The sequence below is a fragment of the Anser brachyrhynchus genome, assembly GCF_964034855.1.
Source record: "Anser brachyrhynchus genome assembly, chromosome: 3".
NCBI lineage: Eukaryota > Metazoa > Chordata > Aves > Anseriformes > Anatidae > Anser > Anser brachyrhynchus.
In genome coordinates this window covers 114,737,515-114,809,603 of record NC_137696.1, presented here as the reverse complement: position 1 = coordinate 114,809,603, position 72,089 = coordinate 114,737,515, and the positions used below count along the sequence as shown (strand labels likewise).

At 36.3% G+C, this 72,089-nt stretch overlaps 1 long non-coding RNA gene across 1 annotated transcript; it reads right to left on the bottom strand.

Annotated features, from left to right (window-relative positions):
- Window positions 1-31,787: 31,787 nt before the first annotated feature.
- On the bottom strand, window positions 31,788-62,048 carry LOC308192293. The gene is made up of 5 exons (XR_013948706.1): window positions 61,005-62,048; window positions 56,553-56,618; window positions 55,279-55,363; window positions 52,283-52,339; window positions 31,788-36,336 (listed from the first exon to the last, which is right to left on the bottom strand). It is a non-coding gene; the product is annotated as an uncharacterized lncRNA (long non-coding RNA).
- Between the last annotated feature and the right edge of the window lie 10,041 nt (window positions 62,049-72,089).

The following is a 72,089-nucleotide window of genomic DNA, read 5'->3' as shown; positions in this document are numbered from 1 at the left end:
ATAGAATATGTGAATTTTAGTGACATTACAGTATAAATTAGCAATTCCTGTCAGATCCTACTGACCATCCCATCCTTCTGGAATTAGTAATATAAATCTTGATGTGTGCTCTTTTCCACTACTTCATTAATACACACATTGCAAAAAGAAAGTGTATCAGAACTTCCTTTTCCTACTTTTTTTCTCTTTCTGTCACCTGTCTTATCTATGACTACTTTATATCTTTAGATGGTGAAATCTTCAGGGCATGGTCTGTGGCCCCAGCTAATGGGGCTGAGTTGCTCTTTGAAAAATGTTCACCAGGGATGTAAGGTGATATTCGTTATTTCATTGTAATAGCACCTTCAAAGCCCATCTGGGGTCATAGTCTTACTGAGTTAGATACCACACAGTAAAAGTCTGCAGCAGAAATTTTCTCATTAGGATAAATTACCCGGAGGCAGATAAGTTTTCTTATTATAGCGGAGATGGCAGTGCTGGCTGGCAGCTATTGCAGAACAAAGATAACAGCTAGTCTTCACCTTTCATTTCTACTTGAGAAGAAAATGAATCAGGATACAAGTGGAGCAAACAAAATTGTAGTTCAATTGTTTTTATTGCAAGACAACGATCACACAACTAAAGAAGTATAATCTGAGAAGTTTCTACTAAGAAGATAGTGGTAGAATTATATAATAACATATCACAAGAGATGACACAGATTGCTGTTGCTTCCCATGACTGGAAGAGTTCTCAGCTGCTTCATATCACAAGTCAGAGGCCAATGGTGTGTGTTTCACATAAGTGGGAAGAGAAATTTGCAATTCTAATACATGAAATATGGCTACCATAATAGGAGAGCATAAAATGCAGGAAAGAAAATACAGAGTCTCATATCAAGGTCTGGATCTGTGTATTGCTAACAGTCCTACATGTCTGACTGAATGACCTTGTCTGTCTGAGGAAGATAGATGTTTGTGTTTTCATCTATGTTTTCTGTCAGGGCAATGACATGAAGTTTATGTTATAAGTTGTTTACAGGGAAATACTTCGTATTCTAGATAGTTTTAATTCTCTTGCATTTACAAAAGTTAAAAAAAAAAAAAGGCTTTGATACTTAACCAAACAACATTAGGCACTTTATAACTAGCACTGAAATGCACTATTACTGTTTTATAAATACAAAATAATTTCTTCTAATCTTCTGCCATACTGTGTAGTGCTTCATTGTCCTGTTGCAAACAGTGCTTAACTCTTTGCTTACTGACTGGCAGCTCGCTGCACAGGAGCATGCAAAGTAAATGCCACATGCAACAGACCTGTGAGAAGTCAGGTGCTGTTGGTTTACTCATGACAACAAACTCATTCTGGTTCCCATCAGCTGCGTATTGAGTGTCTGAAAGTAAGTCATTTCTGAATGAAAATCCATTGTCTGAGATATAAATTATATAATATCAAGGTGACCACAGAAAGCAGCTTAAAGAGTTTCAGAAATGAATGTAAAGATAGCTGAATCTCCAAGCTACTTCCATACTTAACAACACCAGCCTGTCCTGCAAAGCAGCTGGTTTCATGACTCTAAAACCAGATTTGTGATGGTCTGATTAAAACATATCGCTTGGGCTGTGGACAGGAGTTATTTTCACAACCTGGGCTCCATGGTGGGAAGGGATTTCTCTCTGCAGGAATCCAGCCATGGCCATTCACTCTATCACAGAGAGCAGAAACAGCACTATGTCTTCAAAATTGTTGTATCTAATATCTGCCTTTCCACCTGTGAGTTTTTAAAGTATGCAATCCTGTCTTTTAAAGACCTCTTAGACACCCTTTGTTAGCTAGAAACTATACGGAGTTTTAAAAACCTTTGGCTTAGACATGGCTGGTTTTGGAACTATCTTTCCTGTGACAGAGATGTTGAAATGACATCAAAGAAAATGATGTTTCCTGTAAAAATACAATTATGATACATTGCATTTTCAAGGTTATATTTTTTTGTGTCTGTTCTGCCATGGAATCTAATGAATTTTTTCTCTGAGCCTAATAGAATGGATCACTCTTTAAATGATAACTTTCTCAAAGGAAAGTACTTTGAAATAATCTTTTAGAATATGTTGACCTTCAAAGAACTTGAAGGATCAGGACCTACAGGGACAAAAATAGTTATCTAGAACTAGTTAGCAACGAACAATTTCTTACTAAATCACCTTTAATGGAATCTGAGAATTAAATGGAGACTAAAATTCTCCGTAAGTCTCAGCAGTACTATTGTAATTAGTGGAAATTTTTTTATCATGATGGCCTTTGTAACAGGTCTTAAACTCACAATTCACAAGAGCTGAAGATTATTGTTGGTTGGAAGAGTCTTAGGAGGAAATATCATATGTGCTTACTCTGTTCTTACTCTTCCTTGGATATCTCTATATGGATGATATGCAAGATACACACTTTATGTCTGGACATCTGGACAGCTGTTCAATGACTGTCAGTGTAGTTCAAGAAGAAGCCATTAGCACAGTGAATAGCACTATGACTACAATTAGCTTTATTAAACAGGCAAATTAGGAGTTTATGATCTCTATGCTTAGGTCTGATGACTTTATATTTAGCCCACTGAGCTATTATATTATACCTTGTCATAAGCATCATCAGCTTTAGCAATGATCCTGAATTATACTTTGCTATCTGTTCTTATTCTTTCTGTCTAATTTTCTGTTCTAACTGCTTGATGTCTTTGTTCCCTATACTTTCTCACCTTTTTATGATGATCATCATAAAATAAAACTCCATTCATGAGCTTAAATGTTTCTCAAAGCAGAATAAAGTCAAGCAATCCACATAATGAATACAGATTGAAACTGTAGCACTGTGTTGATGAAGACGGAAAATACTGAAATATGTGTGCAAACAATCTTTCTGTGAATAATTTAACTGGGGAAAAAAGTCTAATTTAATATGACTGGTATCCATTTTGACACATAATATCATATCAAGAAGACACATATCAAGTGTCTTCATGGAGATATTACTAGGTGATTTTACCCAGCAGAACTCCCCCATTTAACAATTCTCTGTGTGCACAGACTTTTGGAGGACAAAACAATACAGTCAGTGTTTAGAGGCACTCTTTGTCTCAAAACAAGGAAATAAATATAATAAAAAGTGAGTTGATGTGGCTGAGGGTTATGCATTTTACTGTTACACAAAGGAAACTTCCACCCTGCTGTTGTTTGCTCTGCTCTGCCAGATGAGTAACCACCCGCAGCTCCTGTCATGGTTGTACAAACGAGCAATTTGACCGCTTACACTGGAGCAAGCCCTGTTTATACTATATCAGAACAAGTTCCACAAGGAACATAAACTGTTTGACTAACCAGTACTTTATTTCTAATACTTTCTGTCTTTTCAGAATTTTCTATGCAAACATAAATGCTAATTTAATTGGTCATTACTTAAACGCACAGGAACTTGGCATTTCTGGTTTCACAGTTGGAAAACTTGACATTTGTTATAAAAGTTTTACTATTCTTATCTAAAACATACATGCAGTCTACCACAAATCAGCCATTTGAATTTGTTTCATGGTTCATGAAGATGTACTATGTTGTGAAATTGCTTATGCAACATCTGAACATTTAAAGGTCTCAGTGAGGAAAATTAACTTTTTTTTTTTATTTTTTTTTTTACTTATTTAGTTTATAAACATAACCAAACAGAATGATCAAATCTTCCAATCTGCAGTGACTTAATCTTGTTGGGTTTGCTTTTCCTTTTCCTTTTCCTTTTTTTTTTTTTTTTTAAGGGAAAAGTTTAAAAGTATTTGAAAGTTTATGATTTTGATACATTATATATTGATGTTAGTAAACACCACAGGAACTTCAAGATAACCTTTAACCTCTAACTAGTATCTTCATTGCAGATAGTCGTCTTTTACTAATTTCCCACTCCAATATGACTAAACTATAACTTCAGTTGATTTCCTTCCCTAAACTATTAAAATCTTTTGTTTTCCTGTTCACCATAAATTAAATGTTTTAAGGCCACAACTAAAAAGTATTAGTAACAGTGCTTTTGGCATGTAAAAGGTAAAAACTTCTAATATTTAACATGTCTATTCTGTGATTAAATGAGAAACTTCATATTGGAAATAACCTGTAAAGTTAGTTATGAACTTCTTAACAATTTTTCTGTCCTTTTTATGATGCTGGCTGGCAATCTGTAGATATAGATTCTCAAACACATTGTTAGGCAGTGAGTCAGTAGCTTGTTTATTCAAAAGACATAAAATGTCTGTTCAGGATTCATTTTTGTTAATCACAGTACTGAAAACTGATAAATTTACATTCTTATCCAATTTACAATGAGTTTGAAAGATCTGTGCACTGATGATTTAACCCAGAAGAGTGTGCTTGTATGGAAATATACACGTACATATATCTGAATGTAGGTTAACTGAAGGAATGCCATGATTCAATTTTATAAAAGCATTATATCTACATTTATATTTTTATAAAAATTCACAACTTGATCCAAAGATTATTAAAAAAAAAAAAAATCAAGCCTTTATTAAAGCAGATCTGTAAGAAAACATTTTCCCCATTCTTTGAAGCATCATTATTTTTCTTTTTTGCAATGGAATGGAGACTGTTTTTCACGGTTGATCCTAGTCAAGACATATGATCAAGACACTTGCTCGGATTGAGAATGATCCAGGTTTAAGTAACTTATATCATTTATCATTGTAAAGCTCAGGTTAGACCTAGGCCTCATGGTCTTGTGTGTAGGACATTTCCCTGGGGTGGCTGCTAGCACAAGTTAGCTCTCCTTACTGCTGAAAAGAAATTTTACCTTTCCAGTTCTGATGTGAGGTTCCTTCCCAAAAATATGGGCAACTTAGTATGATAATGCAAATTTTTAGTTTCTTCTAAATCACAGTTGAAAACAAGAAAGCAAAATATTGACAAACAAACAGATAAACAAACACCATTGTCCTGAACATTTTGAAATTGTTCTATTGGGAAAAATCCCAGACTGCGGGATTTAGGGTACAGACTGAAAAGTAAAGAGGCTTCACCTAACCAGTAGGATAAAACATACCACAATTAATCATACAAAGTGTCATCCACAAGAAGTGTAGGACTTGTTTTAGATATATGATTTTAATCTAAACTGTATCTCTTTAGACTTGGAAATGACTTCAGATTTCTGTGAATTTCACATTTCTTTTTGAGTTATAGTTATGGGAAGTGGGTTTTGGAAGTGACTGATACCTGTATTCTCAGGAAATCTCTGAACTAATGGTGGTCTGTAAATGGAACCATGCATGTGTTAAACCCTCTCTCCGTTTATATTAATTTTCTTCTTTCAGAGTATGTCAAGAAATATGGATTTTATATATAAGCAAATATTTTTCTACTGACATTTTACAGAAAGCCTAAACAAAGATGCAGACTTGAGGCAGTTCATCCTAGGAGAGTACCCAAACAAAAATGAAAGGCCTGCCACTATTCCTAAGAGTATGCCTAGAAAGGTCATCTGTGGTCTCTGTAGTGCATTAATAGAACTCCTGATTCTGTGAATTTAAAGGAAGGAACAGATGTCTGAGGCTCAACAAGATTTGGGTAGTATTGGAGTGAAATTAAACAATTCAAGCTGGGCAGGGAAATTAGTCAAGGACAGCTACCTAGCAATAAAGTAAGGAAAGCATACATGATTGTTTGCTTCTTTTGAGATTGTTTATCACATTACATTAGTGACTTTTGCATTTTTGCTTTTGGCTTTTTTTACTGTTCTCTTAAGGCATAGTGATGGACAGGGTGCTTTATGATCTACAGAAGAAATGTTTTATGGAACTTTTTGGTGTATTCGTATTGCATGGCCACCAGACATTTTCAGGGCCTAGATTTAAGCCATCTAATAATGGCTAATACACATTTTGTGCAGCATAGTCCTACAAGGAAGTTCTGGACTGAATAATTCCACATTTAACTTCTATCTATAGATGTTGTCCATAAGATCTGAGGACTGTAGGATTTCACCTTCTGTAATGGAATTTGTGTCATTTCTACTATACACACCCAACCTGAATATTGCCTAAAAACACTTTATATTTGTGCTTTATCTTGCATAATTTAAAACTGATAGCAGAGCACACAATTGCAAGGAGCCACAGAGACTGATGTTTGTACCTGTGCTAATAATGATATTTGAAAGCCTGTATAAAGCTGCTCAAAAATAAATTTATCCTATGTCAGGCTCTGTGTCTTCTGTCTCCAATTCTGACACCAAGCTGTGCTTTTGTGATCTGTTATAGCAACATATATAGCATAACATATACAGCACCCTGAATAGGAACAACATTCCTTTCGTGGAATAGGAATCACTTCACTTTGGTGAAGTGGGGAAAATTCTAGATTTTTTTTCTGTGCTGTAAGATTATTTTTGGAGGTGTTAACCTACAGTGTTATATCAATATCACAGGAAAAGTGATTTTTAAAGTCATAACTTTTTTCAATGTCTTATTAAGTCATAAATTCAAATAGAGAAATGAATTCTTTAGTACAGAAGTAGCATGCAGAACAGTGACAGTTGGTTGGAAACTGGTTCTTTCCTGCCAGTATTGTTGAGATTTCAAATATCTTTGCATTCACTATATGAAAAAAACAATAGCTGTGAATATAAGAAAGAGACCAATGAAGGATACCTTACTAAATAATAAAATACATGATGGACCAAGGAATGACTGCAGGAGACAAAGACTGTACAGATCAGTAAGTATAGCAGTAATTATGAAATTGATTAAATGGATAATCAAGCCCTGTTTCTATGAAAATTTAACTATTAAGAAACAAAGTATTATGAAATATGTCCTACGCCAAATTACCCGATAGTTTAATGGACTGAACAGTGATCTTAGGTACTGCTTATGGAGGAGTATTTCTGAATCAATGAAAAATATTTAAGATGAAAGCTTACAGCCTGTTACAAAGCCTGACACTGAAGAAGCTTATGAAAAATCTGTCTTTCTTTTGGTTACTGTTGCAGTGCTTGACCAACAATGTGGTCAATCCAGACACCTCCTGATGTTGTTTTTTCACCTAGACCTGGCAGGATCAGAAGCATTTGCATGCTATTATACACTCCCAAAATATGAAAGATGAAGAGTCAAAAATTTTATTTGAATGAAGCAAACAAAGGACTTAATTATATTTGAAGGGAATAGCCAGTCTCTTGTGGCAATGGTTAATATGGGGCAGTATTTCCCTTGATAAATTTTGGGGCATGATTCTGGTATTGTCAGACTAGTATATAGATTTACATAAGAAGTTTCAGCTTCTATAAAGTAATGCTTCTTTATAGAGAAATATTTCCTTGTGGTTATCATATCTACTAGACAAATTCATGCTGGTGTAAAGAAAATATATATTCCTCATATTTGAAGCATGGTTAGCACTCTTAATCTCATACCAGAAGTCATTTATAAGTACAGCTGTTCAGAAATTGTGTTTCTTATGTGGTAAATCTAACATTTCAACACTTGTTTTTGTCTTAAAATAAGTTGAAATATCAATCTTTGACTGAACAGTTCTAAGTACATTTCTGGAAAAGTTGTATTTTTTCTCCAAAGTGAATTCAAGTATTTCACTCAAATTCATGACAGTTTTGTATTTTAAGTAGATTTTATTTTTATGCTAAAAAAAAAAAGCATTAAATTTCCAGTCAGTTTTGATTTTTGTTGCTTTTTCCCATATTTTAGTGTTCATCATAGAGATGAGAATTGTAGCTGAATCATCTTGATAAGGAAGTGCATTTAAGAATTTTGATAAGACTTTAACATATATGTAAAAATATGTATATAGTACGTAGGGAGACCTTTCTTCCCAGTTATCTATTAGGATATTGTGAAAATGATTTGTGCAGTTATCTTAGATTGTTTTAGTTTTCATACTCAAAATTTCATGGTGTTCCTCGTGTGCAACTTTTCAAATTAACTCAGTAAGAGGTACTGGAATATGTTGTGTTCCACTAGTAGACAGCACACAAGTGTAGTTGCCCTACATATTGATATCTAATATACTAATATATCTAGATAGTTTAGCAATTACTCTTAAATTACACTGACCTAAAGGATGGTGTAGCTTCAAAGAGAAAATGTCATTTGGGGTTAGAAGAACTGAAAAGAAACATTTCATACCACAGTGATCTCTTCTGTGTCTACAGATATATATTTCAGATATTGGAGAAATAATAATGACAGAAGTTTCTTCCTCGGTGAATCTAAGCAGCTATTAGAAGGCTAATTCACTCTTCAAATACTCCAAATCTGTTTTGCAAAAGACTTTCCTCTCCAAGGACAAAAACAAAGGTAATAAATAAATAAATAACAAATTTAAAATAATAATAATAAAAAGACTGTGAAATTACAAATACATAAATTTTAATAATATCCTTGACAAAACGATTGAATTCTGTTCCAAGTTTAAAAGATTTTTTTTAGACCTGAAGTTCAAGTGATCCAAATGGAAAGTTAAGAATTAATAGAATTTTAAAAGGAAAAATGCTTATGTAGATTATTTTGGATTCATAGCAAAGCACTGTTAAATTGAATTTTGGAGATTATTTACCACAAGTTTGGAATGAGTTATATTCCATTGTCACGTTAAGGGGTATAGGCTATTAACCGTTATGGGTCCGGTCGGGTTCAGGGTGCTGAACTATCACAGTCACGGGTTCACCAACAATGTAGCACACCCTCACGCTCATCGTGTTCAATGAGAACTATCATGGCTAGCAACAAAGCAATTAAGTGCAATTTATTACAGCAACAGGTACACAGGTTCTTTGGATTGCCGTCAATAAATTCACTGTCTGCAAAATCAAGCTAGCATGCATAAAGTACACAGGTACACAGCCTGGCTATTAATGTATTAAAAGGCACAAAGACTCTATAGAGATTTCTAAGTTTCCCAGGGAGTCACTCGGTATAACCAAGTGCTGAAATCTTACCCCACGGAGTCCCATTGAGGGGGGAAAGAGACTGAGCCTGTCGACTGATTCCAAAAGTCACTATGATATCTTCCCTCACATCCCCTCTTTCTTAATCCAAGTTATATCATTTTCTATCTTTTAGGTGGAGCTTGAGTGACTCTAGTCAAGCATATCTTGGTTATGACTGGTAAAAATTTTCTCACTTTCATTAAAAGGTATAGGCTCCGAGAAATTCAGAGCACGTGCTCAGTGAGGGGTGGTCACACCTTGGAGGCAGGTAGCTTTTGGGATGTAGGTGTGTTTTGGTATTATAACGATATTATAATGAGGAAAAGTTCACTAGAGTACAGCATTTTGGCAAAAACATGACAGCTTGTTGGCTCAAAGTAGCAAATGTGCAGCTTATCTGTCTTGGTGTGCACAAGAACAATTGAGTCCCCACCTGGTCACAGAGCCTAGCCATGGTGTCCCCACTCCACTCTACGCTCCATACTGTTCCTTAAAGTCAGCACACCAAGTTCTCCCACTGCAATAGCATCTAAAGTTGGAGGCCTAGGGAATGCTTAGGTAGTGCAGCTACACTCCACCCTGAAAGCTTCTTCAATACTGTACATTTTCTCTAAAATGTGAATATCAGTTTAATTTTCTAAGTCACCTTATGCAATTATTCCACACTCATCTTACCAAATACCTACAAATATATTCTCTTATTTTTTAAATTATTCTCTGCAGTCCCCATATATCGGCTATGGAACAATATATGAAAAATTGTAGCTCAGTCAGGATTTTCATTATATGAAAATTATTTTATAAGTAAATTTAAATAAAAGGGTTTCTTTGGTTTGATAGTTTCAGTCTAGACCATCATTTTGATGAAACATCTAGGGAGGTTTCTTTGTGATTGTGTATGTTGTTGAGTGTTAGACAATACAAAGTTAAAAAAACACATCTCTAGTTTGAAGATGTTAACATCTGTTCTCAACTATTACTCCTGCTTTCTGGAGCTGCATCCAAGAAAGATCTCTTTTTTTTTTTTTTTTTTTTTTTTTTTTTTACAGATGATCTACTTCTTTCAAAAATGTTATTCTTGGCAGTTCAACAGAGCTATGAGATGAATCTTCACCTCAGTCTTTCGAACTATCTCTTAGATAACTGAATTTTAATCTATAAGGCAATTCAAAGGTAAAAACTGAGAATCCAAACATTCGGAAAAACTCTATGGGAAGCTGAAACAAGCATTCTTATAGCTTGTCTAGGGGGACATACATATTCTAACTTCACAGGAATATCCTGACAATAAAAGACATCAAGGATATGTATTGCTATGTAAATTTAGATACCTACAGTCAATGGTTAAATACATATTAGGCTTCTGATGGAGTCAATGGAAAGAAGCAGCTTCCTGAAGGTGCTTCAGACTCTTTCTGATGATCTACTGCTCTTTTTAGAGGTATATATTTCTACTCATTACACACAAAAAACATTGAGTATGAGCTGATTAATATTGTATGCCAGAACCCAGAGTGAATCCATCTCTTTGTTTTAAGCCCAGGTACATCACACTGCTGGGAGGTGATGAAAACATGAGTTACTGAAGACAAACAATTTGCAGTGGGAGTGAAATGATGTTCATTGTCTCACTGCTGGCACAAGACTGCAGTGTGTCTAGGTTGTAGCTCAGTGTCAACAAGAAATGCAGGCACCTTCCTGTATGTTCTACATGGCACATCTGTCTATTCTGAGAAGGGGAGATGCAGTATCTGGGATGATTTGACTTTCTCATCACTGGTGTGACTTCTACTCTTGCTGTGTTCAGCTTCTGTAAATATGTCAGCCCACAAAGTACTGGGCTATGTTAATTGGATCCATGTCATCATTTTCAGGGAATATTTACTAGGGATTTGTGTGTCATTTACCTCTAATTGCCATTCTGCTCTGATGAATTTTTACAGTTATTGCCTTAAAGGCTGAAAAGGACAAGAAAGCTCATTTGTCACTGTGGGGTTCTAAAATTAACAGTTATGGAGATGCATTTTCTCATGTAAGCCCATTAAGCGTGAAGATGTCACCAAAGAACATGATGTGGTCACTATTCTTGAAGATATGATGTATTGGACTTATATGGCAAAGATTTGGTAGCAGGGGGGCTGCAGGGGTGGCCTCTGTGAGCAGAGCCCAGCAGCTGCCCCAGGTCAGATCAGAGCCAGCTCCAGACAGCTCCAAAGGGGACCTGTGGCTGGCCAAAGCTGAGCCAGCAAGCAATGCTGGATGAGACTCTGGGAAAGCAGATTGAAGAAGAGGAAAAAAAGAAGAAAGAATTGCCGCACAACAGCAAATGGGAGAGAGGAGTCAGAAATTGTGAGAGACCCAGCCCTGCAGCCCCCAGTGTCAGTGCAGAAGGAGGGCAGGAGGTGCTCCAGGCACACATCAGAAGTTCCCATGCAACCTGTGGAGAGGCCCCTGGTGGAGCAGGCTGTCCCCCTGCAGCCCATGGGTCCCACATGGAGCAGATCTCCACGCTGCAGCCCGTGGAGGAGCCCCCGGTGGAGCAGGTGGATGTGGCCTGGAGGAGGCTGCGGCCCATGGAGAGCCCCTGCAGGAGCAGGCCCCGGGCCGGAGCTGCAGCCCGTGGGGGACCTGTGCTGGAGCAGTTTGCTCCTGACTAATGGACCCTGTGGTACGGACCCATATGGGAGCAGTTCTTGAAGAGCTGCTGCCTGTGGGCAGCCCCCACAGGCTCAGTTCGGGAAGGACGGCATCCCGTGGGAGGGACCTCATGTGGAGCAGGGGCAGAGAGTGACCATGAAGGCGCAGCAGGGACGAAGCATCATGGACTCACTGCAACCCCTCTTCCCCGTTTCCCTGTGTTGCTCAGGGAAAGGAGGTAGAACAGGGTGAATGATAGGGGAGGGAGTGGAGGGGGTAGTTTGTTTTTAGATGTCACCGCTTTATTCTGTTAGCAGTAGGCAATAAACTCCATTAATCTCTCTTATGTCTGTTTTGCCCATGATGGTAATTGGTGAGTGACCTACCTGTCCTTGTCTTCATGCATGAGCTTTTTATTCACCATTTTTTTCTCCTCCTGTTCTTCTGAGGAGAGGGAGTGAGAGAGCAAGACTAGACACTTCTGGAGGTCTCATCCAATGATCATGTGATTCAGTGATTATAACATCCTTCTTTTCCAGGATTCTCTCTCTCATAACAAACTAAAACACATTGTGTCATTCTGTTTTAAAAAGCCACAAAGTCCAAATCTTGGCTCAACACACCAGTAACAGGAGAGACAGTCTGATCTCCAAATAGCTTTTTCTAAACCTCTTCTTCTATCAGATAAAGAATCGTTGTGGTTTAACCTGGCATCACACAACCCTTAATTATTTGAATTTATAGCCATTTAAAGGGTAGATCTTGTGCAAGAATTTTCAAGATTAGGAATATGGTTGACTCTGAGTAGGAACTGGCTATAGCAAGCACTTTCATTATGTTAAGGCACATGGAAAATAAGGAGATAATTGGTGACATCCAGAATGGTTTCACTAGTGGCAGATTCTCCCTGACAAATCTGGTGGCCTGCTACAACAAGCTTACGGCATTGGTGGAGAGGAGAAGAGAACTGACATCATCTACCTGGACTTCTGCAAAGCATTTGACACTGTCCCCCTTGATATCCTTATCAAGGAGAGACATAAGAGATGAGGAGAGATATCCTTATCAAATTGGAGAGACATGGATTTGATGGATGGACCGCTATGTGGGTAAGGAATTGGCTGGATGGTCATGTTCAAAGAGTTGTGATCAACAGCTCAATGTCCAAGTGGCGATCAGAGAGGAGTGGTGTTCACCAGAAGTCAGTATTGGGCCCGGCACTGTTTAATATCTTTGTTAGTGACATAGACAGTGGGATTGAGTGCCCCCCAGCAAGTCTGCTAGTGACACTAAGCTGTGTAGTGCTGTTGACGAACTGGAGGGAAGGGATACCATCCAGAGGGACCTGGACAGGCTTGATAGATGGGCCTGTGTGAACCTCATGAGGTTCAACAAGGCCAAGTGCAAGGTCCTGCATTTAGGCTGGGTCAATCCCAAGCACAAGTATAGGCTGGGTGGAGAATGGATGCAAGAGACCGCATGGTTAAGGACCTTTAAGATATTCAGAAGTTGTTTATGAGTGACTGCATACAAAATTCTTAGAAAGTAGAAGCTTTGCTGATTGCCAGGGACAGGATGATCTGACAGCTGATTTCAAGATGTAAAAACAAAACAAAGTAAAACAAAATTAAAAAAAACCAAACAAATAAAACAAAGCAAAACACACACACACACAATGTCCTCAGTATTTCATCTATGAAAGTAAATGGAAGTAATACTGTCATAATAGGCACTTTGTGCCACGCCAGTTTTGATTGATGTATCTTACTAATTTCCTTTTATAAAGCATTAATTCACAGTTTATGGCACATAAATGTCACCAGCTGTGCAGTTGCTCTTTGTTTGTTGGTGTAGTGCAAACATTATTTGTAACTTATGACAGAATGGAGAATGTCTTGTTTTAATATGGAACTAGATGAAAAATGCTTGAAATATTAATCTACGTAAATAATATATAACACTGATCTTCTTAGCAGTCTTGAAATTTAGAAAACAAAAAATAATAAATTATATTTGCAACTTAAAAAGAAGATAATAAAGTACCTTAACTCCTCAAGCTAAATTATTAGCATATGAAGATGTATGCATATTCTATATGTGTTCATGTGTATGCCACCTGATTTTATGATAAATTAGGACAATGATATTATTGTGATTCTTGGTTATGAATATGTTGAAAAGATCTAAAGAGGAGCAATTGTACATACTGGGTGGATAGACAGCATTTGAAAAGAAGTGACTTCTAATGGTTCTATTTTGCAAAATTGCCAGATGTCACCATCACAGTTAAATTCATTTGACTAAGCCACACTAAGCCAACAATAGCAAGAACAGAATTTATCAAGTCCCCCTGCCAAGGCACTCATAACCTTGGCAAGACTGTTAAAATCCAATAAATAAACACTAATGGAAACCTCCAAAAATATACCATTAATAAATAAGACAGAAGGAAATCTTGGACAAAGTGCGCATTGTAAAAAGAGGTTGTTTATATAAGCATCAGGAAGAGTGAAACTGTCTAGAGCATTTTCCAAGTACAAGCCTGAGCTTAACTTAAGTCCACAGTCTTATCTTATGTGTGTTTTATGGACAAAACCCCATGCTTTCTAGGGTCTCCAGAGGATACATTCAAGAAATACCAAAAAGGAGAATTTAATCATGTTACGCCTTAAAAAAGGTCAAGGCAACCATTCATCGAGCTATCCAGCTCACTGCAAATGTCCTAGCCCAGATTCCTATACTCCATTTGCTCCTATAATAACACAAACTAACCAGAAGTCCCTTTTTATCCACCCTCAAAACAGATGGGAACTGTAGCCCTACCTGAGCCTACAGAATAATAAGGCCTACAACAAAACTGCAATATTGTCATCTAATATTGGAAAAGTGAGTACACTGTGATGATCTCATATGCTGTGCTGGTACATTCAGGCCTATTAGACACAATCTTTAAAACAACAACAATGACAACAACAAAATTTAAAAAAAATAATCTTCTGGAAGAGAGGTTGTTTCAAAGTGAGGCAGGCTACAGATAACCAGAAAAGAATACAAAGCCTGATGTGCTATCGCATAGCTCTGAATCCCCAAAAAAAGCAACACCAGAGAAGAGACTACTTTTATTTATGTTTCTTTAAAGTAATCTTATAAAGTATTTAAAGTAGTGGTATTTATTTTCTGCTACAGAGAAGTCCCGGATACTGTGTATGTAATCCCATTACTGTATACAGTGTACCCCATGAAATGGACCCCAGCACTTATTGCTTGTCTAATTATACTTGACATGAGCAGTTACAATAGACAATATTAGAAAGTGTAAAACTATGACACCAAGAAAACAAACTAAATTGAGTAGAAGAACCATTGTTTCAACAATTTAATTGTAGATATACATTTTGAGAGGCTGCTGTGTTGTTCCCTATCTTAGCTTAAATTGCAGTGAAAAACCCAATTGATTTCATATTTTCCTTAACCATGAGAAAATTACTTATTTTGGATGAATCCTAACCCATGCTATCCTAAGCACTTCAAGGCTTTTTTTAGCTGTTTGTTTGTTTGTTCTAAATATAGAACGTGAAGAAAACTGGAAGGAGCTCAGAAATTCAGATACTCAAAAGGGGCCCTAAATAGGATCACATAAGTAGATGTGATCAGTGTGAGTATCAGTTTCAAGGTCCTCTCGTGTTTTTCACATTAAACTCTGCATTAATTACAGAAAAAAAAAATAAATTAAATTAAATTAAATTAAATTAAAATAAAATAAAATAAAATAAAATAAAATAAAATAAAATAAAATAAAAAATAAAATAAAATTAAAATAAAATAAAATAAAATAAAATAAAATAAAATAAAATAAAATAAAATAAAATAAAATAAAATAAAATAAAATAAATAAAATAAAATAAAATAAAATAAAATAAAATAAAAAGCTCTTCATGCTTTTCCTGAGCACTTCCGCTTGTATATTACACCAGTGTAGACTTCCTAGTAAGCTTTAATAACTTGTATTTCATATATTGCAATAACCAATCCATAACACTGGAGAAAAATCTCTTGGGAAATATTTTGCCCATTAGGAGGACAGTAGATGGCACTACAGCCACTTTTCCAAAAGCATGAGATCAGGACAAAGGATGTAGTCTAGAAAGTGACAATCTACTTTAATTGCTGTTATTTTACAGTTTTAATCAATCACTAGAGCTCCCACCAACTATTAAGCTAAAGCTCATCCATTGTGTCTGAAGTTGGAGTCTCAGTAATGCTGTGACATGTCTTGAGCCAAAAAAAAAAAAATCCATGAAATTATGAGCTATTGATGGCCATTCAGATCAATTAAATATCCATGAATTTAAGGAGCGAATTGTTTCTTTCAAGCAAGAGGTGTTAGGTGTTTTATATCTTTAAACTAAATGAGATTAGAGGTGGTGGTGGAAATATGTTTATGTCAACCAGCAGAGCCAGTTAATTTTCAAACCTTTCTCTCTCACTGAAAGACTTTGAGTGAAAAGCATTTCAAAAGAATGGATGTTTGACCCACCTTTTCTGGCACTATGAACACTGATTTATTGATCATGTCCAATCCAAAGCTCCTTGTCCTTATCCAATGCTAAACTTAATCAGGTAAAATCCATCAAGACTAGACTGTGCCAGTCTTTAATTTCTGAATAACCTACAATTACAAGCTCAGTTGTTATTTCCATTACTGCATTGATGTGTTTCATGCAAAGAGGAAAAGATTTGTCTTTCTTAACATAGACACCTAGTGACAGACATCATATGAAATGAATAAGAATCCTGCCAGAATGAGACACATCTCTGCACAAACACCTTCTGCCTATGGAGAAGATGAAGTAGGAAGTATGACACATGTTTTTCTCTGTCATTCCTAAATTTTCTCGTGTCATAGAATCAGAGAATCCTGAATCATTTAGCTTGGAAAAGACCTTTGAGATCATCAACTCTAATAGTCAACATGACCTATGGAGTCCCGTCGCTAAACCATATCTGTTAGTGCCACATCCACATATCTCTTAAATAATTTCAGGGGTGAGTACACCACCACTTCTCTGGACAGTCCCTTCCAATGTTTAACCACTCTCTATATGAAGAAATTCTTCCTAATATCCAATATAAAGCTCTCCTGGTACAGCTTAGGACAAACCAAACCTCCTCAAGTCTCTTTGAAATCACTTCATAAATATCTATTCTATGATCTATTCTATGATTCTACCCATTCTATGATTCTATATCAAGAATAATGTCTGAAATGCAGTGTTCAATGTATTTCCACCATCCTCTCTTCTCACTCTTCTTGGTGATTCTTTGTTTAAATCTACATCAAAAATGAGTACATTGTTCCAAGAAAAATTGAAAAATAAGGTCTTCATTATGAATCCATATGCAGACCTCTCCTCAAATTACAGCAGAGTTTCTGCAACCTCCTTTTCTCTGGCAGAAGCCACTGTGTACCGTCACACCCATTCAAAATATTCAGGCACTGCATTGTTCTACTTCAAGCTCACAGATTTTATATTACTGTTTTCATGGAGAAGATTGTTACAAATAACCATCCCCGGCAGGAGAGATTGGAGACATTATTTAGTGAAAGAAACATGAAAAATAAAGAGGATGAGATGTAGTAATGGCAAGTGGTAGGTATATAGTAACAAAGAAAAATGTCCATCTACTTGTCAGTATATTGAATTAAGATTCATGGTATGTATTTGTTACTTGCAGCCTCGGGCTTTGTTTTGTACAATGCAGTGTATAAAAGACACAAGTAATATAATTCAATCAAGCAATGATGGTGCTCAATCAGCTAATTGACAATCAAGGAATCAGCTGCTGTTTTTTTTCATGACTTTATACATAAAAAAGGCACCTGTAACTGCATAAGGTGTGTTTGACATTCTTAGCTGATGATATGAGCTGCACTTAGCTTCCACGAGTGGCAGCAGACAAAGTCCGTGTTACACAGTAACTCACAGTGCTGCAACTGTGGTGATGCCTGTCCTGACCAACTGAGCTCAGAAAAATGCAGCAGCTCTTGCTTGAGTTGAAGCCCAGCAACAAGGACTGGAATTAATTCCTCTCCACTTTTCCTCAGTGCTAACTGGTGGGAGAGGTGGGATTTGCCTCTGGCCCTGGTGCTCCTCAGGATTTTCTAGGACTGGAATGACAGAGGATTGGACTCAATGACTCCAGTAACATTAAAAAAAAAAATAATTAAAAACTTTTGCAGCAATCGGGGAATCAAGGATGACAAAAATACTGCAGTTGTAGGGGGAGATAACCTTTGAGTTTTGTTTTGTTTTCTTTTTATATATATATACTCACCACTCAGTAAACCTTCTGATAATTTGGTTCTCGTCAAACTGTAATTGCCTTTTTTGGGAAACAGGAGCTAATTTGTAACCGGAATCACAACAGGATTGTAGCAAGCATTTTTGTGGGCTATAGTCTAGTTTTAACTGATTAAACCAATTTTCCAAACTTGTCCAAGTCAGTTAAAACATGCTGACAGTACAAGCTGGTTCTCCAGTCTCATCCCAGCATCTTTGAGAAGCATATTGAAATGAATCTGGAAACCAGCCACACTTACCCAGCTGAGAGTGCTACTTGGATAAGACAACTTTCAGCTTGTGGAAAACTGATCAAAAGTGTTTTCTGGCTGTTCTCAGCCAGAATGGAGCTCTGCCCATTTAAACTTGTGAACAAGCTGACCTCCTATCCTGTCCTAAACTATAACAGGCTGAGGCCCACATGATTTTGGCTGAAAACAGTAATGAAAGTCATTGAGTTGCAACATGTACCAATCCAGCACTCTCTAACAGATCTTGTAGTACTAACTTCTGATTTTCAAATAAAAATATTCTTTTGGTATCTCCTTTAACTAGTTCTATTTGTATATTAGTATCAGTTTAAGAAAGCCACATCATATAAATATAATATCTAATTGGCAGAGCCAAATTTTTAAGGAAAAAAAAAAAGTTCCAAGAAGTTATTTGATTCATGTGGATCATCCAATGCTTTCAGATAAATGAGAGGAGTCTTTCCAGTCATCTCATCCTGTTCAAACTTTGGTTTTATAGAATACAAGGAGCTGTGGAGTTCCCAAACTGATCAAATAAAAACTCTGGATTTGTTAGAATATGCAGAAATTTTTAAATTTCTATTGACAAGTGTACCCTCCCCAACTCCTATGTGTCAGAAAGTTGACATAAGACTGGCTCTGTGTATTTGTGTATGTATGTGTACACACATATGTATATACACGAATATATATATGTGTATAAATATTTATAAACATATATCACATATTTCACCTCCTGTCTTGTCTTTACCACATGGGAAGTATGTAAAAACAGCGAGTGAACAGGAAACAGTGTTTCAAAGTGCAATTTTGCACTTAAAAGTATTGGTATTTATGTCAAATCCATTTTGACAATTTCAGAGAATGGCTATAGACAGCCATTTAGATGAACTAAATAGCATGAGAAAACAGAGGTTAAATGATTCCAAACATTTATATCTGAAAGACTATAAATGCAGATTTAAAAAAAAAAAATGAACTCTTGCCTTGAAAAATCTCATGTTTACATCTTTATCCTAGAGTAGGGTTGTTTGGATTCAAACTCCAGTAAAAGGATCTTTCATAGAGTTTTAAAATGATAATTTTTCTCCTTTTAAATGTCTCCTACATATGTTCATAGCTCATTGGCTTGTTGATGAATTTGGATGCAGGATGAGGAAATTATTAAAGTGTTTTCTGCCTTTAATTTTCTAAATGCATGTGGTTATTTTAATCTCTTGAGTGAAATAAATGTGTTGATGGAGGAAATAGATAGAATCTTCAACTTTTTTTCTCTTCTAATTCTAAATACTCTTGAACTCAAACAGTTTTACATTTCTCTAGCAAAACTTACACAGATGATTTACAATTTACCTAAACATGTTGAGTGATAGTGGTGATTTATTTGTAATACACAAAGAAGTTATTGTCATTCTGTGATTCTAACGGATTGAGCCATCAGAGCAGCGCTGATGTACGTCTGCCATAAACCAGACAGCTTTATTGCATCAGAGATTCAGTTCTGCAGCTGTGTTTAGAGGCAATTCTATTTAAAATGTGCCTATAACTCCCGAAGCCAAGACCAGCATATTTGTTTACTTTCTTGCTCAGTTTGCCAGCCAAAGACTTTTTAGGCCAAATTGCACCTATACTCAGTTCTGGAATCTGCCAAATAATGATTGTGGAGCTTTCTGCTTGAGAGACATGTATAATTGCAAATTAAGATCAGATTCATTGAATGATCATTTCAAAAATACTTTTGACTTAAGGATTTCTGACATGGTGAATTTATTTGTTATTCATTCTGGCACAACCACCTTGCTCAAAGACACATTTAAACTGGCAAAAATTAGGGGTCTGGGCTTTAGTTGTTCGAGGTCTTTGTGGCTCTGTGGTTTTCTTTGCTTTGTTTTCTGAACACCTAACAGCTGTCCAATTACTGACAACTGCACAAAGCAAACACCTACTGGAAAGAAAAGGTGAATAAAAAAAGATGAGACAGTTTTCCCCCTGTGCATACCTCTCATTATAAGTAGAACACAAACACCTAACCTGGATTAGATGCTTCACTTTTTGATGAAATTAATCACACAGATAATGCCAGGGAGGCAAGAACTGTACTATCTGAAAAATTAATGCAAGTAGAAGGTTTTGGATGTCTCTGCATTACTATTGACTTGGCCAAGTTATGTATCTACAAACACTCCTGTTCTGACGATGCATATCATGAGCAGAGAATGTCTGGGCTGGTGTTCCAAGGTCTCCCAAAACCAACAGACCAAGGATATGGACCCCATCTTAAAACATGAAGTTGATTTTTTTTTTTTTATTTTGTTTTCATCTGTATGCCTAGAGTACAGGTTTTGCAGAAGGACTAGGTGACCCCAACATTATCATCCGGCCATGTATATCTATCTATTCAGTGTGAGTGTCTAACACAGCTTGCAAAAGAGCTGTTATAGTGATTATAAAGACAATAACACCTAAGTTTATAAGAAAAAAAAAAAAGGTGTTAAATGCATTCAGTATGTATCTCCATACAGGCACCATCTGGCTTCTTTGTCATCGAAAGCTGAGTAAACTAAACAGACAATAAAACAGGTCTGAAGATTGCCTTTTAGCCCTAAATCATCAACTTTAATTCAGCCAAGATCCCAGATCAGACATTCTCTTTAAAACATCTCTTCTGTGAGTTAATAACTGCAGATGCTAAAAAAAAAAAGCCCAGCTTCTATTTGGAGGACAATCAGAATACCAAATTTAATCTTGTACAAAAACTAATTAATATTTTTCTTGAAAGGAGAGACAATATTGTATATTATATATGTATATGTATATAATAAACAATAATTAAACTAATTGTAAAATAAAAACACTCAAAAGTTAATGAGTACTACAAATAAAATTCAGTGAAAGGGATAAAATGGAGATAGAAATATTAATCAAAAGTGGGATGTGTTAAGTGCTGTTAATTTAGGAAGCAAAAAATGTCAAGGTCCTAGAAATCAATGAAGTATACATAAAATATAAAACATCTTTAAAAAGGAAATGAATGAAAGTGAAAATTCGGAATAAGCATATATACAGCCTATTTTAGTTACATTAAAAGGAGTTTGGAAAAGGTAATTGGAATAAATGAAAAATAAGAATCTGAAGGTATCAGTAAAAGAAAAAAAAAAAAAGCAAGAAAATAAAAAGCTTATAACTCTGTAATGCTTACAAATATTTCCAGGACCTTATTAATATATTTGACATTATCTGCTACAATTAAAATATTTTTGAGTTATTATGTCCAATACAAGTTATATTCAGTAGCTGTAACTGAGACAGCATGAGAATCTCTGGTCTTTAATGTTTAATTTTGATAATCCTTACAATTTGGGGAATATAATAAAACGTTAAAAGTGTGTTACTGCTTTACAATTTCTGTGTCAATCGGGGTGACCTGGCCAATAATAAACTTGACATCAAACATGAGGAAAAAGGAAAAGAGTTTTAGATTGTGAACTACAAAAGGATGGGAACTGGCAGGAGTTTATAGACTATGGTGTAAATCAGGCTCATTTTCAGATGATTTTGTTAGTTTTGTTAAAAAATAAATAAATAAAAAAGGACCAGCTACTTTAGCATTTTTGGTTGGGTCAGGATTGCAATTTTGCAGCAAATGAACATCCAGCCTCACTTCCTGAACTTTAGTTTTCATTTCACAACAGTGCACAAACTGGATTCCTTTTGGACTGATGAAACAAGAGGATGCCTGGGAGTGATTCCTACTATACACGTTCTGTACCCACAAGTACGAGCCACTCTGGGGGTTTGGTCCAGACTGGGGATTCAGTCCACATTAAAAGTAGCCTTAAGTAAAACCACTGAAATGCACATAGATGACAGGTCCTTAGAGCTGTATCCTAGACAGATTCACTCCTTTTGCACCATGCCAGTTGTTAGTGGAAAAGTAATAAAAGGTAACTTAAAATGATTCCCCCAAAAGAAACATTTCTAGATATTGAATCTTTGGTGAGATGATTCATCTACAACTGCATAAACAGGAATCAATGTTTAATGTGAATAAAGTCCCCAGTAAATAGATTAAAAAGTGATTAGAGATCCCTAAGTGAAATTATTCATGAAAAAAATATTACAAAATAAAAATGTTTCCCTTGGCATCCTAGAGAGACTATTTCTGACTGTAGGGGAGTTCCATATGTTTGGTAAATAATCATAAGTCCAGAGTTCATAAATCTAAAAAACGCTGATGAAAGACTAAATAACTGACAAAATGCAGTCAATGTGGCCTGGTTTGTTTGGTGAATTGGGTCCAATCAATCTTTTTTTTTTTTTTCTATGCAAATTGAAGGGCATGTGTATAAGAAAATAAGGTAGTCATAGTTTTGGATGCAGTACTGTCCCCCAGAAAGCAATGACTCTCAGATGAGTTAGATATGAAAATAGGGAAGTACTTGTTTTGAGATTTCATAACTGGCCTCAGGTATTACTAGGAACAGTAGGGTGATGTTACTTGTAAGCATGGATTAGAAGTGCTAAAAATAAGATGCTAAATTTTCCTGATCTGCCATGCAGACATGCAAAGCAACAAATGCATAATGTTAATTTGATTTCCATTTTCTTTATTTTCATAGAGATGGTACAAGGTATGAGTGATTTCAATGATTTGTATGAGAAAGACTTCTTCAGGAAGACTTGATACAAATAACAGCTATCTATGAAAAATAAATAAATAAAAAGTGTTATTAATATTTTAATGTTTATTACTTTTTTTCAAAAACATAATTACTTTTCTATTTTTTCACAAAACTGTAAAATTATTCTATGACATTTATGATTTATATTCCAAATTTCCATCCATTCCCAGCAAATGTAGTAGAAAGCGTAGTAGCCATTGCCTCATTCTTTCTCTCAGACTCTGTACGTAATCAAAACTATTGCTCTTGTCAGATTTACAGAATTATAGTTTTCCCATTGCTACTTCAAAGGTAGCAGTCTGGAGACTTCAGAGTGCCAGATCTGCTGCAGTCACCTGCTTGTTTGTCTTCTAGTTCATTAGCAATTTGTTTAGCTACTGAAATGGTGATGATCTTAATTTCTCAAAGACTAATATTTGTAACCAGAGTAACAGCTACCTATAAATCAAACAAAGCTAGAGGCAACACAGAGCATCACACTATGATACCAAGGAAATTACCTTTTAAGATAGTGTTAATTTACACACACACACAGAGACACTGTCCCTTCATATCTTAGCAGAGAGTTCTTCATGCATTTCTTCAAATGAATATTGTCAGCTTTCACCAGTGATGCCTTAAACATTTCAATTGCTCAGCAGCAAGGTTTTTTTTTTCTTTTTTTCTTTTTTTTTTTTTTTTCCATCGTGGGAATAATTTCAGAAATAATCCAGTTCTTACTTCAGATTCCAGGGAAGATACCAATGTACTACTTAGGTATTTCAGGACTCCCCAGAACTTCTGCAAAGACAAATTTTAGCTGAATCTTTTGATAGAAGAGTTGTTTGGTTTATATGATTTTTGAAGAAGGAAAAAAATGAGGCTACTCAAATTTTGAGTGTTTATTCCATGTCATATGGAATAGGAAATTCCATATGACAGTTTTTCATGTAAATAGATATTACACAAATTAAGAAGCATTTCCTTGGGACTACATTTTAATTAGGTGTTCAGTCCCAGTCCTCTTTCAGATCAGTTAAATTAGGGCATATATTAGGAAACTTGAATTCCAATTTTAATACAATGATTTTTTTTTTTCATTCACTTGTACTTTACTTGAGAACTTGGTCTGTGGCAACTTTTCATTATCTTCTCATATTCAGAATTCATATTTTGTCTTTATCTTTCCAGGGGATTCGTTTGCCAACTCTGAACAAGCCTTTCTGCCCATATTTGGAATGATACTTCCCTTTTGCCCAAGAAAATCCAAAATATTTAATCCTACTGTGCTAAGAGTTAAGTATGAAAACTTCATTTAATCTCCTTTAGAACTTTTTTCCACAAAAACTACTGTAGTCCCATTGAAACAGACCACTCACAGAATACATCCAAATGCTGAAAAATTTTGTACAGCAGAAGGCAAGGATTAGACCAGCCTGGAAATGTTTAGAGAGAAGTAACTTAATTTCTAGCTGACAAAAGTATTTCTTTTCCCAGATTCTATTCTTCTGATGCCTGAAAATTTATTCCTCAGATGTTTTGGTGCGATTTTTTTTTTCTCCTTTTCTGGGTCTTTTATTTCCTTTATTATTTTTTTTCAAATTATGTTTTGATAAATTTGATTTCTGTCAAAGGTATGATTGCTTGCAACTATTCCTAAACACAAACACACAAACATAGATATATAAAACCAAACATAAAAACAAACAAAATGAACAACAACAACAAAAGAACAAACAACAGTAACAAATGCCACCTGGATGATCCAAAAGCCTCCAAAAGGAAACGAGAAGATCTTCCAGGTACTTAATGAAGTATTAAGTAATTAGACATATTTAATAATTAGACATGACACAACACTCACTCAGATGGGTAACAGGAGTTTCAGCACAATTCGAAGGAAGGAGTAGAAATCATCTCACAGTTTTTTTCTGAGGTTATGAAACAGCTTTCCAGTCTCATTAAAACCACTATTATAGACTCAGTACTGTAACACCAAAGTGATTCCTCAGCAGTGCCTATTCAATCATGTAAATCCCAGGTGTGCTCCACACTGAGACTGCAAATAGCAGAGGTCACTTAATTTCATTATGCTGCAAATGCTACAAGGCTTGCTGTGGTGTCTGGAAAATCCCAATCTCAATTCCCCATGGAATTTTAATGTAAGATATGCACCTGTCAAGCTTGTATTGCAACTCTGTATAAAGCTGTCTGGTCAAAAATTTGTCTGTACATATAGACATGAAACAATATCTCTCATTTGTTCTATTCTTCAACCAAAATAATAATAATAAAAAAATAAAAATCAGATAACTTGTATTAATTCTTACATTGGTAACATACTGATAGAAGTAGCATACTGACATCCTGGCCAAGAATAAGGCACCATTAAAAGCTTACAGTCGTAAAATTAAAAAGACTAATGGCAAACATAAACCACATATCAAAACTTTTTTCATTATATACATTATCAGAACAGGTAATTTTCTTTAGCATCCAACAACCAGAAAGAAGTGGTTAATACAATTTATGACAGATTTTCTTCTTACACCTAGTAATGCATTTCCTTGCTGCTATTTTTCTCTCATTAAGACGTATTATATCTGATACATATATTTACAATATCTGATCTAATCTAATTTATGATGAAATAATTCCACCAAAGTCTTTGCTAAAGGTACTCTAACAACTGTGTTTTAGTTCCCTTCATGGTTAGATTAAGTACTTTTAGCACAATACTTAACACACAACAGAAGGATCTCTGGGATATTAATATTTATTTTGGAAAGTCTTAGATAATAAATGAGGTTTCAGAAGCCTTGAAAAGAGTGAACACAGTGCCTGATTTTAAAAGTTTAGTCAAGGGGATTACAGATAATTCAGTATAACTTTCTATTGTAGAAAAAAATACTGAAAAAAAAAAAGAATATATTAGAAATCACCTAAAAAGAAAAGGTAAGTAATAACAAAGATGGGTTTGTAAAGAACAAATCATGTCACACAAAATTAATTTCCTCTGTAACGGGAAATAGTCCTTGGAGATATGAGAGAGACTAGAGGATATTTATTTTCTGCTGGGTAAAAGTTCAGGCAATGTTCTTCCAAGGAAACTAGGGGAATACAGTCTTGATAAGACCACTTCAGGATGGTTACACTATAAACAGTGTTGGAAAACTCTGTTCAGAGAGTATCTGTAAATATATCTTTATTAAACTGGATTAACTACTAAGTGGAGATCATGTCAATCTGGACATGGTTCAGGGCAACATGCTGTAGGTGTCATGTGTCCCTGCTTGAGTAGAGGGGTTGGACCAGAAGACCTCCAGAGGTCTCCCCAACATCGATCATTAAGTGGTTAAGGGATTCTATCATTGATTTCAACAGTAATTTGCAGGGTGAAACAAGATTTCAGGTGATCATACTCTATTGAGTTTATGTGGCAAGGGTTTGGAAGTGTGGGGGCTGCAGGGATGGCCTCTCAGAGCAGAGCCCAGCAACTGCCCCAGGTCAAATCAGAGCCAGCTCCAGCCAGCTCCATAGGGACCCTCCGCTGGCCAGAGCCGAGCCAGGGAGCAATGCTAGTTGGGCCTCTATGAGAGCAGACTGAAGAAAGGGGAAAAAAACTGCTGTGCAACTGCAGCTGGAAGAGAGGAGTGAGAACATGTGAGAGAACCAGCCCCGCAGATACCAAGGTCAGTGCAGAAGGAGGGCAGGTGGTTCTCCAAGCACCAGAGCAGAAGTTCCCGTGCTGACCCATGCTGGAGCTGTTCTCGGGCTGCTGCCTGTAGGCAGCCCCTGCAGGATCAGTTCAGGAAGGATGGTATCCCTTGGGAGGGACCCCACACTGGAGCAGGAGCAGAGAGTGACTGTGAGGAAGCAACAAAGTTTTATGGACTGACCGCAGCCTACATTCCCTTCACACTCAGGGGGAGGAGGTAGAAGAGGGTAGATGGGGTGGAAGGTGTTTTTAGTTATCTTTTAGTTTCTTACTGTTCTAGTCTGCTAGTGATAGGCAATAAATTATATTAATATTCCTATGCTGAGTTTGTTTTGCCCATGATAATAATTGGTGAATGATCTCCCCGTCCTTATCTCAACCTTGAGCCCTTCTCCATTGTATTTTCTCCCCCTCTTCCTTTGAATATAGGGAGTGAGAGAAATGCTATGGTGGAGTTTAGCTGCCCAGCAGGGCAAAAACACCACATACAAACACATCTTGGAAGACAGTGGAAAGTTTTTAAAATTCTTAACTAAAAAAAGAACTATCTTGGAAAAGCCCTTGGATGAAGATGAGCAGAGCACTTCCAATGTCTATACATGCAGTTTCTTCCAAGTGTAAGATAGAGAACACCTACTGTGCTTATATATAAAGTTTATATGATAGTTATATAAAGTTATATAGTTATATATATCCGTGTTTATAGATAAATATCATATGTGGATCACAATCTGAAAATAAGATTACAATGTAGAACGTTTTTTTTTTTTTTTTTTTACAGAAACAGTTACTCTTATTAGCAGTAGAAAGTCTTCAGACAGAATATTTCAGGAAGCATGGAGAAAATTTTACGATTCAGGAACAAATAAAATGTATTTGATGTGTATAGAATGGTGAGAAGATGTGTTGTCATAGTTTTTTTCTGTGTTTGCTATGTAAAAATTGTCTCAGGAAAGATTGCAACTAACTGCTCTTTCGGTCATGAATTTACAGTTTAAATTGCAGCTAAAATGATTTAGCTGAGTTATGAGTAAAACCTTTCAAACAGTGATGATATTTATCTGCTGGATAAACAATTATGATGAGATATAGAATTTCTATCCTTTGAAGTTTTCCAGGAACTAGACATCTCTTAGAAAAGTTTCAGAAGTTGTTAACTCTGCTTTGAGATAACCAAAAGACTAGTTGATTTTTTCCATCTTATCTCCAGTTTCAAAGATTTGGGCAATTCTGGAATTACAAGATACAACTTCATTAACTATTGTATACAATTAAGTCATCACTACCATTTTCATTAAAACAGAAGCTGCAGTGCAATGTTCGTGTAATACAAAGCATCCCTTAAATAACAATACTTATACATAACATTATTTAAATGGTAGGAAATTTCCCTCCTCTAAGGATGGCATACGTAACAAGACTAGATGCAGGATCCTTTACTGCTAAATTTCAGCAGTACCAGAGAACATCTCCTTAGGCATAAACCGATATGACTTCTGATTTCCAAGGACATAGGCTAGGTTAATACTTGCCTGTTGGGATTTGAATTTTGAATTGTCAAACATTGCAACTAAACTCAAATACTTAAATATTTAGCTACCAGGTTAATGATCCTCAGAGTCTGGGTGATCTTAGAGAAGTGTGTTTTCTTTGTGCAAGTCTCTGACATTGAAATTCGGTCCTTTCCCAACAGTTTCAGACAACTGCTAGATTTAGCTGTTTTAAGGTTTTACTTGAGCTATTCAGAGGCACATTAGATAGAATAGTGCCATCAATCCTGTGCAGAGAGTCTTATGTTCATCATTGCAAGAAGAGTTGCAAAATGGACTGAAAACTCTCTGATAAAGCCAATAGTAAATTTTGCATTTAGGTGGCTAAATATCCTGTTGCCTGTAGCCTCTTCCCTATGAAAAATCCAGATATTTTGTAGTAGTAATACAATATGATGTTCAACAGATAAAATACATCTCTGGCTTGGGCAGGGGGGACGTAGAAAACCAGGGAGGCAATAATCAATTTTGGCACTGAAACACACTGATGATATTATCACTGCATTAAAAAAAAAATATCTCTGTGCCAAGAAACAGTATAACCTCTCTGTTTCTGATTAATATTGTTCTCCATTGCTTTATGTCACAGAATCAAAAGGACAAACTTTCTTAAGACAGACTCCAAACTGGTGAAGGCATTGCCAAAGTACAACAAAGAATCTCAACCAAGATGAGCATTAACAATATGCTTGCTTTATTAAAGCATCTGTGAAATAACCCAAACTATGTAAGAATCCTTTGAAACAAACTCTTATTAGTTAGGGAGTTTTTCCTCAGGAAAGTATACAAAATGAATTTATGGAAGAGTGACCACGGCACAAAAAGTTTGGAAACTCAGTATATCAGCACTCTTATCAACATGGAGGAGTGAAATGCATTTTTTACAAGAAACTGTTCTTAGTGCTGGTAAAAAGATTAGTGGACAGGCTTACACAATTTTCTAAAATGCAGCTACAATACGTGTCTAAATCTAACTACATACTTATACATTTCAATCCCTTTCTCTCAACCTTCTTCCACATTCCCTCTCACAAGAAGGTTTCTTAAGGGAACTCCTAGGAAAACAGAGTACAGGCTGGGAGATGAGTGGTTAGAAAGATGCCTGGCAGAGAAGGACCTGGGAGTATTGGTTGATAGTCGGCTGAATATGAGCCAGCAATGTGCTCAGGTGGCCAAGAAGGCCAACAGCATCCTGGCTTGCATAAGAAACAGTGTGGCCATCAGGGCTAGAGAAGTGATTGTCTGCCTGTACTCGGCTCTGGTGAGGCCACACCTCGAGTACTGTGTTCAGTTTTGGGCCCCTCGCTACAAGAACATCGAGGTGCTCGAGAGAGTCCAGAGAAGGGCAACGAAGCTGGTGAGGGGTCTGGAGAACAAGGCTTACGAGGAGCGGCTGAGGGAGCTGGGGTTGTTCAGCCTGGAGAAGAGGAGGCTCAGGGGCGACCTTATCGCTCTCTATAGGTACCTTAAAGGAGGCTGTAGCAAGGTGGGGGTTGGTCTATTCTCCCATGTGTCTGGTGACAGGATGAGCGGGAATGGTCTAAAAGTTGCGCCAGGGGAGGCTTAGGTTGGATATTAGGAAGAACTTCTTTACTGAAAGGGTTGTTAGGCATTGGAATGGGCTGCCCAGGGAAGTGGTCAAGTCACCATCCCTGGAGGTCTTCAAAAGACGTTTAGATGTAGAGCTTAGTGATATGGTTTAGTGGAGGACTTGTTAGTGTTAAGTCAGAGGTTGGACTAGATGATCTTGGAGGTCTCTTCCAACCTAGATGATTCTGTGATTCTGTAATTATGAAGAATAAATTTCTGTCTCAGAAACAGGCCTTCATTGGTAATATTTGGTTAACTTTAATTTTTGATTGGCAAAATTCACATTTACTTTTGTGTTTCCTTGAATGAATGAGAATAACAAAGTGCTCAAGCTAATGTAATTTAGAGCTAATGCTCTCAGATGTTGAAGTGGCAGCTTTTTAAAAATTCTGGTATTGAAAAATCACTCAAAGATCACACTGGGTAGCTAACATACTAAAATTCTATTTTGTATTTAGGAGCAATATACAAAGTGATACTCACTCAAAAACGTATCAAACTTGAATATTTCCAATAAAACTACAATATTGAAAGAGGAAACAGTTTACAAACCACAAAATGGACACTAATGCAAGGAGGAATTCATCACTCTTCTGATCCTAAATTTTCATCCAATTGCTTAGTTTTATGGTCTTTTCTTTCTAACATGAATTGAATTAGCTTTAGTTTAGAGTTTTACAGGGGGAAAAATGGTGTCTTTGTGTTAGCCATAGAAAGTGTTCAGAATTTACTTGAAGTAATGAGGCAATATAATTAAAAGTTGCTAAAAAAAGACCATAAAACATTATCATATTTTCTCTACTCCTTATTGCTTTTAAATTATTAACTTAGAAAGCCTTTAACTCCAAGTGTAGACAGATTTATAACTTTAAAAGAAGTGTATGAAGTGTATATCATTAATAGTTTTCAGAAATGGTTTTTTTTCTTTTCTTTTCTTTTTTTTCTTAAAGCAGTGTTTGCTGTGAAATCACTGCAGAAGTTTTCTCTCTTGAGAAATAAAACATCTTCATCTTTTGGTTCACTAATATCTGGGTGCGACCATTAGTTTATGAAACGTGCTTTTCCTAGCTAATACATGTTTTTGTAAAAAACACTGAGCATAACTCGGCCAGACAGGCAAATTTCACTCACTTAGATGGAGAATGCATTTTTGTTGCTTCAGCAGGTAGTAACAACAGTGAAATCAGAGGACAGTTATTGAAACTATACACTTAATGCCTTATATTCTCTGTAGCATGCTATCAGAGAGTTTTACATATGATAGCTTATCTAGAAAGATTTCATTAAAGTTCCCTACTAATATTTTTCTTCTGCTCTCTCATGATAGGATATCAAAAATAGCTTGGCTTCTTCCCTAATATATGGATACTTTTTCAACTAATGTGTATCTCAAGGGATAGCTATAGATAGACAGCTCTGAAGAAACTTATCTAAGGCTAGTATTTATAGAACGAGATAAATACAGCTTCATTCATAATACTAAGTATGGAACTAATGCTTAAAAATAATGCATTGTGACCTTGGTTTCATCATATGATATAGATTAATCACTAACAACTACCAGAGAGTCATCATTCTGAGAAAAAAGCTAGAAACACTCAGCACTTACCTTTTCACCTTTTCAAAACATTTTTCAATATTTGAGCATATTTGAAAAACCTGTTCTATCTTGCAATTTTTGCAAATTTGCAAATATTTGTCTCAGTCATCCAGCCAGCATTTAGAAAAATTAGCCGTCATTAAAATTTTATGTCCCTCAACACAAAAAAGTGCATGATAGTTTCCTGAATAGTCACACATACAACTAATTGAATTTTTATTTCCTAAAAATAGATTTCCTTAAACCATCTAGAATGCACTAAACAAAAAACTGAATTTTAAGGGACTAAGTCCTATCATAAGCCTATGTTACAACAGAAATCAAATCTGATATTGTCTTATAATTGTTACCATACATTTACCATGTGTTGTTTAAAGTTGTATAGATATACAGTAGGGATGTTCTTCAAAGATTTGTGAGCAAATACTAGTAAAAGTCACTGGGAGTGTTCACCAGACTTACACATTTTCTCAAAATTACTGCTTTAAAAGCTCTGTATTAAATGTGATACATTTTCTTGTCTGTATGTCTACATATGATATATTTGCAGAGTCTAATTATTTTCATTGCAAAAGCCACTAACTAAAAGCCATCCTCACTCAGTAGCCTAAGGGAAGAGTGAGTCTGGAGAGAGCTAGCATAGTGTGGGGAAATTTACCTAGTTGTTGTATCTATAGTACCCTTGTTTTTCCTTTTTTTTTTTCCCCTAACAAAAAAAATAATTCACGGTAGCAATGGTGTTCAATTTTTGCCATTTTCTTTCTTCTTCTACTAACTGTTCTGTTTATATATCTATTTCTACTACATGCTTCTTGTGACAGGGATTCCCAACTCTAATATATATGTTGACAGTTTCTAAGTAATATTGATAAACTTTGTGTACATTTGGTCTTTCACAAGTAAAATCTCTAAAATTTGCATCAGCTATGCTCTTCATCAAATAGATATATATAGCTTTCTAAGTAAGCACAGAAATATATTTATCCATTATAACTGTGAATGCACATTCATGTAAAATGTTGCATATGTGAAAACATAAAGTGAATTAATAATAAAAATCATAAAAATGATAACTCAAGATTCTCTTTCTTAGTACTTTCTCAATGAATAACTTACTGTAATAAAAAATAATTATTTTATTTTTCCTAGATGTAACTCAGTTCAATGTCTAGCATGAGAGAGAGCTCTAAACATTTGGAGAGAGCAATTTTATATGTCCTTAAAATGTTTTTGTTTTTTTTTTTTCCAAGTGTCTTCTACATTTTGGTTTTGATTTTCAATAGAATTAATGGGAAATAAGTGTCAGTTTGACACTCAAGGTAAAAACTGAAGTCATGCCATTAATCATGTTTATGACCTGCTCCTCCTCTTGTCTAAGTCTTCATAGCAATGTCAACCATAGACTCCTATTCTGTTGTTTTTATACATACATATTGTTTTGTGACAGTTATAGCTCTGTGTCTGATACACAAAGTTGAGAAAAATAAATGGAAAATGTGAACTGTTTTTTTTTCTGAAGTAGAGTTTTACTGACTTTTTTCTTTTTAAAACACTAGTGAAATTTTTACTGACAGAATATGTAACAACTTAATAGTAAGGTACAAATATGTCATGATATAAACAGTTCAACAAAGAAATACTTCTGGGAATCCAGAAACTTAACAGGTTCAGTCTTGCATTAAGCTTTTAATATGTCAATTCAGCATCCAGTGCAGATGTGCCTAACCTTAATGCCTGCGCAAGTTGTTTATCACAAATAGTAAGGATGAACTACATGGGTAAAAAGGCATTAATGTCATCTATGGATGTTCTTATTTTACAGGTAGCAAACTAAAGCACAGAGGTACTAAGCATCCACAAATGTACTGTAGAGAACTCAGACTATCGGTTATATATTTTTTGTTGCTTTCTTGGTGCTGCTACCATAATTTTTTAAAATTCCCACCACTGATCATGTTTTCTACCCCTGCTAGTCACTGAATAGAAAAGGACTGATAATATAGATTTGATGCCTTGAAAATGTCTCAGTGACATCATTCAAAATTCTGAAGAGTTCACTGCGAACACACTACAGCCAACTTACAATTTGGGCCTGGTTTAAGCTTAACCACTAGCCAGGTATGTGTCTAAACATTCCCATTTATTATTTAGTGTAGCCATCACAGTTTTCATACTGGTATAAATATTTTGCTGAAAGATATGATATCTTCTACCAAAACAATAAAATTCCAGTTCAGGTTCTGCTCTCTCCATGTCCTGATACACATGCACACTTGAAATGTAGATGCATTATCAGTATAAAGACACTTTATTCTAGGGTATATCACCACTTTTTCTAACCTAGGGACAAGCTATACTCACATTTCATTCCATTGAATCAGTGATAGGGGAGCTGCCCTGGTTTAATACTAATGAAGTGCAGGAATTTCAGCACTCCAAACCTAATGAATGCAATGCTGAAAGTGCTCACACTGAATCTGTCCTGTGATAAATGCAGTTCCACAGCTTTCAACAGCAAGAGAAAATTTCTCAAACCCTGCCCTGCTAGAGATAAGGTTGATGGGAATTCTGCCACCACTTTCAACGAGGCCAGAAGTTCACCTTGGGTAAACAGGCTTTCAGGAGAGAATCTATTCACAGAGCCATGAGCCTCCCCTTGCTGTTATTACTTTATCTCATGTCACTGCAGAGCTAAGACAAATTGCTGTGTGCTTTAGGTAAGCTAACAGAGTGGGACTCTTTGATACCTTTTATGGGCTAGGTCGTCCTCAGAGATTTATGCCTTTGCTCTGATGGAGGTGGTTGTTTACCTCATGCAGATGAGGTTTATTCATCTCAACTCAGAGACTTACTGCTTAGGGTTCACACACAATGTCTTAAACACTGTGGGACTGTCATGAGAGCTTAAGATACAATGTGAATGCCATAGATGGAATTCAGAATCAGAAGAAAGGAAAACACTTAGATCTTATAGTAAGATTCCAGAGCAGTCAGTAAATGTAATTTTTATTCTGAATTAAAAAAAAAAAAAAAAAAAAAAAAGGAAAGGAAAGGAAAGAAAAAAAAACACCTTTTAAAATTGAAAAAAAAAAACAAAACATTTGTTTAAAAAATGTCAGAGAATATCACAGAGCTGTTTCCTTTCTTTTACAAATATTGTTTTTAGTTGAAACAAGGAATAATTTATGAATAGTTCAGATAATCTCAAATTGTTTATTTATTTATTTTTACTTAAAATACTAATAATTAATATTTTTGTACTGAACCAAAAAGGTAGATGATGTATCTTGGACATGTTATTTACCAAAATTGCAGAGGGATGTAGATAATGTAAAAACAGAGTAATTTTAGACCTGTGCATTTCTATATCTCAAGTAATGCATAAATACTGCATGCAGCTGAATGAAAACTGCTGTCTACTTTTCAGTGAAATTACAACAATCATTCAGTGATCAAAGGTTTATAATTACCTAATAAGTTCGCATACTTAATATTATCTGTGTATTTTCTTTTATTTTTTTTTCCTTTGCAGTGCTAACCCATAATTAAGGTCTCCACCAGCTGCCAAACCCCTCCTCTTGTGCAAAATTTCCTTATTCTCTGATTTGCACTTCTTTGTCAAGAGAGAATTTCAGGTTTAACACATTAGCTTGGGACAACTGCTGTGTCAGTAATTGCCCGCGCTGTAGTTGTAATGGGAGAAACAGTATTATGGTAAATTGGATGATTTAAGGCTAATTTCAAGATAGGTCTGCAAGAAAGGTAAAACTACTGCACATCATATACACTGATTACTAGAAAAATGTATTTATTTCATTTAGTAAAAAAAATTTCCTTTCAAAGTCCGTGAATGATTCTTTTAAGGCTTGAAGTTTATTTCTGTTTCAGATCTGAGAGGTGTTTTTTGTTTTGTTTTGTTTTGTTTGTTAGCTTGTTTGTGTTTTTGTTTTTTTTTTTTGGCCCAAAAATCTTTTTCAACTATATTAATTGTTTTAATGTAAAATACTTGCTTTGCACTGTATTTCTTGGCAATTCTGCTGTGGTCACACCTTCATTGTGCCCACACTGTGACAACATGCAGCAAAGCTACAGAAATTGCATAGGAAGTGACAAATACTTCTCACTAGTGATGTAAAATTCAAGCTGCCTATTATTTTTTTGCTGCGCTACATTTTCTTAACAGGATAATATGGGTAATGGACTATAATAATTAATTATGAAACTTGTGAAATATTATATCATATCTAGATATTTCTAGAAAAAAAAAATCTTCTTGCTACCATTGCTGCAAGGGGATGAAGGAACTTTAAATCAAAATGAGTCTTCGTCTTGGATAGTTATCAAAACAGATAAAGGTTTTAAGAAAGTAATCTATGGAAAGTCCATTCATCATCATTAAAAACATGCATTACCCGATCTCCTCCCTTGTGTCTTTAGGAAAACTAATTATCTTCAACACAACATTAACAAAAACATTTATCCCCATGGTGTTTGTTAGCTATTTTTTCAAAAATAAGGACTTGCCAAAATATTTGGGCCTCGTATTTTTTTCCCCTTTACACATGGTCCTCAATTTAAGGACGATATTGGTTTCAGTTTTCACAAATATTTTTTGTTCAGATATCTGCACTTGATCAAATCCACAACTACCAGCTCTGGTGTAATTTAATCAACACTAATTGTCTTGCATTAACTTGAGACAGAAGGAAATTCTGTTTTCCAGTCTTTGCCCATGGAAGCCTGTTTTCCTGATGTCACTGTTAATCACCTAAACACAAAGTAATGTTTCCATTTTTAAGACAATGATGATGTGTTACTGAGTTCACCAGGATGATATCAGAGGCTTTCATAAGTTATTTGCAAAAGTATCCTTGCTGGCCCTCTGGAAGGTCCATCTTCATGTGTTTTGGGCTGCTGATCTTTGGTGTCATGGAAAAAAAAAAAAAAAGGTAATATTACTTGGAGTTCTCCAAATCCTAAGAGCTTCTTCCTTCTCTCCAGTTGCCTTTCAAATGCTGAAAATAAAGTTTAGAAAAACAATCAATTCAGTAAAGATCCCTACGAAGTATTATAATTAAGTCAGTTTCATACATTTTTCTTCCTAGTAGTGCACAGAAAGATGACAAAATAACAGGAGGGGATATTTTTACTAATATTTTAGCAAAGAAAGGGTACTTATGGAAAACAACAACAACAAAATATTTCTCTTTAAATGTAACGTGAAAAAAAATACAGAAAGAAAAAAAAAATGTTATCCACCTTTAAGCTTCAGCTGCATTTACAATGCATCCTCTTTATTTCTTACCACCTCCAGTGTCTACAGTCTATATTTCCAAAAGCCATGAGTGATGGTAAAGCAGAAAATGAATAACATCTGGTTGATGCACGGTATATTTCTGGTACTTTCTCACCACACTTATGACAGTTCTTTGAGCGTAAAGGATTATAAACATTTTCACTTAAAGAGAATTATTGCGTAGCATACATCTTGGCCAGGCAAATGCCTTATTTCAACACATTCCATGTGCTGCCCAGTGACTCCTGGTAACGTAGTGCTAAAATCATAACACAGTTGTAGCCCCAACCAAGAAAATTGCTCAGCATGGTACAAATGCTGACCATCACCTTGTCCTGAAGCCACAGGCCTTATAGACTAAAGAAATGCCCTGAAAGGACTACAGTGTTTACAGAAGGCAGCAAGAATACGGGACTAGATGGAGAGAGTATGTTGTGAAGGTGGGAAAAATTTGCTTGTGAAGAAAGAGATGAGTAACTGGAGAGGAATGGAGCAAATGAAATGTAGCCTAGTCCTGTTACTTCTCCTTGGTTCTTTATCAGCTTCTAAGATCACATTGTGAGGTGTTGCATGATATTTGTTCTGTCTAGTTACCTATTTGATCTGTGAAGATATTTCTTGGGGCAAGAATAAAGGTTCTGTTTTCATCCCAGAAACATTTCAATTTAGACAAGTATAAAGGGAAATCAAGTCTGCCTGAAAACAGCATTGCACTGGCAATCCATACCGTGGCTAAAAATTAATTTCAGTGAGGGGACATATGTTGCACGAGGTGTGTTGGGAAACTTGTATTGCTGCCTTGATTCTTCATGCCATCCTCCATTTGACATGTTTCAAAATAAAAGAAACTGAATGTAGATTTCAAATACATAGTGCATGCCTTAACACAGCTTAACATTAACTTGCAGAATTTCTTGTCCAATGTTAAAAAAGATTAACTGGCAGAAATGTAGCATTATTCAAATCCAGCATATGGGATATATTATATAGGCACTCTGAGACATGCTTTAACTTTATCCCATCTGTTTTATAGTAAGCTGAAAAGTTACTAATTCAAATTGTGCATTAATTTGATCAGTGAAACAGGTACCATAAATCTAGATGAATAAGGAAGGTAAATATATAGGGGAAAATAAATAAATAATAAAAATGTAAAATAAAATAAAATAAAATAAAATTAATATAAAATAAAATAATAAAATACTAAGGTCACCATATGCTGAAGAAAAATCAGGACTGACTTTAAGTTCTTCTGTTTTTTATACTTCAGGAGAGTAAAACTGATTAATTAGCAGTAAAGATAAATGGAGAATCAGCCTCTAGAAGAAACCAGTAGATTCCTAAAAGCTCCACCTGCATGACCTGCATGACAAACATGGTGTTTTGATGACTCCCGAAGGAATGTGAAAGAGAAACATTGAGAAAGATGGAGCTATTCTGGAAACAGCTGAAGATGAGAAGAAAAAGTTAAAAGCAGAATTGACATATATAAAAGTATATATTTTTAAAGTGTTCCACACAAATTAGTATTGGAAATTAAAAACATAAAAGTAGCTACTCAAAATAAGAACTAAACCATACTTCAGTGGTATATAGGACATTCAACTCATTCACCCACAAGGTGATGGGTTTCACACTTAAGTTTGCTTGCAGTTATTCGCACAGGAAGTTTTCATCAGAGTCTGGAAACTGGCTTTGTTCACAGGGATGTGGATCAGTACCCAGTGGAATGACACTGGTGTGAAATTGGGGTAGGAGCAAAAGACAGCGTTTATGCATTGGCTTCAACCCTTTGTCCTACAGGATGAGATTCTCACTGATAGCTGATATTTATGTTAAATCTTGTCAGTAAATGTACTGCCCCCCAGCTCACAGGTCACAGAGGACTGAGAAAAAAGGAATAATTAAGGAATAATTACCAAGAGAATACATATAAAGTTAGTTTTAGAGTTTGTTTTTAAATCAGTAAAGTCTCAATGTATGTGTTATACTGCTGATAAACTCTCAACAGTATGTGAATTCATCAACAACTTCAAAAGGTAAACGACATGCTAGTGATGATATCAAAACTTCGTTGAAGTTTTAGAATAAGATCAATTACCAGGATAGATTAACTTTGAGCAAGAATCCATATTTTCAGGCTATTTTTTTGCAGTGGGGTAGATTAAATATGAGGTTATATGTGTGCATTGTTAGTTTTTGCCAGTTTTCTTGGTTTTCATAAACTTTCACATCTTTTGTAAACTTTCACTTACTATTAAACAATAACATAAATGATTACAAATGAAAAAAAAAGTGCAAAAAAACGAGATATCTAGAACTACACTTTTTAGATCTGTGACCATCTTTTCCCTTTCAAAATACATTATTCACAACTAAAACTAAAACTAATAAGTAGTTTCATTCAATATGGATGGAAAAAAAATCAAATGACAAACCAGTGTCCTTCATTTCAGAATATTTTATGTGGCAATCTATCTTTTCTGTATTTCTAAAATGTTCTACATCTTGCCTTTTAATTCTGGCTTTCATATTTGTGGTATTGGATGAGGATTGATTTCCTGACAGTTTATGTATTTTGCTGAACATTAAAAATGGTAGGGAGGTATATTCCCTAACTTTGTCACTTGATAAATCAGTAACATTTTAAATAATGCATTTCTGACCTTTTAAAAGTTGAAGATGTTAGTAAAAGATTTTAAAGGATGAATACTTTCAGAAAGTATTTGGTACTACGTTTTTTTCATTAAGAAAATGCTTTTCCAAAGAATTAGTCAAAAGTGAAGCAAAGAAGGAAACTTCAACAACCCAGCACTGAAAACCAGAATTTAATAATAATAATAAAACTCTTTATTTTTTACACATTCCCTTTTTCTTATTTTATCCACTTTACTACTTTCTTACTCTTGAAATCCGTATCACAATATTAAAGGAAAAAAAAAGTCACGTTTTTCCTTTGTCTTGCTCTGAGTTGTTTTTTTGGTTTTTTTTTTTTTTCATTTTCTACTTTTCATTGTTTTGGAAAAAATGTGGAGTGGAAAAATAAATAAAGACAAATAAAATCTCTTTTTTTGTTGCATTGTCTCCTGGAGTGAGAAATGGTTGGAGAGTATTGTGAAAGACACTTGAAAATTTGGTGCTCATGAGCAATAGGGCAAATGCAGTTAGCAAAAATATTTTGCTTCTCTCTTTCTCAGGAAACAACATTTTTCTGGCAAACATATTTGTTTTGACTAACAGCTTTTACTTGAAAGTTGTATAACTGAGAAAAGTTCTGTCTCTAGTGATGATAGAGGTTTTCAGAAAAAGCTAACACATGGTAATAAAATTGTATGTATGTGAAAGACAACACTAAATTACAGAGATGTAATTCTTTTCTCTTTGTTCAGTGAGTTTGTTCATTGAAGAGTTCATTTCACATTCAATAACAGTTTAAATTCTGACTTCGGCTTTGTTTACTGCTCCCTTTCAGTTTGATGTATGCACTTGTGAAATCTGATGTCACCTATCAAAAAAGCCTTGTGAGCTTCCCATCTTCAGTATGCGGTAAACACACATCTCCCACTGGAGAAGCCAGGGAACTGGACTCACAAGCCTTGTGAACTCTGATAAATTTTCTAATAATAACAATAATGCTAATGAAGTTGTCTGTTATAAATAAAGTTGATAGTAAATTGTGGTCATAAAGAATAAGAAATAAATCCTGTTGCCTGGAAAAATGTTGATTCTAACTATTAAATAATATTAAATAATAAAAGAACTTCAGGACATATATAGGTTGACTCATAAATGTCATGCTGCTTCTACAATGTTGAATCCAATGCAAAATACAACATTTGGAGGACAATTCCTCTGATCATATTATCAGGTACTTTGGTTTATCTCTCTACCAAATAAATGTCCTTAAAAATCAATTTACTTTGTTTATCAGGATAATAATAATACTGGAGCTTGAGTTCTGCTTCTACTTCCATGTGTTTATTTCTTTTTTACTGCTCTGTCTTTAATGTGTAATTGCATCAATATAACATTTATAACCAAATCTTAACTCACTGTCTGTTCTCAAATCCTGAGAGCATGTTACTTTAAACTCCGAAGAGAAAGATAAAGAACCTGTTTGTAATTCTGCAGTTTACTGGTTTGATAAATATGTGAAGGACAATAGAAGAATTAAAAAATCTGAAGTCATATTTCGTCTAAATGAGTCAGTCCCTCAGCTAAGAAATCACAAATCACAATTTTGTTTTAAAAAGCTTATATATCTGTATGAAAATGCATATATATATATATATATTTATCAAAGGGCAGGGGAATGCTAACTGCTGAGTAAATGCATGTTATACATTTTTTATTTTTCATTATTTAGATCATACAGAAATGCTTTTTGGTTTCAGCTAATTCAATGTACAGCTAGATTATGAGAAGCTCAGAGAGATATGAAAAGTATACTTGAAAATACCTTACTGGTTATGATGCCTACAAGAGGATTAACATTGCATTTATATATATATATATATTATATATATATTTATTAGGACAGTTACATATTATTTAATATAAAGCACACAGAGTTCTGGGTCATGGGACTCTAAGACATGTCACTGTAACTATCTTATGATGCTTTAAATGAAAAATGCAGTTCTGCTGCTAAAATTTGTGACTAACTTGAATAAAGCAGAAAAATATATAGATCCACTCACACAGACTGAGAAACAGAAATAGTTGACCTAGTTAGCAACTGCATAAGATATCTTCTCTGATAATTTATGCGGTGAACAGAAGGTTACAAGTGACCTCTTTAAGATATGAAGATGGTTCATTTCCATTCAGCATATTTCATGGATGTTTTATAGGCAGTTCTGGTGTGCTATAGACTTAAGCATATACTTAAGTATTTTACTGAATGATATACCCTGGTGCAGTCCTCACTTTACATCATGGGAAAAACTGAGTGTTTTACCTAGAGGGGAATAAATTAATGATCTGTTTTTGGGAGATTTATCTGCTGACATGGGGTACATAATGTGGCTGGTACTACCCAAAGAGACCTCACTGTATCAAGACCTGTTATGCTCTGCTAGGACATTTGATATCTTTTAGCACTGCAAGTTCTGCCTTGATGTCCTTGGCCATTTTCCCTTCCCAGATGTTCATTCCAAATGTCCATCTGGTGCAATGTGTTAATGCTACCTCCTCGAATCCCTCCAAGCTGGCTCTGGTTCAGACATGTTGCACACCTCCATAACCTGCCAAGGTAGGGTGAACAAGTGACCGGATGGAGGTTGGATCAGCTTCACATTTTGGAAAGCATTTTTTTTTTCCAGATGAAAAGTCCCATAAAATGATGCTGAACAACATCCAGATGGTCTGGGTGTCAGAATGTCAGTTCAACATCATAAACTTTGTAGTTCTTATATTTTACACTGTGTTTGTGGTGAGTACTGAAAACATTTAAAGGGATGTATTAAACATTAATACCCTAGTTTGTGTTTCTGGTGTGGTTTTAAACACTAGGTCTGTGCTAAGAATGAATATCTAATTTCTTATATTTTATAAATGGAAAGAGATGATCTATTTTTATATGTTTTTTCACATGGCTAGCTTGCAGGTGCAAAGTGCAAGTGTATTTGGTTGATGATCTTAGTTAAGAGTTATTTATATATCACTCCTCAGAAAAGACCTATAAATGTCAAGGCTGTGTGAGCAGTTTTTTAAGCCACTTTTAGTGTGCTATTAGGCACTTTAAAAATAGTTCTTTATTAAGAATATGTGCTTAGATATTTATACCTGCGCTTGTTAAAGTAAAATCTTGTATCTTCAACATTCACAGTCTGTTCTCATATCCTTTTTGACAGACCTTTTTGCTTGAATTTGTCCAGGAAATTCTTATATGAAATAGAGTACCAGAATGAGAGAAAATTATCAAACATGAATAAAAAAGCTGAATCTGACCCCTTAGGAGCAACTATGTGCTAGTTGCAAAAATTTCAGTTATTTCCAGACACAGCCTAGCAATTAATTACCATTCATTTTCCTGCTCTCTTTCAGCTCTCTCTTATCAGAAGAAATATTTCATAATCTATGTCATAGAAAGTATAGGTTAATCTAAAGATATAAAGACTTAGGCTCAGCCCAGATGACCGAGCAGTTGGCATTACATGTACGGAAGATAAAAGCCTTATTTTTGTTTTTATTTTTTTAAAGAAAAACAGAAAGATGCAGAGTTGAATAATGAATGGTACTCAGAGGCTGCTGGATGCAGATCTGTTGCATTCACCCACCAGCCCCTCCAGCACCCTTACTGTTCCTCGGGGCTTCCTTGCATCACCTGGGATACATCACTTGAGTTCAGAAGACAAGAATAATTTCAGTCTTTGAAATAATGATATTTGAAATAAAGCTTAAATGCAAAATTGGACTCTAAAACATCTCTTCTAAGAAGCTGCGTATATTTAGAAAGAGATTAAAAAAAAAAAAAAAAAAAAAAACTTTCTGCACTGAGCAGTTGACCTTTAAAGTTGCAAAGCACTTTTTGCAAACATACCACTGCTTTTACCAGAACCAAATGATACTATTATAGTACATTTATAACTAATTACAATAAAGACAAAGATAGAAATAGAGATGATAGAGGTGATAGAGAGAGGTCTTGTCTACGAAAGTCTTTTAAAATATTTCTTACAAAATAGCCTAGCTTTGCCTTGAGGGGGAGGGAAGGGCGAGTGGGGGACAGATGCCTGCAGCTGAAGGGTGGGTAACTGCAATCACTACCCAAAATTTCCAAGAGTGGGAAGAGAGATGGTAAAAGTAAACTACGGTGATGATTGCTTAGGTTTCTCAGTTAAGACCTGGGGAATTCTGATTTCCTATCCCTACTTCCCAAATCCTTTTTTATTCAATTTGTGTCTTTTCCCTTCCCATGGCAGAGGGGTTGGAATTAGATGATCTTTAAGCTCCCTTCCAACCTCAACCACTCTATGATTCTAGTGATAGTACTCAATAACTAGGTAAGCATGATCAGCTGTATAAATGAAACATGGAAAAATGAGGACTTAGTATCAATTAAGCTGTACCTAAAGACAATTAAAATTACTTCTTCAATCAAGGCATTCAGTGGGCAGAAAAAGATGCTAAAGCCAAAGGATACAGTGTAGAAACCAAGAGACCAGAAAGGGTGCACAAGACTTGGAAAAGCCCCCTTAATATTTTAACTTAATGCAAAGGAGAGGACGGATGAAACTACACCAGCCCAGCTTCACTGAGATTCCTCTCCTTCAGCAACCACACTCAGTCTAAGCACACAGTTTTGCCCTCTGATATGTAGTTAAAGAATACATGGAATGTTTGATATTAAGCATATAAGATAAGAAGAAATGTCAGGGTTAAACACATTGCAATATAAAGTTCAACTGATTTCATTCAGCTCCAAGACAGTACATCAGGCACCTGCCAGTGAACATGAACAAAGGGTCTCTGTGCGTGACAGCCTCCATCATTCTACAGTGTTTCAGACTTGAGTGACTTGTTTTCAAGAAACAAATATTAATTCTTTGTTGTCAGTGCTGCTTCCAATATGACATAACATAATTCATGCCAAAATAAGGTATACAACCAAAGTCATAAACTTTCTCCAAATAGGCAATAGCTGACAGAATTTATTTTGCAGTGCTGTTACTAACAGTCTGTTGCTAGCATTATTTCCTTAGGGCTTAATTCAAACTCCTAAATATGAGGGTAGACAGGAGTGCAGCCATATCCTTGTTCTCAGTGTTCACCTAGAGCTAGCCCATGATTCCTGTTTATTTATTTGTTTATTTATTTATTAAAATAGGGATTCCGGATTGTCAGTTCTCATCCCGTGTGAGGATGTGAACTGCAATTTGTTTCTCAATCTGCAGACAGCCAACTCTGCAATTCAATTTCCCTGCAAGCCAGGGGTCTAAAAGTTAGATGCCTCAATGCTTAAAATCATTATTTGGCCTGGACTAAAATGTGTTTTTGTTTGGTTGGTTGGAGTTACACAGTGTGATTTAAATTAAACCTCTCTTTATGTGTCTGCTGAGTAAGAATAACCTGTCAAGTGCAAGTCAATATCAGTCAAAACTGCTTCAAATACATTTTGAAAAGCAATTGCAGTGCCACCGACCAGTAAACATTACCAGTTAGAAATGTTTCCATAAATAAGCCCTGGCTGAGAAAGCTTTATGGGAACAGGATGCAGAGTTAATTTAGTGACACAGCTGATGGAATCTGGACACAAAGGATGGGGCTGTCAGTGGAATTTCATAAACTGATAAAACATTACTGTGTTCATCATATAAAAATTAATATAATTACCTTGCATACCCCCATTACTAGCACTACAGTTTCAACATATGGAAGGATCAAAAAATACAGTTATGTCCAATCAAAACAAATAGGTATTAAATATTGTTATGCCTCTGGCACAACCAAGGCTGCAGTCTACTCCAGCTGACTCATCGAATGCCAGTCACATATAGGTAGGTTTCACACTTGTGTAGGCTCTGCTCCATGGAAGGCTTTCATTGCATATGTCCCACAGCCAGTCTGAAATTCACCAGACAGCACAGCTCCATTCTTTACTAATAATTAAATATGCTTCCACAGCATGCTCAGATTAAAAGTGCTGTGACCTACATGGCCATTTAGGGTGACTATGAATGCCTTCAGTTCTTACACCTTTTTTCAGACTACAGTGAAGTTCGTGAGAACTAAAACATAGACTTCAATGAGAGCGGACTTGCTTCATAAGTTGAAGTCTTCTAATATTGAATATTTATGGTTCATATTTTCACTGATGCTCCTCATTGCTCTTTTAAGAATGATGAATCAGTTACTCTTTTTTTTTTTTTTTTGGAGAAACGTTAATTTAGCTTATATTGTAACACTTTTAACTGAAATCGCCCAATAACTACCTCTTTATAGAAAAAATGTATTCAGATATTTCAAAGGAAATCAGATACAAGCATGCTATGAAAAAAATCATTTGTTTTGTTGCTCATAGAATCATAGAAATGGAGGTCATGTAGTTCAGCCTTCCACTTGACGCAAGACCAGTGCCAACATTAGATCAGGTCAATTATGGCTCTGTCTATACAAGTCTTGAAAAAATTCCAAGGGTAAAGACTACACAGACTCTCTGTGAAATCTATTCCAAGACTACTCTACTGTCCCAGTGGAAAAGCTTTCCCTACTGTCAAAGTTTGGATTATAGTTCAGTTTGAAGGGCCCTAAAAAGTTCATCCTGTCCAACTGCTTGACCACTTCAAGGCTAACCAATTGTTAAAGCGTGTTATTGAGGGCATTATCCAAATGTTTCTTGAATACTGACAGCCATGGGGCATCAACTACCTCTCTAGAAAGCCTATTCCAGTGTTTTCCCACCCTCATGGTAAAGCAACTTTTCCTTTGTCCAGCCTGAAACCCCCTGAAACATCTTTGTGCAACTGTCATGTGTCCTATCATTGCGAAAGAAGCACTCACACAACCCCTGAAAACCGGCAACAGAGTTCTTTATTGCCGGGACATCTTGCAGGTAAGCCTGCGGGATGTCCATGGTGTTTGGTGGCTCCAAGCTAATGTTTCAGATGGAGCCTGAGCGACGAGTAGGGAGCTCATTGGATGCTCCTGTGATGCTGCTGGTGTGCTCTGATGGCAGAGAGCAAAGACATGCCAGGGTAGTCCCAGATCTGATCTGGCAGAAATGGATCTACTTCCATCATTTCCTCCATATCTGGTGGATCCAGCTCCATGGGCTCCACGGTGTTTGGCAGAAGGATAAGCCAGTCCTTGCCTGGGACTGCCCAAACAGGATGCCTTCTATCCAGAATGTTTTCAGGCCAGGGTGCTGAACCAGGGGATCGCCCAGTTCCACCCCTAGGTCCCATGCCACTGTCCAGTTGATTTCCATGCGTGGGTTTGACACTGTCATCTGGTTTACAGCTGTGGCTTGGTCCCACACTGTGTTCCGGATGACAGGCATGCCCTCTGCTCCACACGGCTGTCTGATGCTCCTGCCTTTGCCCCATGCCACCATTGCACCAATGGTAAGGCCCAGGCCCCCTGCCACTGTATGGTTGAGGGGACAGCCTATTCCCCGCGTCTTTGCGGTGCCAGTGGTACCGCTTATACATGTCTGTGGGCTGTGCACCAGAGGTCCCCTGAGCACTGGTGTCTGTTGTGCTGCAGGTGCTATCCCTCTGCCCATGACACGTCTCCTTCTTTTTAGCTGCCTTCCTTCTTGGTGCCTCCTTGGACTGCATCGCTGTCCTCTCACACCGAGGACAGCTGCCTCTCACCTCTCTGCTTCTGGTCTTCTTCCTGCCATGTATGCTGGCTGCCAGAGTGCCTAGAAGCTCAGCGAGTGGTGGGCCAGCTGCAGGGGGTCCTGTTTTATAGGGCCTGGAGCAAAGGCGGGGCAGTGGTGGCCACTGTGACCTCAGCAAGCCTCTGTGATGGAGTAGCCTATGCTGGCCAAAGGCAGCTGTGTTGAAAGTGGCCTGGAAGATGCCCTCACATGGAAGAAGGCAGAGGGTTGGGGGGGCTGAGAGCCCCTTTTCTGGGGCTGGCTCCCCTGGGCCAAAAAATAATGGTTTGCTGACTGGGAACTTCATGCCATTGATGACTGCCCAATGTGCTAATGTATCTAGATCCCCCTGCAAGGCCTCTCATCCCTCCAGAGAGTCAACAGCTCCTCCCTGTTTAGTATCAACAACAAAATCTCAAAGCATGCATTCAACCCCTGCATGCAGATCATTGATTAAAATGTTGAACAGAACTGGCCCTAGAATTGAGTCCTGGGGAACATAACTAATGACCAGCTACCAAGCCGATGTAGCCCCATTCACTACGACCCTTTGAGCTCTACCTTTGAGGTTGAGGTTTTTTCCTAATTTTTTGTTTGAGGTTTTTTCCTAATATCCAACCTAAACCTCCCCAGCACAACTTGAGGTAATTTCTTCTTGTCTTATTGCTTGTTGCTTGGGAGAAGAGACCAATCTCCACCTCACTACCACCTCTTTATTGCAGAAAGCCATAAGGTCTCCCCTGAGCCTCCTTTTCTCTAGGCAAATCTTCTTTGTTTTGTATTTTTTTCTTTACCAAAACAGATACAACTTACACATTTTATCTTTTCAGCCCTGTGTATCACAGTCTGCTTCACTGGAAAAGACTTGGTTTCTTTTTAGAAAGGTTATGGTTTATGAATGTCATGAAGGTCAGTGTTTTCAGCCTGGGGTCCCAAGATTTCTGAAAATATGTTTCAGTGGTTTGGACTGGTGGACTCTAGTTCTCAGTCTTACTAAGCCTTGTTAGATCATGAGCAAATCACCTGAATTCTGTTAGAACTGTTCTTCATTGTAAAATTAAGCTAAAAGAAAAATTTATTTCTTTTAAGAAGTCTTATAAATTCATAAATTTCAAACATTAAGACAAGTAACAATCTAAGCAGGATAGGTAGAATCTCTTTACAAGTATCTGAAAGATAAAGCAGCTGGTTCTGTTGTTTTGGGGTTTAGAGGTTTTTTTTTTTTTTTTTTTTTTCTTGTAGGCAATAGGGCTTTCACATTTGACTTCACCAGGAACAATTGAAAGGTGGAATAGAACAATACAGAACAATGCAGTGAGTCGTGTTACAGTGGGAAAGTACTGGCTAAAAATTATCATTTGGAAAGCATAGAGGCACTTCTCACTTGTGATGTAAGAAATAGCCTTGAACAGATCATTTCTCTGTCTTTTCCCTCATGTTACTGCAAAAGTGGAATAATACTATTCACCTCTTATATAAAGTACTATGTGGAGGACAAGTGTGCTGTAAAAGCTAACAGCATGACAAAACCACCAAACAGAAATACAGGCAATGACATTGAAATACTTAGCGTTATCCAGTCTTTTTTTTTTTTTTTTTTTCCTTCTGTAATGACATATGGAATAATGACTACAAGATGTCTTGTTCACTAAGTTGACATTTCTGTATAAAGGGGCTGAAGGGTATCGTCAGACTTTTTCTTTTCCAAGTATTTCTGGAAGGATTTGATGGACAGATCACCAATGTTCACTTGAAATATTACAAAATACAGAAACTGTGAATACTGCATTTATGACTTCACCAAACCCCACAATATACTATCTGAAGGAGAGTTAGGACACTAAGTAGATGTGTTATTTTCCTAACTTCAGAACAATATTGTAAAATGCTTTCATGAAAAATAAGACTGCTATTTAATCAGGATTGCACTGAACATTCATATAGGTTTCCTAGGACACCTTCCAGCATTTTTTGCTTGCCAGGAAACAAGAATAATTTTCTGTACTTTCATTTTTAACTCTAAGGAAAGCTTAAGTGGATTTCCTTTCTTGTCTAAATGCACTTCAGTCAAAACTTTTGTAAAATGTTTCCCTTGTGGCATCAAATTCAAGATTTTGTACCTCTCCCATAAAGAGATACAAAACTTTGAATATAATATTCACAGTATAGAATAGAAAGAAAAAGTAGTATCTACCCTGAATATTTAGGCTCATTTTTTTTGAGCAATTTTGAAGAAACAATGAAACGGTTGCAGCTGGCACTCACAGGCAGATTGAAAGCTATCTTTACATTTATAAAGGACTGATCCATTTTACATAGATTTATATTCTGTTAACTCTTTCCAAACAGTACTTTTTGCTGATGCCATAAGGAAGGTTAGCCTAGATGGTCATGAGAAATTCTTCTAAACTATACAATCATGAAACAACAAAAATACAGTTCTGACTTTATGATCAGGTTTACTCAAAAGTAATTATGAATACTTTGTCTTAGCCAGACCTTCAGCAAGATAACAAAATAGTGAAAGGTACACTCTGGTCTGACTTTGATGTGGTTCCGTGCAGGACTGCACCAGATGATTTTTGCTATTGAATGAAAATATTGTTCTCAGTATCAAACTAAAGTATCTCAGTATCTGGAAGGAAAAAGAAAAGGAAACCTTTCTAATCAAAAATATGGGAAATGAAAAAGAAGAAAAGAAACCAAAAGAAGAAACCCCATTTAACATGGCATCTTCTCTTATGGTTAAAGCAGAAATGCATGAAATATGACCCCAAAATTTATTTTTTTCATTTGGCTTCTGCGAATAGCACATGGCTTGATTGCCCATAATTTCTGAGTTGTTTAAATCTGCTTTTTTAAAAAATAAATCTATTAAGATCTTTCCTGTATGTGTTATCTGTATTTGCCTGTTTGCATTTTATTGCCTCAGAGCTCTTGAATACAGAAGACAATTTGAACAAAATAGTGAAAAACATACATCAAAGATAAGAAAATCATACTACAGAAGGGTAGGAAATGTATTTCTGCACTAATTAAAAGGTTGCAAATTTTTTGGCATCAAAAAATCCACATTGATTGTCAATGTCATATTCTGACCGAGGATACAATGTTAGATTTATTTTACTCATTGGGGTTGAGAAAAGGTTGATATTCAGTCAAGTTAAATTGTCAAACTATTTCTACTTTTTAATAAATCACTTGAAATTTGGAAATAAATACCTTTGTCATTGAGTTAGAGGAAAAAAAAAAAAAAAAGACACTACTTGATCATCTTAGTCCTATGGACAGCACCAATAACACACAATAAAACTAACCTAAAAATCAAAACGTTTTGTTCCAGGAATGTCAAAGTTGAATCTGTAACTGTGTAGTGAGACAGTAAAAGCAAGCTAAAAAAAACTAAACCCCCCATCCATGCTCTTCTACCTCCTCCCCCAAGCGGCACAGGGGAACAAGGAAGTTGCATTCAGTCCCTAACACTTAATCTCTGCTGCTCCTTCATGGTCACTCTCTGCCCCTGCTCCCCGTGGGGTCCCTCCCACGGGATGCCGTCCTTCCCGAACTGAGCCTGCGGGGGCTGCCCACAGGCAGCAGCTCTTCAAGAACTGCTCCCACACGGCTCCGTACCACGGGGTCCATCCCCCAGGAGCAAACTGCTCCAGCACGGGTCCCCCACGGGCGGCAGCTCCCCCCAGACCCCTGCTCCTGCGTGGGCTCCTCTCCACGGGCTGCAGCTCCGGCCCGGGGCCTGCTCCTGCGGGGGCTCTCCATGGGCCGCAGCCTCCTGCAGGCCACATCCACCTGCTCCACCGGGGGCTCCTCCACGGGCTGCAGCGTGGAGATCTGCTCCGTGTGGGACCTGTGGGCTGCAGGGGGACAGCCTGCTCCACCAGGGGCCTCTCCACAGGCCGCAGGGGACTTCTGCTGTGTGTGTGGAGCACCTCCTGCCCTCCTGCTGCACTGATCTTGGAGTTTGCAAGGCTGGGTCACTGTCTCACTCCTTTCTCTCACACCTGCTTCACAGTGGGCTTTTCTGCATTTTTAGAAATGTGCTATTACAGAGACCCAACCAGTGTTGCTTACTGGCTTAGCTCCAGCCAGCAGCAGGTCCCTTTTGCAGCCAGCTGAAGCTGGCTCTGATCTGACATGGGGCAGCTCCTCTGTTCACAGTCATCCCCTTCATCAGCACTCCACCCCGCCTCACCCCCTCAAAAAGCCCTACAGCTGCCAAAACCTTGCCACATAAACCTAATACAAACTACTCCTAATATATGTCTGGGGACATAATGTGTTATAAATGACTGAGTCCCAAATAGGATTACAATCAAAGTTTACAATTTATGAAATGAATAGAGGCAAGCAAACAGCGCTGCGTGCGCCGGGAGTCTCTGCTCCACCAGGATGCACACCTGTTAGGTAAGGCGGCTGGTTTTTATGCTCCTAGGCTAATACATATTCATTACTACTTCTAGAAGAGGCAGGGTTATTATAATTGGTTTCCCGAATCCGAAGTCCTCCCAGGTGTGCCTGCTTATCAGTCTCTGTTAGTTTCTCGGGGGCCGCTTGGACAGGGAGGCTCATATTCTTCCTCCTTATCTAGTGGTCTCTTGGCCGGCTGTCAGAAGTTACTGCACGTCCATACAAAGTCAGCAGTTTTTCTCTGAAGAAATCCCTTTGTTCTCCTCTTGCCTAAACCCAAGCCTCAATGTTAACCCTTCAAACCCCTTAGTGGCACAAATTGCTGGACCATTCCTTACATAATGCAATTGAACTCTTCCTAAATTCACGAATATTTTGGCCTTTCTGCCTTGTTGTTACATTCAAGATTTGCCAACAAAAACAAAAATAATATCAATTCTTTCTTCATTTAAAGGACTGTTGTAGAGGAAAGGATAAATTTGGCTTAAGTGTTGCAGGAATCCATGAGAGCTTCTGGTTGTGAACTGAATTCATTTTTACCGGCAGCCTAAACACTATCATATGTCTCTATTGCTTGTTTCTATAATCTCTAAATTGAAGCTCTGTGTGTTTAACAATATTTGTTATACAAGAGACAAAATATTTACAGATCAATAGCTGCATTCTTGAAGTTATGTCAACTTTGAATAATGCAGAGTTAAGACAAAAGTTTCTAGGTTTTATTCTTGGAATACATTGCCATAATACCTTAGCTGGACAAGCCTTCGTGCATATTTTATATATTATTGATTGATCATTGTGTCTAAAATGTTATCCTACTGTTATAAAACTTATGGTTTATTGCTTAAATTGGCCTATAAATGTAAACGTCTGTGAAATTAATCTTAGGGTATTGTAATAAAAAGTATTTTCTTACCAAAATTTGGAATACAGTGAGAAATTCTCTTCATCCACAGTGCTGTAGAATTTCAGCCTAAGATATGCCAAATATGACAAATTATTTTAGAGTGGAGCTTTGTCCTCTCTCATCCCTATTGTTTTTGGAGTGATAAACAATTAATTGTAAACAATTGCTGAATAATCCAGTCCCTACTCAATTCTTCTGTTAAGTAATTTTCTTGCAACTTCTCTTCAATTATTTAAGGTAAAAAGCACTTTCAAGCTATGCACAGTGAGGGCAGGTACTTGCTCACTGACTGTTACTGAACTGCAATAATTTTGCTCAGATGGTGGCCCTAACTCCTGCTAATTCCTGCTCCCACCAGAATAAGACTGTTGACTTCAGCAGATTCAAATGCTGCTCCCATTGCTCTTCTTATTGTTATCTCAAGGGGAAAGATATGTTTTTAACATGATTCATGGTAACAAAGAACATAAGGGAGTGAATTCAAACTGTATCCAGGAAAATCCCCAACTGTTTGACACTACATCATGTACCAAATAAATGGGTGTTCCAGTGATTTATTATTGCTTTTTCATTATTATTCCTTTGCTTGAGTCCTAAGGGACACGTTTTTTTAATGTGAACTTTTTTCTCTGTTCCAAACTTCTAGTACTTCCTACATGAAGAGAGAGAATTTAAAATTAAATTGGAAGTCATAGTCAATGTCAACACAACAGGCACAACTCAGTTAAGTTTGCTATTAAAAATTCTGACTGTAAATCAAGTATTTTGCTAAGTGAGATTTTATTGAAAATGAATCCTGCAAAGGAGTCACTAACTAGGGATGATGAGAGTCTGAATTTATTGACTTTATTTCCAAAGTTGAACCAGAACATAAAAAGTATAATTTTTCTTTATAAAACCTGTGCAACTAAGGTGTTGACGGTCCCACAGGCTTATGATACGACAAACTTAATCAAACTGATAATTAATTTAAGAGCCAGATTCTTCACTCAATTCGTAATATAAATTAAGTGACTGCATGAATAGTCTCATTGAAACCCACAGGGGTTTTAGAGTAGGGAAGCACGGCTAACTTGTCAACAGTATGACTGCCTGATTTCAGTGTTTCATCTAGAGCACATGTGGATTGCCACCAGCCAGCCTGGAAAATCAAAAATCTCCCTTCTCATTACCAAACTTCTGTGGTAATACTGTCACTGTATTATCTTGTGTTAAATGAGTTGGATGTGGGATCAGATATGTTAGTTATTTAGATCACTTTTAGCTATTTAAACTTCATTCATTTTCTTCACAAATGAAACTCCTCTGTGAGTACAGGGGAAAATTTTCCATTCCAGCTGCAATAATATCTGTAAAGACTTTAAATATGGCACGTGCAATCAGCAAATGAGCAGCTGCATTAAGAAAGAAGCATTTGTGAATATATCAGGATAGCTGAGAAATATAAATTGAGAAGTCTGTATAACTCTTAATTCTCATTTATTTTAGTTTATTTATTCAGCAAGAATAAAAATTCTGGTCATGCATGGACTAATTCCTGATCTCATCAAATTCTGAGAAACCAAAATAATTCTTTTTTTTTTTTTTCCTTGATAGGGTGATGTAATTGGAAGCTGGGATTAATCCAGTCTTAGTATTGCTTTAGATATTTTTTTTTTCTTAGGATGGCAAGACTTTGCAGCCATTAGTAAATGAATGCAACAGCCCAGATACCCTGACAAATTATGCTGTTATTTCATGTCAGCTGTGGTGATTTTTCATGAATATTCATATATATTCATAGTTCTCAGAATCTGCAAGGCTTAGCTTAGTGTGCAATAAAAGAGGGTTAAATAAAACTATAATACTCTGCATCCTGTCAGGATAAGATCGTGGCTATGCACAGTTATCAAACGTCTGCTGATGCACACTAAGTCATTACTTGCTCGTGTGTTTCAGTTGCTCTGGGAGTTATGTCTTCTGTTTTTGCTTCCTTCCTGAAGGCAACACAGTTAACTACATACTATATATGAAAAAATACTCTGAATTCCATTCCTCTTGTATGTATGAATGCTTCCAGGGAATGCTGAATATTAGAATGAACTTTCAGTGACTGTAGACACTACAGTAATACCTTTTTATGCTCCAAAGAATGGTCCCCAATTTTTATGCTTTGTCTTAATCAGCCCTCAGTTGTGCAGTCAGAAGGAATACTGCTACAACATTGATTTGTTACATTTTGCTCAAGTAAAATCAAACAATTCACTGAGATAATCCAATATTTGCCTCAGATGATGCCAGAATGATGAGACTGGTGTGTTCCATTTATCACAGATAAGAAGAGAGGAGTGTTCCTCTTCTCTGCAGAGATACGATTCAGGATGAATGGAAATAATACCTTTGCTCAAGTTAAAGTGTTGAAGGGACACATATGTGTATGTAGGGATGTGACATTAAGCTGATGAATATTTATAACTGTTCTTTTTTGTTCAAAAAAATATCTTCATGGAAGGTCATGCCTCTGAAATGTTACTTTGCAGTTTGAATGTGTTTTTAATTGGCTATGTAGTTTGCAGGGATTAAAAAAAATATTTGGAAAATTTAATTCAAATTAAAAATGATAAACACTCCACTTTTTGTGGAGTTCTGCTGGTGTTTTCAAATTTAAATGTTCTTGATATATAAATATAATACCAAAGCCAAATTGAAACAAGCTAATAAAGAGTGCAAAAATGTGAGCTCATTTTAGATTGTTCTGTTCAGATATTTCTGGTTTTGATTAAAGATGTTTCTGTTCTCCTCATTAAAACCCTAGCAAAGTAAGCTAAGAATTTCACATACTCAGCAGACTTGACTGATCCTACCTAGTCGAATTCAATCTATACCAGAGGTTTAGCCTACCAGACTGAAAGAATACTTTTTTGTCACTTCAAAGATACTATTACATCAGTAAATTTTCTGCCACCTCCCCATGTTTTTACAACTCTCTAAAACAGATCTGAAGATCACATAATTATTTCATGCACCTTTTATCATGACAGCGTTTCAGAGCAGGATTCTTCTTAGGTTTAGACTAATCTTGAAGTTAAGTAGTTCATCTTCACTTGGTACCTACATAGACAAAGAGGACACATTATCTGCGTAAGACTTCTGGTTCACATATGTACTCAGGAGCATACATATACATCAGGTCACTAGAGGCACATTCAGACGCCCTACATTATTTTTTCTCTAACAGACTGACAATCTGAAGTAGTGCAACTGACTAACTTAGACCAGATATCTAACTTCAGGGAAATAAACTAACTTCAGGGAAATAAACTTCCAAGAGCTAAGTCTGACTTTATGTATCTATTTTCAGTCAATAGCTATAAGCAGTAACAGATTCATAAATTTTGCCTTACAGGAATATAGGCAATAGGAATATAGGCAATTTTTCTGTTTAGTATTCCTCATGTATCTTTCCTCAAAGTTAGCTTCTATCTATATTAATTGATTCATACTCAGTCTTATATATAAATCAGCCACTCAGTTTTCTTATTTGGAATTATATTTACTGCTTGTCAGTGTAAGATCTTTTCTGGTGTCCAAATTGTGAGCCATTCTATTTGTTACATTTCTCCTCAGGAATAAAAAAACATGTTGAAAACGCATGAGTATCATCGGAGAATGCTGTCTTTTCTCATTTTGCCTCTTCGATATTAAGTGAAGTTAGGGTCGATTTGTGCCCAGCTTCAGATAGACACATGTTTGGGTTCTTGTACAGGTAGGCATTTTTATATCTGCCAGCTCCAGTTCTCAGTAGCAGACCAAGACTCTGTCTGGAACAACATTCACTCTGATGTAGGAGCTCTGTTAGTCAGTGTCTGGTTGTTGATGCTTTTTTTTTTTTTTTTTTTTCAATTTGGATTGTCCCAAGTGCTTAGGAGGAACCAGTGTGGTGGCAATTGATCACAACTTAGTTCTTAAAAGAGGCGGATTGAGAACAGCTAGTATTGCTAGCAAGATGTCACTAGGGAGCCACACTCTGACAAAGATGGAAAGTACAAAATGTTGGAGCAAAGTTAGACATCCAGCTATATTGATAAGTCAGGAGAATTTTTCCAAATTTTATGTCAGGCTTAGATGTTACTCTGCTACCACAATAAGGAGCCACAGACCCCTTCTTTCCTTCCCCAATTTCTTCTGTCCCCATCTTCTCCTAGCCCTGTGTTGTAAATATAATCACTTTGCTCTCTGGAGCACAAGGACAAAGCAGCGCTGTCAATCCCAGCTCCCACAGGGGAACTGTGCTACTTACCTTCAAGCAGCCATTAGCTGGAAACTTCAGAGTTCTCTCACCATGTACAAAATAAAAATTGTTTCCCTGAAAAATAAACAAATAAATAGTTTTGTCTATTTACTATGACTGGACAAAGTTGGCATCTTGATTTTTAATACTATAGAATTGATATATATATTACTGCTTCAGTCAGACAATATTTTGAATACATTATGGTACTTACAGTAGTCAGTATACTTACATTTAGCCAGATATTAGTGAATTTTAACTAGAACTGGATCTAAATTAATATGTGAACCTTTACACGTTACAAGGGAGACAATGCTAAGAAAAGAATTTTCAAACTTTAGAATACAAAGGCAAAAAACAAGTTCCCCATTGACCTCCAGTCTTTGCAGTGGAGTAAGCTGAGGTTGCCGATAATGTAAAGCCTGAAAGCTTCAGAATGTGAATCTGAACCTCGTGGCATATCTTTGGAGGGTTTTGTTACAGACACAGGAAGGAAAGAGGTTTGAAGAGTAGGCTTTGTCATGAGTAGGTGGGCTGGAAACATACTTTGTCCCCACTGCAAATGTGGAAACAGCATGTTTTTCACTTACATTGCTGTACTCCTTCCATTAATAAAAGGCATAAAAATCACAGTTTAAGTCTGTTTGTACCAGAAGAATATGTACAAGAGCAACAATTCTTGAGGTAGCGAGAGTTTAAGCACAGCAGAATAGGAATGTAGCACATCACTTTGCAAGATTAATTACACTTTTCAGAGCACTTCCACCCATCATACAGTTTGCCAACAGATGGAGGTGAGGGACAGGTTACTTTTCATTTTGGTACCTCACAGTGGAGTACGTACAGCCAAGCAGCCTTCAGAGAGCTCTGAAGCATTGTACTCTGCAGTCATACCTGTGTGCTGGAGCACTACTCTGTGCCACCTCCATTTATAGTTTAATCATATTTAGTGGCACTGTCTAAAAAAAGTTTTCTGTTTGTTTGTTTGTTTGTTGTTTGTTGTTTGTTTTTCCCCCATCCAGATAATTACCTCTAATTGATAGATTTGTACATAAGGAACTATAGGTTATTTGTTCTTCAGAATACAAAGATAAAAATAGCCTCTGTAGAAGTCTAAATGATTTTAATGTACATATGGTTAACAGACTCATGTAGTCAGAAAATATTTGCATATAATTATCTTACACATATACATGTGCACAGATAGAGGTGCAGAGAAAGTCAACCTGGATTTTCAAAAAGGTTTTTGCTATTTTGTCAGGCGATGAAGGAATGTGCTCCTCTCTTCAAGCCTCGTATTGGCTTCCAAAAAGGAAGAGAAGATCCATGGCTTTGCCATTTTTACTGACTCTATAGAAATCATTTGTCTACTCCCAACATCAGGTGGGGAATAGGGAATGACCGAACCTAATGGATTCGGTGTGGTCTGTAGAACAAGTCTAGGGAAAACATTATGTCCCTTCTTCATTCAGAAGAGCTTAAAAAGAGAAGGTGCTTCTTTTATTGGCTCCCCAGAGGTTTAACAAGGCTGTTCCACAAGGCTCCTGAGAGCTTAGATGGAGCAACACTGCTGGGATTAATGCCAGTAAGGCACTTACAATAGGGCCAGAGTACAAATACAGGGCTGTGTTCCTCCTGCCAGAGCAGAGTGAACCATTGCAACCTGTATGGCCAGCTCATCCAGCAATCCCTTTATAGAGAAACAAATGCTTGATTTTGAGTAAAAATATCTGAAGGGAACAGCAGTGAAATGCTCTCTTTTTGTGTGTGTGTGTTTTAGTGCAGTAACAAAGACTCTCCCCTACTTGAATTTTGTAATGTATTGTTTCTTATAAAATATCTGCATAATAATTCTTAACAACCCAAGAGTGAGTACCTCCTTCAAGATGAATTAGTATGAGAAAGAAGCAGCACAGAGTTGAAAATATTAAGCTGTATGGAGAGTAGGTAGCCTGATAAAAACTTCCGGGAAGAGAAGTTGTGTTCAGATTTTTTACATGTCATCTTCAGTTTTAATTTTGACTAATAAATTAAATGCTGATTTTTATTTTTATTTTTTTCCCATAAGCCAACCAAACCTGGCTGTGTTTTTTTCACTGATTAAGATGAGAAAAGTCTTACGTCATTCTTCTGAGATTTTCTTTATCTTTTACCCAAAGAAGGAAAAACAAAAAATATGTTGTTATGTCAATTTTGGCCAAAAAATAATCCTCAGTCCTAGCAAATTTATCAGGTCCTGTACATGAATTTACTAGATATTACCATTCCATTAAAAAAATGTACATGTTAAGAAGCAAAGAGGACTATTTAGGTCCATTATAATTGTGTAGTGCTATTTAGGGTACCATAGATCCTTGGAGCAACAGTCCCTGGCAGAAGTGTCAGAGATCCCTGGGGAGATTCCAGCCCTCTGTAAAGTTTCCTGCAGGCTAGGTAACTAGGCCAGGATATTCTAGGGTATCCAGACATCTCCAGTTGGGTGCTTGAGTCCCACCCAAGACATCCTTATCTTTGTGAAGACCATTTAAGAGATGAAGGTTCAGCTTTGCTAGACCAATAAAATAGATGCTAAATTAAATCTATATATTGACATTGGTACATAACCTTAATATTTGGGTTGGAAGAACTGCTGAATCTATAGTGTTTATCACATTTCATAGTAAGCTAAAAAGGTTCATTAAGAATGAACATAAGTGCTAATTTTGCTTTAAAGGAAAGCAGTGCCAGCAGAAGATCAAGATTTGTGGTCTTTTCTTGTATTTAGGCTTCTAAGTTTTACCTTTCAAAAGAGAGGTCAGAGCTACTCTGCTTTGACAAAAGAGTGAGGACATTCTCCCTTGTATTCAGTAAATCACTGGGTATCTCATTTACTCGGGATGAATTTTCATACTTCAGGATGGTTTGCATACTCTCATGGGTTTCATGGTTCTTTAGCCTAAAGAGGATGCAAACTTGTGTTTTCTAACTACCTGAGGCATATGCAGCTGTTTCACAATAAAAGTGCCATTTATTCTGGTAATTCTGCTTTGCAAAAAGAAGCTGAGGTTTACTAGGCTGAGAGCACAAGCATCTGGCAATAACAAATAGCAAGACATGGATTCTAGCTTTTGTCATGAGGGCTACTCTGCTTTTTCTCCCCATATGCTATGCATAAGCAGTCTTTCAAATAGGGATCATAAGCCATAATTCCTTGGTCAGATTTTAAATTACCACACATTGCATTGGCAGGGTTTCTGCTCTGGGCACAGAATGTGTCATAGGATAATTTATTGGAGAATTTAATTGACTGGCCTTAAATTGACTTTAATAATTTTTAGGACTTCCTTTTAAAACTGTCGAGCATTTTTTATTTGGGCTTTTTGTCACATTAATAAATTCTAAAGATAGTCTTAATCTTATGTTGGATTCTACCATAGTATTTCATTTATTATTTCTTTCAAGATTAAAATAGAATAAAGAGTAAATGGACACAAACACATGGTGAAAATTAGACTGTTAATTGGTTTATATGACTCCTAGAAACATTGTAGAATATTGACTCTTAATGAGTTTTGAGGTGTAATTAGTTTTAATTGATGTTAGCTGCTATATATTTGCAGAAGTATAAAAAGATGGATAAAGATATACCACAGCTACAATACACCACTTCTGAATTAAATTATGATGGTTAAACAAATGTATTTTTCATTTTATATTTTACGTAATATGTATAAATATATATGGATATATTCTTAAATAATATATTGATTTATTATCATGTATTTTATATATTATTATATTTCTCACTATAAGGGACCAATCTTTAGTCTATAATTCACACTTACTACCTTATCAAATTTCATCCATAAGTCAAGCTCATGAAGTTTTATCTTCATAACAAATGCTTATGGGACAATGTGACAGAGTTAACAAAACAATAAAATGTCTAAGTTAAGGTTATTTTTATGCCCATATAATTTTGTAAGAGTTTTATTTTTGACTTTATGGAACAATCAAGATATTTTAATTCTGTATGTTGTTTTTAAATATATTGCGTACTTGTAACTCTTTCTAACCACCTACTTAAGTTAACCACTCCCTCTGTGTTTGGAAAATTGTCCTCTGTACAAAAGCAGAAGTTAAGCTTAGTTTGGGTTTCCTTTGCTGGATCTTCTACACCTATAAACAAAGCTTTGTTCTGACTGCAGGTGATGGCACTGTTAGTGATGCCTGTACGTAACAGGATAAAACTTAACAGCATTGAAGTTTTCACTAAATTTAAGTTTCTGTGTTTGATTCTGCTTCATTAGAAAATCAGAACTGAGCACAAAGTGAGAAGACAGGAGAATCTTCTTAGTGACTTATGATGGCAATTGGGAGAAGGGGTGTAAAGAAGTATTTCCAGGGCAGTACTCTGAATTCACCTGTTCCCTCCTTAAAGAACACTTAAATGTTGTTTACGTGATTAAAGTTATGTCATACCCTTAGCAGGCAGTATGATGCTGAGCAAATGTCCAGATTTGTGGTCCTCGAACCTCTCACTTGGATGTTACATGATTCCTAGTATTGGAGGAAAAAGAAATCCTATATTGTATTAATTCTTCTAGTGAACTAGAATCATAGAATATCCCGAGTTGGAAGGGACCCACATCGAATCCAACTCCTGGCTCCACACAGGTCTACCCAAAAATCAGAATTCAGACCATATGACAACAGCACAGTCCAAATGCTTCTTAAACTCCGACAGGCTTGGTGCTGTGACTACATCTCTGGGGAGCCTGTTCCAGAACTAATGCAGTTCTTCCTCTTTTCCGCATTAAATGGTGAATCAGATGTTGTTAATCAGCCAAGTATTGCTGACTTCCACTTAGCACTGCCAATTAACTCTAAGTGTAGATGTGATTTGTATTTTAGACCATTGTAATATTTCCCTTCTTTAAGAGGGCTTCATTCCTAGTACTGCTATCTTTCGACAGCTGTGCTGAAGAATTACTGTGAGTCTTAAGCACTTGGACATATTCTCTTTCCCTCTTTATTCATATCATTTGGGCTCAACAAAAGCAGAACCAAATGCTGTTTATATCATATGAGGATCACAGACTGTTTTGTCTTGAATCCTAAATAAAATTAATAAGGAAATACCAGAAATCTGTAAGTATTCTTTCACTTCCTTTTTTATGCTTGCACTTCCTGGAAGAAAAGCATCTCATAAGGGAATTCAGGTGTCCAGCCTAAAAAACCATCGTCAGTGGAGGGTGCTCTTTTGAAATTAATGCTCTCAAATTCGAAGTACAGACTTCCATAAAGAATGCTGACTACAGCAGACTAATGCATCACAAAAAATAATCCCAATAAATGATTATATATGTACATGTATATTCACATACAAGATTTTCTTTCTTAACTCTGTCAAAAGTTGTGTGGAACAAGTGTATTAGAAATCTTGCTCCTTTGCATGTATTTCTAACTTCAGATGAATTATTACCACTTTTTTTTTAAATATGTTTTTTGTTTAGGTGTGTTCCTTTCCAAGGAAATAAATTTGTATCCACAACCAATCTTGAAAAAAGACACCTGAATAAAGTAGATAACTGTAATTTAAATGAATAAGGATGACATTTTACGAGTCTTAGAAGCTTAAGGAGAATGAGGATTAAATTTGATATAACTTCATAGAATCACAGAATGGTTGAGGTTGGAAGGGACCTCCAGAGATCATCTAGTCTAACCCCCCTGCTTAAGCAGGGTCACCTAGAGCATATTACACAGGATCACATCTGGAAGGGTTTTGAATATTGAATATCTCCAAAGAAGAGACTCCACAACCTCTCTGGGAAGCCTGTTCCACTGCTCTGTCACCCTCACTGTGAAGTTCTTCCTCATATGGCGACGAAATCTCCTGTGGTTCAATTTATACCCATTACCCCTTGTCCTATCACTGGCCACCACTGAGAGGAGTCTGACCCCATCCACTTTAAGTTGTCCCCTCAGATTGATAAAATTCCCTCTCAATCTCTTCTTCTCTAGGCTAAACAGGCCCAGCTTGCTTAGTCTTTCCTCGTAAGAGAGATGCTCCAATCCCTTTATCGTATTTGTGGCTCTATGCTGGACCCTCTCTAGAAGTTCTACATCCCTCATTTCTTGGCTTTTAATGAAATTTAAATGCAGTTCTATTGTTTAAAGTGACTTCTGCTTTTGATAATAACCATCCTCATAAGGATTTAGTAACACTAAGTCAGAATTTAGGTGGGCGATTAGTCTCTGCCCACATTTTACACCCTTCTCCAAGTTCTCAGCTCTGCATTAAGCTGACATCTGATCTCAGTCACACCAGTATCAAACAGAAATAGTTCCACTGATCTCAGGTGGGAGACACCAACCAACTGTAAACATCAGCTCAGCTTTGTGTGCTATTAGTTTAGATATAAACATCTCCACACCTAGTAACATCACAGAAAAACGTTTTCCACTTGCTTCTTCTCACTCTAGGGATATACCTACAGGTGAGCCAGGACGACTGATCCTGAGCTTGCTTTGCCCATGTTCCAGACCAGGAAGGTTAGCCAGGTCTGCGTGGCTGCATTAGTTCAGTGATGTGTCCATGCTGCTACTGACAGTGCCTGCTCTTACCTGACATGGTATGCTGCTTTCCATGGAGGCTTTCAGACCTAGAGTTTGCATACAGCTACCCCTATGGAAAGCTACTAAGGCTTTTTGAGTGCATCTCCATTCACAAATTAAACAGAGACAGGGCAGAGGTGTAAGAGCAGCAATTGGACCATTGCATTTTAACACTGATAGAGCAGTTCCTGAAGAGTTTTGATATGAACAGTCTCCCAAATCACCCCTAGGTTCAACTTGGGAATTGGCAGAGACCAAAGATGATTCCTATAGGCAATTTGTGTTCAGTCACCCTGTCTTGGGGTCCAGAACAGTCAATATATGATCTGACCATGTCAGCTCTGCTCGCAGAATCAGGAAGCATAATCTATCACTTTACAAGAAGAGATTGAACTCTTGATATCACTCTGCCCATGAATTACAAGTCTTGAAGCAGCCAGCCACATTCAGAAGATTTCTCTATCCTTCCAAAGTTGCAACATGGTCCAAGAGTGACTCTGCCATGATCTGCTGGTTTTATGTGTGCTCAATTCACTTTGAGCCTCAGCAGTAGGCTGCTGCACTCAGCTCTGATTTAAGGAGGTGATGTAACACTCACTAACGTCAATGGCAAGATTCTCATGGATTTCTTAACAGTGGAATCATCTCCCAGATAGCACAGCAAGGGGTACAGCTTGAGGAACTCTCCAGAGGAAATACCTTTGCTGCTGATTCCAGCAGGAGAAAGCAAGTCCTAGTAATATATTTATAATAAAACAAGGTCTAAATTCATGCACGATGAATTGGATGCCTCAGGTCGACTTATTGGCAGAAGCTTTTATACCTCTAGTCTAGTTCAGAACATAGCCATAATAAACTTTTTTTTTTTTTTTTCCATTTTAAACTTTTCTGTCCTAGTCACAAATCATTCCAGCTGAGTAAAATGAACTGATAAATCTGTCTCTTTTGTTATTATACTCAATTGATTAGTTCTGCTTCATCTCACAGGGGATGTATATGAAGAAGTACCTTTTCAGTAACTAGGTGAAATATATTGTAGGTTGGAAATAATATTGAGTGCAAATGTAAATTTATTTTTTTATCGGATTCATTTCAAAAGTAAAATAAATGATATTTTCCAGGTGCAGATATAGTTATTACCATTAGAAAATGACTTCTCATCATTCAACATTTTTTAAATTTTCATGCATTTTCTGCGATGTTAAGGGCTGATTTTTTTTTTTTTTTTTTTTTTTTAAGTGTACATCAAAGCCAATTGACTCATAACCACATTCTGGGTGGGATGATTATTAGGACTCTGCAAGAAACCTTCTGAAAATAATGAATTAAGCAACAGGGCAATTTGTTATCTGTAATAGAGACAAACCTGTGCTTTCCCATGATAACTTCTCACTGGATATTTGAAAAACTGAGGCATATGAGAAGCTGATGTCAGCAAAAACACTCATAGAACAGCTCTGTGGTATATGGCAGAAATTTCCTTGTAGGAATGCCACAGCCTTAGAATTTGCTTCTGTCCATGAAATCGAGTGCTGTGGATGCACTATTCTTAAGGACATGCTACAGAAATCATTTTTTCACCAGACATTTCTGGTGAGGAAGGTTTTGAAGGTTCTAGAGAGGACTGTAATCATTAGAGTAAAGAATTACTGTTGGGGTGGGAAAAGGGAATGAGGTTTTTGATGGATTGCCCGAAATTCCTTCACTCTTGAGTATAATTGGATTTTCTTGTGGATGCATGAGCCCTTCAGGGGGCTTTTATAAAATCAAAGCAAACACAGAGAAATAAAACCGGGGATGGGCTAGTATTTTTTGCTCACAATATCATAGATTGCCAGCAGCAAATCTTAGAAAGATTTTCACTTGCAAAGCCAAAGTCCAAGCCAATGTCGTGTGTTGTGATGAATTTCATTCTCAAATTTCCACTTGCACTACTGACAGTACCACTTTTTGAAACCTCCCAAACACACAGTTTCAGAAGTAATTGCTTTTGCCAAACTAAAAGATTTTTAAACCTCAGCTGAAGCCCCTAAAAGAACCACTGAAAAGAAGGAACAAGTTACCAGACAAAGTAGGCCTCACATATTGCTGTCTTGGGGCTGCTCTGAATTACTCCAACCTTTAACCCTTCCAGGGTCCCTAGAAGTCAGAAAGTTTAAACTAATATTGCCAAACACAGGGACATCCCAAGCCTACTTTCTTCAGCAATATGGCTGTGTTTATGACAGATACCCTGTCCCATAATTAACAGTGACTGCTGTGCGGAAACCATAAATCAAGAATTAAATGAGAAATTTCCTTTTTGTCTTTGCTGCCGAAGCAGGGTGGTTGTAATGGACAGGGGAGGAAATCTCACGACAGGACATCATATGACTCTTCTGTAGATAAATGCTGTATCAGCACTGAACACACAAAATGAAATGAGTTTGTTTTGGGGCAGAAATCCTTTTTTTTTTTTTTTTTCCCTTTGTTGAATAAATATCACCACCCTCATGCATGAATCTAACATCTAACTAGGGCTAGAAGGAGGCTGTCAGCAGTGTCTATCTCTGCCCTCATGCACAACAGCAATCCCCATAAACAGTGTGGGGGAACTGACCTCCCAGTCCCAAGCACCACCTCCACTCCCTGCGGCCTGCTGCATGCATGGTCAAGGAGATAGGTGTGCAGCACTGGCACTCTGCTAGCAGCATTTTGTTCAGATCAGGAATGCATTTTTGAATAAAATTTCTCCATCCTCCCCATTTACTCAGAGAGGTTTCAAAGGATACAAGTTGGATTTCTTTCAGATTAAACCAGGCCAAAAAATGAGAAATATATCAAGACTACTCCAGACATGAATGGGCATTCGATGCAGGCAACCAGAGAGGGAGCTAGTCTGAAGGAAACCCAGATGCGCATATCAGCTCACCAGCATCATATCTCTCCAGATATACTCCCATTGCACTGTAATCCTTGACAATACCAGGAAACATTTGTTAGTAATAAGAATACCCCATTTTTTCTGTCCCCCTTTCTTCTCTCCTTATACATACCTACAAAGATAAGCCATAAAACATCCTCCTTTACCCCTTCTGTCATTCACAAAGTACCATTTCTTCTGATGAAATCCACCAATAAACACACATGGACATTTTTACTCCAGAACTGATTTCACCAAAATATATATTACCTCTCAAAATTGTTATGTTTAATAAGAAACATGTTATGTTTTACAAGACAAGCTTAATTCTGGTGATTATTTCTTTTTTTATCATTTGAATGGCAAAGTTGAAAAAGTAGAAGGTATTCTGATGTCTTACTTCATTCATTTTTACATACCAAATCCCTATTTTTACAAGTAAGAGTTATGAAGAACACTAATAATAATAGTTTAAAATACACTTTAAAAAATGAAGAGAAATCCCACAGAATTAAAATAAATAAATAAAAACTTTTTAAAGTATTCCTTTCCTATTTTGTATAGGAAGACTTAGTTAAAACTGTATATTTCTTATCCCAAATACTGTATTTTCAGAAAATAGAAATTTGATTCCATTTAGTTAACACTAAATAAAAGCTTTAATATCACCTAATTTAGCCATTAATTTCATTTTATTTTTATTCCAACTACATTTAGAAATTTCAACTCTCACAACCTCTCTAAAGCATTTATTTTATCCTGCACACTTCCTACTGAGCAATTAATGCACCATTCAGTTTCCTTTATTGAGTCCTACAAATCCAACACGTTCATTTCATTCTCTTTTTACTAGTATTATTCAGGGGTACTACTGACACAACATGAAGTGATGTTCAACTGATAAAAAAAGATGAAACATTTAGATCTGAAAGGTAATTTATTTTTTTGAATGTCTAATAAAGATGTTTATTATTATTTTTATTTTTCTGTCAGAATTATCATCAAACCCAAAGCAATTATACAAGGATAAATATAGTTTTAAACACTTCTTTTCCAAAATAAATTGTGCTTTAATGATAATTTTTCTTTATTCTCCAACCTTATATCAACTTTGTTGACTTTGCAAGACTAAGTGAACTTCTCAAAATAAATATTCAAACAGAAGGAGTTCAGAAGACAGAATCCCTCCTATGAAGCAATAAAATAAGCATATGCTGACTGTTTTTGAACATCTGGCTTTTCTACAGCTGCCTGATTGGATGTTGAGACTTTTTGTGGATGCTGAAAAGAGCTGTCAGATAGAGGACAGTTTTATTTGCAACAACTTTCAAGGTTAGAACATTTGTTCTATTCTACATTAAAACTGACTGAAAACTGTTCATGCATTTATTTTTTAAAGTAAAACTGCTATTCAATATCTGTTTCCATGATGGAGATTTCAAATTTCCAGCCTTTTGGTGTTTGCAACTTGGCATTGATAGCACATTGATATTTCGCAGCTGAATGCAGCTAAGGAGCTCATTTTCACTACTAATATTTGGGCTATTACTCAAATATTAATTCTTTGATAATCAAGAAACAGTATTCTTCTTCTAACATGGAAGAAATTTGTCCATTTAAATGATATTTTCCTTTGAGATTCACCCAACTTCCAACAAAGTATTATGTTTGAGAGAGAAGAAACCAGAGTAAGAAATAACACATTTTATATCTCCCCCAAAAGTCTGTGACTCTTACTCATGTTGTCAGATCTAATGTAATTGCTCTCTCCCAGGCTTATTACTATTTTTCCACGGCTGAATCTGACTTTCTGTCATCTATTATCCAATCTTTGTGTTTATGAAAGAAAACAAAATTCCACTCACTAGAAAGACTGATATTTACATTTTGGGAAACTGTAGACATTTATATTGTGCTCAATTATTAGTTTCTTATTCGTAAGAGTTTTCGGCAGAAACTTTGCCTAGGAGGAGAAATCCATCTAACACAAGGCTTTGAGTTTCATCCAGTGCAAATTTTCTTTGTGTCCTTTTCATTGTCACTCAACCTTATGTAGTGTACTATAACTTTCTAATGGTAAATAGAGATAAACCTGAACATTTGTGAAGACCTCTTAATGACTATTGAGATGTATATCATTGTACGTTAAGACCTTAAGAAGCTCTTTATGTTTTGACTGTATAGGAAATCAAGGGACCTTATTCATTGCCTCTAACTTTGGGCATTTCAAAGATGCACCTAGATCAGAAGCCCTGTCACCCTCAATAAAAGATAAAGAAGTAATACCATAGTATAGTGTAGACTTCAAATGGCCTGATACATGTTTATCAAACTTCACAGTCCTTATAACAATCCTTAAGGCTCCTAAATTAACCTCAAGTTAGGTCTAAACTGGAAGTGATGGTAATTTGCAGCTGGAGCCTTCTGAGAGTCAGTGGCTCAGTGCAGCTGCAGGGAACACACTGAGCAAGGAACTGCCACGGACTTCCCAACAGGAAAAATGTGTCTCAGATACTCCTGAACGGCCTTCCAAATCAGTGCGGGAATACAGCTATGCTATGTTATGGATACATAATTTTACTGGTCTTAATATTCACAAAACATTGCATTTATATTTTTAGAAACTCGTCACTACCTTCAAGATTGTTCTCTTTCCAAATATCTTACTAGAAGTGAGAGACCTGGGTTCAGCTGGAGACATGTCACCTGTGGAGTTAAAACCAGGTTATTCTGCTATTGGAATGGCATTTTGGAAACAAAACAACGATGTGTGCATTTTTACTACAGTTGTGATTACCAGACCAGGACTCTCTGGGGACACAGGTTGAGTGTGGGTCTCTTTCCACCAAACTCTAGAATGTAGTGGAATTTAGGCAGGTGACTTCTCTCTCTAGGTAAGAGCTGTGCATAGCACACAGTTTTAGGTACGGAGACAAGTTTAAGACTGATAAAGCAGATACCCAACACATGTAGACAGTTGTGAAAGGAGAAGACCAGTAGCAGATGTCTGGCTAGTCTAAATCTAAGCCTCAGATTCAAGCACTTTTAGTACTAAAAGATCTTGTTTCTTTTGTCAACACTGTCCTCTTAAAACATAGATATTTAAACTGACAGGTCTTTAATTAACCTTAAGTCTTGTAGAACAAAATGTTTTGACCTCAGGTTCATTTTTCTTTTAGTTTATATTTTGTTCTGCAGAAAGATTCTTCAAGCTGCCTGTTTAGTTCACCTTTTTAACCTTACATTGTGTCTGTCTTGTCATCTGGTCTTTTTCTTTTTCTTCTCCATAATTTCCCCTGCTTCTTTAGAGACTTTTTCTCAGGAGAATTTACAGCTGAATATTGGATGGATGGAAGCTTGCATAAAGCCAATGTTCAGTGTTAAAAATTACATGTGAATCTACTCATGTCAGCTGCCTCCTCTTGCTACTGCTATTACTGCTATTTTGACTACTGCTTATTATTTTGTTTCTTTTTTATTTAATACTTTTTGCAAAAATATCTATACCCATACAATAGAGAAAACAATATGCTTCTTGTAGGCAAGAGTCAAAAAAAAAAAATTTATTCTCCAGTGGACTGTGGGTTAAAGACTTCTTCAGGTGGATTCTTTGCATTTGTAAGTGTTGGGAATTTTTAGAGGTGCTGCAGTTACAGTTTTGTGAAGTCAGCAGACCAAAACTTTATTGCAAAATATAGAGATTTAATGCTGTTGAAGTAATTCATTATAGTGTTTATTTATATAAACGTTTATTCTATATTTCTGCTTTTATTGTTTGCCTAAGAAAACAGAAGAACACATACAATTCCTCCCCCCTCCTTTTTTTTTTTCCCCTAATAATCACTATTGGGATTCAAAATATTTTTTTTGACTGGAAAGATTGGGAAGATTTCCTTGTGCTTAAAAATCCATTGAATGACTAAAATAAAATAATGTAAAATAAAGTAAAATAATGTAAAATAAAATAAAATAAAAATAAATAAAATAAAATAAAATAAAATAAAATAAAATAATGTAAAATAAAATAAAATAAAATAAAATAATTAAAAAGTCAAATGACTTTTAACTCAGAGCTTGGGTCTTTTGCCGTTATTCTCAAGCCTAGGATCAAGAGCCTTCAGTAAATAATGAACAATTATTTACAAAATGTCTTTTCATACTGAGCAGTAATTTGTCTATGCAATCATTTGTCATCATGTTTGCATGACTACTCTTAAGATGCATCCCACTCACAAAAATCAAGTATGCTATGTTATGGATACATAATCTTACTGGTCTTAGCATTCACAAAACATCGCATTTTTTCCTAGACTGGGGTAAGTTTAGATTACGGATTTCAAAGGGAAAACAAGCTCGTCAATCATAGGAAAAAAAGCTTTCCTCATGGTGGCAGTTCTGGGTTGAAGTGGTCTCTCCCTTATCTCAGTGTCCTTATTTATTCACAGAATATGGTGGGAAATAACAATCCAAACTGTCACTTATGAATCTGCTCCATCTTTTGTCCCCTGCCAATGAGCCCAACTCTCTGTAACTCACCTCCATCACGTCATTGTTCTGAACTTCTCAATCACCTCCATTGTTTTCTCCACAAACTTACTCTCCCAATGCTTTTTTTTTTGTTTCACCCTCTACCAATCACTTCTTTTATCCATACATTCCTATTATATTTTTTCTTTCCCACATGCAGCATTAGTCTTTTTCCTCTCTGTGTTGTAGTGAGTGCCATTCAATTTTAGGGGAGCCAAACAGAACTTTCTATGAACCTTAGCCACTTTAGAAATCTGCAGTCTTCTGCACTCCACTTAAGCATTTCAGGGAAGACATAAGGGTGTGACAAGAAAGGGAACAAAGCAAAGCTAAAAAGGTGCCTCATATGGTATCCACAAACTTGGCTGTAGCTTTAGCTTTTGAAATGACATGTTTGTATTTGATTTGACTGTTTTTGATCCATCACAGTAATAGTAGAACAATTTTTATGTACTAGTAATTACGGAATTCTCCTTCCTTCCCCTCCCCAGTAGCATAGCTGTAGTTTATAGTCTGTCAGTATTTCCATTACAAACTCCATTTTTCAGAGGTCAATAACTCAGCCATTTAAGTCTGCATCAGCTCAAAACTTGATATACACGTTGTAAAAGACTCTTAATTCACTTTTTATCTCTGTGATGGAAGGGAAACTTTTTTTTTTTTCCCCTTGGGGGTGGTATAATTTATGAGATTTTTTTTTCATATTTGAATCAAAGCTTGGCTTTGTCTCTGAAACTGAAATGTTGCAGATTGTTGTCACTAATATGGGTTAAGCTTTCAAGATTTTTTAAAGTAGAATTAAACAGCCAAAATATCCAGAGAGAAAGCACAGCTACCAAGCAGCCAGTGCAGATAATTTTTATCCTTTTTTAGACTGCATAGTACATTAGTCTCAGCTGCCGACCCGCTAGTAAACAGAGTGTCATGAGTTTTCTAAGAGTGTGTTATGTAAACAAAGCAAAGAAAATAAAAAGCCTCAGATTCTCAGCTTAGGCCACTTGGTTCACTTCAATCCTAGTGCTGGACCTGTGCCAGTTCATGCCACTGGAGATTTAATTCTATGCAGTAAACAGAGGTGAAGATGCTTCTGTCAAATTTTCAACTGCAGCAACTCTTTCCAACTGCATTAATGACCTGCAAAGTCATGAACTCAAACAGAGACGTCATTGAGGCCTAAGCTGTCCTATTGCACAAAGGTGTACTTTGTATTGCCTTGCTTATGTTTTTTGGTTTTGTTTTTGTTTTTACCATATCTGGAGAGTGTAGTCACTGTTATTAGTTACTGTTATTAGTCACTTTTAATATGGGATTGTTAAGGACTCTCTGCAAGCCAGACTGTCTTGAATAAGCAAACATTTTAATCCAAAAATAATTTCAAACACAAGATGGGGACAGGGGATATAGCACAGAAGGGTGCTCTATGCTGATAAATAAAAACTTGAATACAAACAGACAGTCTTCTGTTTCTATGAAGTAATAACATCGACTGTCAAGTTCTGAAAAATAGGGCAGAAAAG